The sequence below is a fragment of the Chenopodium quinoa genome, unplaced genomic scaffold, assembly GCF_001683475.1.
Source record: "Chenopodium quinoa cultivar QQ74 unplaced genomic scaffold, ASM168347v1, whole genome shotgun sequence".
Classification (NCBI taxonomy): domain Eukaryota; kingdom Viridiplantae; phylum Streptophyta; class Magnoliopsida; order Caryophyllales; family Amaranthaceae; genus Chenopodium; species Chenopodium quinoa.
The window spans coordinates 717,023-789,111 of record NW_018743204.1 but is presented as its reverse complement, the minus strand read 5'-3'; the positions used below and the strand labels follow the sequence as shown (position 1 = coordinate 789,111).

The following is a 72,089-nucleotide window of genomic DNA, read 5'->3' as shown; positions in this document are numbered from 1 at the left end:
ATTTTTCTAAAATAAATTAAGTTTAATATTTATGTTTTATTATTTTTTATATTTAATATTTATATTTATATATTTAGTTTATACTATTACTTTATAGTTTGATGTTTATAATTTATTATATTTATTTTTGTATTATTAATTATTATAATTTTTTTTTGTTATATTAATTTACAAATTATAACTTAACGGGAAAAAAGGCAAATTGGACTTTGGATGTAAATAATGCATACTTCATATTATTATTACTTGAAAATATTGTACAATGATAATAATGATAAAAATCGTACAAGGATATTAAACAAAAATTGGATAATGATAAAAATCGTAAAATGATAATATTGATAATGATAAAAATCGTACAATATACAAAAATTGTCTATTCTTCTTCTTCTTCTTGTGCGTCTTCATCTTCGTCTTCGGCTTCAAGGTCATCGGCTAGTTGCATAGATTGGGAACTAGTCGAACCCGAACGGTAAGAAGTGGAGGTTCCTTCATCGTTGTCGTTGTCATCCTAAGAACGGTCTTGTGAGCGATTTTCCGCATCCAACCAATCTTTGAAACACACGCACATTTCAAGTGTTTCGGGATTTAGACTTGTTCTTCTATCGTCTAAAACCCTCCCGGATGTGTTGAAAGCTCGTTCGAAGGCAACGGAGAAGACTTGGATACCAAGAATGTCTCGTGCCATTTTGCCGCCAAAGTTGGATGTTTCGTGCTTTGTTGATTCCACTATGCAAGGAGGTCAAGGCTGTTTATCTCATCGTCGTCCATGCCCTTGGTGAAGTCGTAACTCAGGTACATTTGCAACTCCGAGACATCGCTTTCCGTTCTCCTTATTGATGAATCACCTGAAAACCTTGAAATCAAGTTAGTAGCTTGTGAAAATAAATGTTTGGCCTTCTTACTTACGTTTTTTGGATGGTTGGGAAGGGCCTGAGCGAGGAACGGTGCCATATTTGGTTTCATAGACTCTATATAAAGCTAAAAATTGATCCTTCACATTAGTCTTATAGGTATCTACATCATCGTCAAGAAGCATGCATTGAAAGTAAATGTCAACTAACATAAATGTATTTTCATACTTTTGCCTAGGATCTAATATGGAAGCAAAAATATAAATCAAAGGAATTTCAGTATAATATTTACGTCACTTTGTTTCCATTGCTGGAAGATACTGATCATAATCACTTTGGTTGCGATGATCAGCGAAAAGTTAGGCGAGTAAACATGCATTTGAAATAAAGTTTTGAGCACAAGGATTATAAACAGAAGAAAAACAATACGTCATGTTATATAATAATTGTAAAAATTGCATATATCGTTTACATTTATCCCAATTATCCTCATATATAGCATTATTTGGAAATTTTTGGTTGTAAAAAATTGTCAACGGATTCTTGTACTCAATTGCCTTGGTTAACATGTCATGGGTGGAATTCCACCTAGTTGGGCAATCGGTTTTGATTTTTATTGCCCTTATCTTTTGTTGTCTTAGAAAACTCTTCCATTCTTGGTATCTCATGTTTGAGCTATTAATAGACATAATAGCATCTCTAATTTTGGTGTAGTATGGACCAATTGCTCTAATTCCATCCTGTACACAGAAGTTAAGAACATGGCAAGCACATCTAGTATGAAGTGCATCACCATCTAATATTACATCGGTCAAGTTTTGTTTGACATAATTAGCAGTATATGTCATTGCGGTTGCATTGTCAAATGTCATAGACATGATTATTTTTTCTCGAAGGTTGTATTCATTTATTGCTTCCATTAAATGGTGAGCAATGTTAATACCGGTGTGGGGGTATTTCAGCATTTTGAAATGGATTGTTCGTTTTTGTAACAACCATTAATCATCTACCCAATGGCAAATCACACATAAATAGTGATATTTATAACCACTATCCCAAGAATCGGCAGTCAAAGACACTCTACAGTTAAGTTTACTCAATTTGTCTTGTAATCGCATTTTGTACTCTAGGAAGTTTTTCATGGCGGCGGAACGAACGGTTTTCCTAGAGATTCTTTTATGTTGGGCTTGTAATGCTTTGTTAATGTAAGTGTTAAATGGGTCACTTTCGGAGAAAAGAAAAGGTTGTTCGGCGTGTACTATCATTTTCCCTAGTTCATCTCTATCCCTCTCATAGTTGTAGGTAAAGCCGTGTGGATGGAATAATTGGGAAATTTTTGGCTCGGTTGGATCACTAGCTGGTTTTGCACAAGTTCTCATGTATCTACTTAAGTGTCCTGTCCCAGATTTGGATTGTGCCGAGTATGTATGACCACATGTTTTACATTTTGATCTTGTGTGGTCTTTATTTAGGAGGAAATAACGCCATACATCACTTTTGCGGCTTTTGATATGTACCATCTACTTTCGGTTAACCATTCCTCATGTGTGTTTGGGAATTGGGTGTTTGTAAAATCGGGGATTTGTTGGTTAGTAGTAGAACCGGAGGAATTTAGGCTATCTTGTTGGCTACCTTGGCTAGAATAAAAATTTTGTGGGTCAAAGAAATTAGGTGGGAATTGACCGAATTGTGGAAATTGGTTTGGTGGTAGAAATCCGGACATATTATTCATGTTATAAGGTTGAAAATCGGAAGTACCATCGTGCCTAAATTGGTCAAAGCCTAGGGGGACGTTACTGGGGTCATTGGTTGGAATGGACGAACTCGGAATTTGGGGGCTCGTTGGATTAGGTGATTCCCTAGAACTACTACCATGGACAAGTCGGGCTTTCCCCTTCCCCTAGATGATGGGTTGTTCGATACCATAATTAACAATAATAATTTTAATAATAACTAATTAACAGTGATAATAATTAATAACAACAATTTTAACAATAATAATAACAATAATAATAATTAATAACAACAATAATAATTAATAACAATAATTGTAATAATAACAATAACAACAATAATAAATTAAAGATTAGTTTAGATCTCACAACCATGCTTCAACGCTTTCCACTAATTACGATTACGAACTTTTAATTTTTTTCGATATTAAGAAATAATATTTAGAGAATTTAAGAGAATTATTAGAGAATATAAGAGATTAAGGATTATTAGAAAATATAAGAGATTGTGAATTTGTGATTTGAGAAGTGAATGGAATTGGGTATTTATAGGGAATTTGGGAAAGAATGGTGGAAAATATGGCCGTTGGAAACGGCATTATAGCCGTTTATGACCGTTGGCACGCGAGTTGTGCCTGCGGGCCAAGAGGCGGGCTCGTGCCGGAAAAATTAACTCCTTATCCGTGGCACGGCCCACGACACACCTGGCGACCACCGTGCTAGGCCAGGCCAGCTGGTGGGCCGTGCCATGCCGTGTCAGAGATCGTGCCGAGCCGGGCCAACCCGGCCCGTACCCAGCTTTAGCGAATGGTGTACCACCGAGGTATGATCGATGACACTAGAAAATCAGATGACAGGTCCAATCGGATGAAATGTTTGTATGACGACCCCAGAAATGCAATAGCTAACTCTCTTACCGGTCTAGTGACGGTCTCATGCGAAGACTAAGGGAGAACCGTGGTACATGGATGATAAGCTCGACTTTGCAAACCAAGCCCGAAATGCATGACTGCACACTTTTAGATGTTTGCAACGACAAAGAGATCAAGTGGTGCGTCAAACTAATGATTTTAACCGCAAGGTCCTCCTCCCCACCGGATACGCCGTAGAGAACTATCCAAGTCTTGGCCGTACACATGACGATAAACATCTCAGTTTGAGGCAATTTCACTGTACATCAACTGACGCACTAAAGCGTAGTTGTCTTCCTTGATGACTGCATAACAAATTAGAAAGTTGTGGTTCGTTGGAGCCATCCCAATCATCTCAACCAGTGGGAACTTGTACTTGTTTGTCTTGTATGTTGAATCGATCAAAATCACAGATGGCCAAGACTTGATCATATCAGCACAATCAGGATGCATAAGGAATAAATGAGTCACCTTCGATGTCTTTTCATCATAATTAAACCAGAACAGGTAACCACGTGCTTGTGCCTGGTGTAGAAGCTGCTGAATAGGGTTCCTTCCTTCTGACCGTTCAAACCTCAGTTTTTGTCTAACGTTGTAGATGTGTCTTCGGTTTGGCTGGTCTTTAGGAAATTTCTCTAACACAGATGCTAATATTTTAGCAGGCTTCACTTGAGCATCACTCATTTCTTTGACAACTAGTTTTGCAGCAGGACTTAGGCTGCTTAACTGTCGATGACCCACTTCATATACTATCATCTCATGGTTGTGATACCCCCATTTAGAGTAACCCTTCACTTCCCAACCGTCACGACTTTGGTATTGCCGAACCTTTACTCTGAACTCACACCCACAACCTTTCCGCTTTGTATCAAACTGAATCACTGTACTGAAATTTTGTTCCTCCCTTTTGCGATAACGGTCGCATCTCAAAATGCGATCCATTCTACTATCTGCTGAGATTTATGAGATGCTATTACTAAACAAAAACCAGATGTAATTGCAACCTGTTTTGCCCGATCAATCGCTTGTTGAGCATCTTCGAAGGGACCATCATATACAAAAATCCCACTGTAATCAACACCGTCTCCACCAAAATCCTACAACAATTAAATAATTTTTAATACATAGAATTATATAATGATTAAATTAATACATTTAACACATAAGTAATTTCTAAATTTTTTATTTGTAAATTTCATTTCTATGTTTAACGCATAATACAAATAATTTCTAAATTTACACATAATTTACACAAAATTAACAAATAATTATGTATAAAAGTATTCATACACGTACAAAATTAACACATAATTATGTATAAATACAAAATTAAAATGTAATTTTATTTTTTCATTGAAATTATTAACACATATTTAATTTACACATACAAAATTAAAACATAATTTTATGGTTTTTTTTGAAATTATTAACACATATTTAATTTCAAATTTATCAAAGTTAAAAACCACCAAAAAAAAAACTTTAAATAAAACTTTTAAAAAAAAATACGAAATGTGGCGGTGCCGGCGTCCCAACCAGACGGAGTATTAATTACTTTATCAGTCAAAAATTAAAATTGGTTATTTTGACACGGAGTATTAATTACTACTCCTATTGATTCACAAAATTAATATAACTAAGCCTTCTAATTTATATAACACAATCATACAAACATGTTACCGCTTTTAATTTTTAACCTATTAAAATATATATATGGAGTATTTCTTTTATCAATTAAAGTAATCCTTTTAATTGGTTGAAAAAATGGAAAAATAAAAATCAAGATTAATTTCCGGTATGTGCAAATTAATTATTTGAAATAGGAAAGTATACATAACTAAGGGTGTAACAGTAGAGTATAGAACTGTTCTATAGTATTTACGCTGGCAATCATAAGTGCTTCCAATGCAAAGACGACAATCTGCACTAGCCTTGGTAGACAAATCCTAAAGGGAAAATGATCACAAGGGACTAGACTAGATCATCTATTTATAATATATGCAATTAAGATATTAAATTAACCAATGTTAGCAAAAAGTTGAGCTTAGCGAGATAACACAATAATGACAATAGTGAACAAAGTATATCATATATATGGTTTTACTTTCGATAAACTTAAGAATTTAAAATCATTTAAAATCATTTAAATCTTTATTGTTTAAAATTATCGAACTTTGAACTTTCTAATGTGTGGCCATGAATGACCACACATTAAGAAATCAGATTCCCTATAATTATATGATGTCGAGGAATATTTACCGGCTTAAAAATGGTAGTTATAAAAAAAATATTTGAAAAATAATACTTTAAAATAATAATCTTCATTATTTCTTCTATTATTTAAAGATTTACCACATTTTTTTCCAAATATTTTATACAATATATTTTAGTCATTATACCAAAAAAAAGAAAAAAGATTTCAAAGGATTTAATTGTTGGTCTCATACTGATATAATATATGTACTGCATACACTATACAATCATTTTTTCCCTATTTTTTTGGAAAATGCACGGGATATATGTTATATTAGAAGAATATTAAACATATAAATACATGAAAAAAAATATTGTATAGAGTGTAAAATATAATATGTCTTTTTGTTGTTAGATGTTGTTCAGTGTTTAATATTTTACAGAACACAAATTTTTAAAACCGGTGTTCATTAATTTAATGAATGGCGGAATTTTTGGACAAGCATTAACTGTCAATTTAGTGGGTTTGGCACATGCTTCCTAATGATTGCCAAAATAAAGAAAGAAATAGAACTTTTCTCTCTTCATTCATTCACTATAGCTTTCTCTCTCTTCGTTTTTCTCTCTCTAAAAAGCAAGTAACTGGCGATTTCGAGCGTTTTCTCTGTCCACCATTGTTGATTTTCGAGCTTTTTCTTTCTTCTTTTTCACTGGTGAAGTTGTTATTTTCTTAATTCAGGTTCGTTTACTTATTTTTTTTGAGATTTTTGTTAGTTTAAATTGTTTTGATTCTTCGATTTTTAGGTTTTTTGATTTTGATTTTGTTTTCGATTTTCGTAGTGTTGATTCTGCAATGGTGAAGAAGAAGATTACAAAGAAGGCTGTAGATGCTGAAGAAGGTGTGTTTACTTAAATTTTTCATCATTTTTTTCAAAATTTTCAATTGAAATTTCGCTTATATATGTCGAATTACTAGTGCATGTTATTTTTTTATAGTTTTCAGTTGATTTTTTATGCATATTATGATAATTGAATTTTAATTATGAAGTTATTATGTTTAATTTTGCTTTATTTTATTGTTCATTGTATATAATTGATTCAAAATTTTGCTTATTATTCTTCAAATTTTGTATGTTAGGTTTTAATCAGAGAATGCTAATTAAACTGATTATTTGTTTAGGTTTTATGTTTTAGTTAGATTATGTGTATAATAGGCATATTCGCATTGTGTTTGTGCATCTGTGTTTGATTAACATGCATATATGCATTGCTCATTGTGTTTGAGTAATAGACATGTGTGTCATTTATATGTTTTGACAATGTTCACTTTATGATGTTAAAAGGGTGACTTTATGCTGTTAAAAGAGTCACTATATGTTGTTAAATGATTAACTTTTTCAGTTAAAAGGGTCACTTTTTGCAAAAAAAGGGTCACTTTTTGCATATAAAAGGGTCACTTTTTGCATACAAAAGGGTCACTTTATGCATACAAAAGGGTCACTTTAAGCTGTTAAAAGGGTCACTTTATGCTGTTAAAAGGGTCACTTTATGCTATTAAAAGGGTCACTTTATACTGTTAAAAGGGTCACTTTGTGCTGTTAAAAGGGTTACTTTGTGCTGTTAAAAGGGTTACTTTGTGCTGTTAAAAGGGTCACTTTATGCATTTAAAAGTGTCATTTGTGCACATTATTCTATATTTTTCCATGAGTAATTTATGAATTTGTATTTATATTACTTTAATAATTAAATACAGGTGGTTCAATAGGTGGTTATCGTTATAAAAAGCCTACAAAAGGAAAAGGAAAGCCTAAAGAGCCTGCTAAGCCTAAACCAGTACCAAAAAAGACCTAGATAGCTCCTGAGAAGAGCAAAGCAGTATCTAAAAAGGCTGGGAAAATTCCTGAGAGTGACAAACCAGAGTCTGAGAAGGCCAAAATAGTTACTAAGAAGGCCAAAATTGTACCTAAGAAAGCTAATACAGTGGAAGATTCTGATTATGAAATGCTTTCTGAATCTGATTCTGAATCTGTTATGTAAGTATACATATTTTTTTATTACATTTTTAATTATATTTTGTTTTTATTTTATATTGTTTTAGTTACATTTTCTTTCTTTTTTTTTCTATTTAGGGAGAAAAGAAGAATCATTGCAAGATGTAGACCCTATTCATTGGAAATATTGCTGCAGAACTTTAGTCCTGAGCAAAAACAGGCTGTTGAAGAAATTGGTTTTGGAGGTTTATTACATCTTAAATTGAAAACTCTTAATCGTCAAATGCTACCTTGGCTTGTTGAAAACTTCAATGCTGGTAGCTGCATGTTTACCATCGCTACTGGTAAAGAATTTGTTGTTACTAGAAATGATATATACGATGTGTTTTGCTTGCCTTTGAGTGATATTTGTGTTCCTGAACTTAATAAAAATTCTGAAGATGAAAGTGTAGATAAACGTATCATTCAGGCATGGAGATCTGATTATGGTCTTTCTGGTAAGCAACCTCTTCATTTGTCAAAATTGGAGTCTAGGATGGTTGATTTGGTTGATGGAGGGGAAGAATTTAAGAGGTGTTTTGTTCTTCAAGCTATGTCTAGCTTTTTAGCTCCTACTACTAATAGGACTGTTTCATTGAAGTTGCTTAAAGCTGTTGAAAAAGTTGATGAAATTAAAACTTTTGATTGGTGTTCATATGTTTTAAAAAAGTTAAAGAAGGCTGTTCAGAAGTATAAGGATGATGAAAATGCTCAAAATGTTAGTGGTTGTTTGCTGGCTTTGCAAATTATGTATTTTCATCGTCTAAATTTTTAAGGTGAAAAGGAAAGTAGTACTCTTCCTTTAATTCAACATTGGACGGATGTAAAGATTAAGAAGCGAATTAAGTTAGAGATCAGAGCTGGTGGTTATGGGCAGGGACCATTGGATCCTATTACATATCCTGTGTCACAGCTTAATTTTAGGGGAACTGTTTTTAAGCCAGCTCCTACTTTGGGTTATGATAAGGGTCCTTCTACAAGTGGTACCACTGGTCGCATTGTTGCATTTGAGCTTCCAGAAGGTATTATGACCGATGAAGAAATTAAAAAAATTTCAACTGATGTAAGTGTTCTGTTTTCTTATATGTTTAGTTTAATGGAATTAGATTTCCTACTTATTTTATTATTTTTATTTGTAACATTTTTTTTTCATTGTTCATATGTTTGTAGGTTGTTCATGAAACGTTTCTTTTGTTTAAAAGAAATATGGATGTTTTATTATTTGTTCAGTCAACTGGTTTTCAAACCTTGAATGATCTGATTACTTCTCGCAGAAGTGTTTCATTATCTTCTGATGATTTTGTTTCAGTTTCTCAAACTGAACTGCTACTCTCTGATCCTCATTATTTGAAGATTTTAGATGGTTTAATTGATGAGTGTAATAAAATGAAGTCTGTACATGATATGTTTCGCGGTTTTTATGAACCTACAGAAGGTAACAAAGATTTTGTTCTTGAAAAAGAACCTGCACAAGATTTCAATGAAAATATTCCTAAGGATGATGACAATGGTCATGGAAAAATAGTTAATGAAGGCCTTAATGGTTCTGGACCTTCTGCTATCATTCCTGGTCCTACTCAAAATATTCCTGTCGGGCATATTGATCAAAATGAACCTCCTCGACTCAGAGCAAATAAATCTCTATGCTCTCTGGACTGTGGACATGTAGGTGTGTAGGTGCCTTTTGTAACTCTTTTTGTAAAGAGCAATGCTCGGATTTTCAAGAATTTGCATTAGTTACATTTGGAAATTCTCGATTATTATTTGCTGAAGGATGTTTCAATGGATAAGAAGTTAAGTGTCCTTTTTTATTATAATTATTTTTTTATCTGTTTTTTTTCTTATATTTTTTTTTTAATGTTGATCTTATTTTTTATTGTTTCAGTGAGAGCCTTGTTACTTTTGGAATGAACTTTTTAATTCCAAGAGAAGACATGGTGTCCCTTGTTGCTCCACTCAGGATTCAATGGTGCGTTATTGATTGCTTCTGTCTGTATTTGAATGAGAAAGCATGTTTTCAGGCTACTGGTCCTCGGAAATTCTTCTTCGGTGTTAGGCAGAGTGTAAGTTATTTCATTCCTTTTTTTATATCTTAACACATTTACTTTATATATATATTATTAAGATCTTATACTTTAATAGTTTTCATTCTTGCATGTTTGTGACAATATTGGCAAAGGTAACATATCTAGTGCTGTTAAGGATTTGCACGACATATGGGAAGGTTGGGTTAGCTATGAGAATCCAGAATGTAATATAATGGATGCTGATCTGGTATTTTTATTCTAAAATTAATGTAATAAATTTAAAAGAGTTCTCTTTATGATATGCTCTGTTTAAATCTCTTTAATTTTGTTGTTTCAGTTCTATTTTCCTGTTCTTATTGAGAATCACTACATTTTGTATGTTATTGATCATACAAAAGAGTTGGTATATTATCTTGACAACATTATCTGGACTGATTCTGCTCTTGTTTATACAAAAGAATTGTGTTCAAAGATGGTATGTTTATGTTTGTTTTTTTTTGTTATGTTACTGTTGATTCATTGTTTCCATTTTAACTTTTTTGATTTTAATGTATTCTAAACTTTTATATTTTATGTCAGTGTGTTCAAATGGGTGCTTTTCTTGGCAAAAGAAATCATCCAAAGAGTTCTCGGCTACCTTCTTATGGTTTTGAAGTTGTTGAGTTGGAATGGAGAAAAGAAAAAGTTGACAATTTGGACTGTGGGGTCTTTGTCATGTATCACATGCTCCATTTTGTTGGTGAATCGTTCAAATTCAATGATCTCAAAACAGTAATTATCTATATAGTTTTTGTAGTTTTTTCCTTTCTATTGCTTTTATTAATTACATATTGATAATTTTTATTTTTTTTTGCTGATTTGAGATTAATGGAAGGAAATTTTTACGAGGAGAGATATGTATCACACTGGTACTGTGTGATTTGAATGAATCTAGGAACGATGTGTTGTTAGAATTACACAAGTTCAATGAGAAGAAGAAAGATCCTGCTTATGTCAATGGAATTGAAGAAAGATTAAAGGTTGCAATTGCTGCAAAGAAGAAGAGAGAAACAGAAGAAAGAAAAATGGCAGCAGAAGCAAAGGCAGAGGGAGAAGAGGAAAAGAACAAAGGAAAAAGGGCAAAAAAGCAGGCAAAAAAGTTTACTCCTTCTAAATAGTGAAATAATTGATAGTTGTTAGCTGATTAGTTCAGGGGGTTTTTTTAACAATGAAAAAACTTAATGTATGTGCATACATTAAGTTTAATGATGTAATTAAACTTAGTTTAAAGTCTTTAGTTGTTTTTGGAATACTGATGTATGTGAATACATAAAGTAATTAAAAGGTTTATTTTTATGTTTTTTATGGGGTAACTTTTATGCAGAAAAGGGTAACTTTTATTTATAGAAAGGGTAACTTTTATTTATAGAAAGGGTAACTTTTAAGCAAGAAAAAGGTAGATTTTATTGTTAGAAATGGTAATTTTAGCAATGAAAAGGGTCACTTTTATGTAGAAAAAGGGTCACTTCTATTCATGAAAAGGGACACTTTTTTCTGTAAAATAAAAGGGTCAGGGGTTTTATGCATGAAAAAGATAGCTTTTAGTGATAAAAGGGTAACTTTTATTAACAGAAAGGGTAACTATTAGAAAAGAAAAGGTTGATTTAGTGGATAGAAAGGATAAAAAGGGTTACTTTTGTGGGTAGAAATAATAAGTTTATACATGATAAGGTATAATTTTGTGGGTAGATAGTGTAACTTTTATGCATGGAAAGGGTAACTTTTATTGATAAAAGGGTTAACTTTTATTAACAGAAAGGGTAACTATTGCCAAAGAAAAGGTTGATTTAGTCGATAGAAAGGATAACTTTTATGCATGAAAAGGGTCATTTTTATGCATGAAAAGGGTTACTTTTATGCATGAAAAGGGTTACTTTTATACGTTAAAAGGGTAACATAAGTTGATGTGTTCCAATAATTAAACATGTTCTAATAAAAGTGTCAATCAAATTTTCATTAAACTAGTCATAGAGTAAAAAAACAAAAGAAAAATAGTTTAACAATACAAGGTATATTAATTTCGAAAAAAAAATGTTCTAAAAAAGATCTTAAAAGAGTCGTAAGTTAGGTGTCTTTGATCCAAATTCTGAATTTGGAGGTGGCAGTGCTGGTTTTCTTTTTCTCTTGCTTTTTTCAAGTCCTCCTTTTGCTCTCTTTCTTCTTCCTTTTGCTACAGCCCTTTTAGGATCAAGAATTATTGGTACACATGTGCTTGTACTCGATGCTGAAGAAGCGTCAGTATTGCTTTGAGTGTTGTCTGCCACATCAAGAATGTTAGAAGCAGCTTCTGCACTTTCTTTCTGAGCAGCACTAGCAAGTAAGTCTTCCACCATTTTAAGACTGTTTCTGAAGCTTTCTTCCATAAATGCTCTTGTCTCTTCATTTTCTTGACTTTTTAAGATTAGATTGTAGTATTTCCTCATCATTGTTTGCCTCCATGGAATATATTGCTGTTTAGGATCCTGATTCTTCAACCTATCCCATGCCTCTGTTTTTGCAAACTTAGTCCATCTTTTTGAAACATACTTGTCTGGTATTCTTGTTACTGAATGCAAATGTAGAATTCTGATGCAATGATAACATAACCATCCAGATGCTTCAAAGTTTTTGCAAGTACACCATACAGTTTGGCTCTCTTGTATATAGTTTACTTGATGTGCAGACCATGGCTTGTCTTCTAGTGTTACTTGATAAAGTAGGCATTCTTCATTACTGCCTAAAATCTGAACAGTTGTTGCCATATAGTATCCAAACTCCTCTTCAAAATTTCTAAAGAGTGATAAAGTGAAAACCTATACATCAAAATCATGTAGTTTCATTTAAATTGCCATATATTAGGTGTAATTTATGTACTTGTCAGTTAACTTTTTACCTGTGCAGCATGCTTTAGCATTCCAAATAGAGGCAATGAAGTGAATGCTATTGACTTGCTACAGGTAAACTCATCATATTTCTCTGTGCTTCTCCAACGCTTAGTTGTCTTCTTAAATATGGTATAAAATTCTGTCAAAGTAGTTGCTTTACTTGCTCTGAATCCTATGGCATGATTAGTGCTTTCACTCCTTTGTGACGATAAGATCCCCGCTGAAAAGAAATCTCTACAAAGGGCAGGACACCATTTGTCTTTCAACTCATACACTCTTTTGTACCAAGAGTGTTCTGTCAACTCATATTTTTGCAACATTGCTTGCCACTTTGCTTCGAATTCTTGTTCTGTCACACACATCTTTAAGCACTGGTTGAATGCAAATTTGAATTCTTTGTCTTTTTTAAGAGCTCCAAATCTGGTTATGGCATTTTGCTCCAAATGCCATATACAAAGTCTATGTCTTGTATTAGGAATCACCTGCATTGAAAATAAAGGGGTCACTTTATGCTGTTAAAAGGGTTACTTTATGCACTAAAAAGGGTAACTTTATGCAGCTAAAATGGTACTTTATGTGAAAAAGGAAAACTTTATTGTCATAGCTCAAATCTGTAAGATGTCAATATAAATCTTTTACCTCCAGTATAGCATTTGCCATTGCTTGGTCCTGGTCAGTGAATATTGAAGTTGGTTTTCTATCCTCCATAGCTTTGAAGAAGGTTTGTAGTAACCACACAAATGAATTTGTCGTTTCATCCCCAATAAAAGCACAAGAAAACATACAATTATGCCAGTGGTTATTTATGCCAACAAATGGAGCACATATAAGATTATATCTGTTGGTTCTGTATGTTGTATCAAAGACAAGAACATCTCCATATATCCTATATTCTTCTAGCATCATTGAATCTCTCCAAAAGATATTGCAAATTCTTCCTTCTTTGTCAAACTTCACTCTAAAAAAGAAGTTTGGATCCTCTGATTGTTCCTGACTTAAAATGTTCACTAAAGTTTGAGCATCTTCAGCCTCAATTTGTTCCATTCTTAACCTTGAGCAGAAATTCAGGTGATCTACAACACTATGGCCTATATTCTGTTCTCCTCCAGCCTCTGTAGCCATGTAATTATAAGTGTCCATTGTAGTTAGACTTGAAGATTTCATTGTTTTGATTGTTACAACTTTTTCCTCTGTCATTTTTCTTTCAGAACGATGCAAATAATGCCACTGTGGCTTTGTTAGCTCGTGGTTATGCTGAATAACATGAGCCACCACCTCAAACTGTCCTTCTTTATTCACTTTTGCTCTTATGCATGCCTTGCAATTTGATCTTGTAATGGATACTTGTCTTGGCTTTCTTGTTTTTACATTTACATCCTCTTCATCAACCATTTCAACTAACTTTGTTTTCTTCTGACCTGAATGTCTCTTTCCCTCAGCAGAACACACATAGTTTTTCTCAGTTACTATTTTTGTGTGTTGTTTGAATCTAGTTGTATGTTTTCTTATTGAAAACCCCAGTATAGCAGCATGTTTTTCATACAATTCCAAAATTTCTTCAAAAGTTTCTTTTACCACACCAACAAATGATCCTGTAAGATCTAAACCATAAGCATCAATTGGATTTGTATCTGTTATTTAATACAAACAAATCAGATAATAACCACAGACAACATAAAAAAAAGGGTAACATTCGTTTGAAAATAGGGTAACTTTTATGCATGAAAAAGGTAACATTTAGGCATTGAAAGGGTTACTTTTTGCATACAATCTGAATTTTCAGCATACAATCTGAGTGTAACATTTGAGCATAAATAGGGTAACTTTTATGCATGAAAAAGGTAACATTTAGGCATTCAAAGGGTTACTTTTTGCATACAATATGAATTTTCAGCATACAATCTGAGTGTAACATTTGAGCATAAATAGGGTCACTTTTAAGCATGAAAAGGGTAACATTTAGGCATTCAAAGGGTTACTTTTTGCATGCAATCTAAAAAGTTCTGCATTCAATCTGAGGGTAACATTTAGGCATAAGTATGGTCACGTTTATGCATGAAAAGGGTAACAATTATGTATTCAAAGGGTTACTTTTTGCATACAATCTCAAAAATTCATAGAAATTACCTTCAGTTGCATCTGATTTGGTTGTTTGTTCTGAATTTGAATCAATTGATTTATCAGGAACCACTTGATTTTCTGCAATATGAATTGCGTCTTCTGCATTCTCAATTGCTTCATCTGCATTATCGATTGCTTCATCTGCATTGTCTGGATTGTTGAATATTGGTACGAATTCATCTCCAAAACAATTAGTTTCTTCTTCTTCTATAATCGATCGATTTAAATCGATTTCAAATTCAGTCTCAATTTGCCTCTGTTTTTATAGCAATTCGTGAATGAGATTGCTGCAATTTGTTGTATCGAAAGTCGAATTCTCCATTGATGATCGAATTCTGCAATTTGTAAGTTTTCTCACTTTCTTTGTCCTTAATTGATGATCGAATTCTTCTATTTGTGCGTTTTCTCACCTTTTTTCTCCTCGATTGATGATCGATTTCTGCAATTTTTGTGTTTTCTAACCTTTTTTCTCCTCGATTGATGTTCGTTTTCTGCAATTTTTGCGATTTCTCACTTTCTCTCTCCTCAATGGATGATTGATAGCTGCGTTTTCTCACTTTCTCTCTCCTCCATTGTTGTTCTGCGTTTTTTTTTTTATTTTTAGGTATTTGAAATTCTGCGATTTTTTTTTTAAAAAAAAAAGCACGTGCGAAAACCCGATGTACAGTAAAAATACTGTACACCGGGTACATGCAAATGGGTTTGTTTACAGAATAACAATGTATTTTAGATGTGTAAACAACAATTTATGTTTTGCACAACATATAGATGATCTTAAATTATAAGGTTAAGATAAAAACATATCTCGTGCATTGTACGAATACACAAATATGTTAAGTTGATACCCGTGCATATCCCGTAGATATTACAATATTTTTTTGTGTTAATGATTATTGATTTTGCATGGATACACTGTAAAATATAATATATTGCACAGGTACACTCTAGAAGAAAACAATATAATATGTTATATTGCATTTTGCATTTGTGTACATAGCAAAATGCAATATAATATATTATATTAATACCCGTGCATTTTTTTAATCATTAGAGTGTACCCGTGCATTGCACGGGATATTATATTTTACAGAATGATATTAAAAAAATAATTTTTTTTTGTGTTGATGATTATTAATTAATAATAAGGTAGTTATTAACCTTTTTTTTGAAATATCAGTCGATGTGCATGCCTGTGCTAATGCACGGATTATATTATACGCGAAGGAAAACAACACAAAGTGAAATGTTGGTAGTTATCGGAATTCCTTGAAAAAATTACAATTAAAAAAAAAAGAAATTATTGGGCTGGGTAGAAAACATGATATGTATATATTTTTGGTTTCACAAAGTTTCATATGTGACTGGTCACACCGTGTGGCCGGATTATTTGTTTAAGGGTTACTTAGTTGGTCAAGGATTACTCGGTTAGGAGTTACTCGATCAGGGGTTATTCAGTCAGTTAGGGGTTACTCGGTTAATTAGGGGTTAATCAGTCAAGGGATACTCAGTCAGTCATGGGTTACTCAGTGAAGAGTTACCTAGTCAAGGGTTACTCAGTCGGGCAGGGGTTACTCGGTCAAAGGTTACTCCAACAGGGGTTACCTGGTTAGTATTTTGTGTGTGTCAGTCGGCCAGATAGTGTGGCTAGCCAGACCAGAAAATGTACAATTTTGATTTTGATAATTATCGAATTAATAAAAAGGTGGTTATTGAGTGATTAAATATTTTTTTAAACAATTGAGTGATTAAATATAAAAGGAAAAAAAAAAGATATTTGACCGTCTCCCTATGGTGGAGTTGTTAGTTTTTGTTAGTTTAGTTGTTTGTTTATGTTTAGGGTTTATTTGTGTGTTAGAGTTTATCAAAAAGGTAATCATCTTTTCCCCTATTGTCAGTTGGTTGGTAAAGATTTGTTCTGGATTGCAACGGTTGTCAAGTTTTCGAATGCGTTCAAGCGAATCCGATAAAAATCATCCTTACGGCTACAACAAATCGTTAGATCGTCTCTCCGAAAAGGCTGTATATTCCAGCGATGTGTGCGAGAGATATACCATAGTGAAAAATCTTTTCAACGATTGTAGCTTTGATGAAGGAAACCCTAGTTTGATTCAATTTTATGTATTTGTTAATTTATATTTCATTTGTGGATGCCAGATGGCTTTTTATTAATGAATTGATTTGTTTCAAAAAAAAAAGCAAAAAATCGTTATTTTTTAAAGGAAAATAGTGGATCTTATGGTGAATGAAGTACACATAATTTAAAGATTGATTTTGATGTGTTATGTGGAAAAGTTAGGAAAAAAAATGTGGAATAATAATATAGATTCCTTATAATTTTGGGGTTTCTAAAAGAAAATTAAGAAAAAAAAAATAGTAGAAGTGGAAGTTATTTGGATATTTATTTTTATTTTTATTTTATTTTTAAAAAGGTTGAAGCTAAGTTATTTAAAGGATAAAATTAAAAAAAAAATAATTAAATAAAAAAGAGAGAAAAAGGGAGTGCATGAGAATTGAGGATTGAGGTCAATAATATTAAGTAAAAATAATTTTAGTTCAATAAAAATAAGTTCAATTCAGTAAAAATAATTTCAGTCCAGCAAAAATAAGTTTAGTTCAGTAAAATTCAGTAACTTTAAAGAAGAAATATAATAGAAAATCAGTAAAAATAATTTCAGTCCAGCAAAATTAATTTCAGTTCTGTAAAATTAATTTCACTTCAGTAAAAATAATTTAACTTTAGCAAAAATAATTTCAGTTCAGTAAAAATAATTTCAGTTCAACAAAAATAAGGTGAAGTAAACGGGGCCTAACTTACTCTTAAATTATATATAGATCTAGATCCATATAATATAATGTTCAATATATATATCTTTACATTTTATTCTAAAATATACCGTGCATTATATAAGATATTAAAGATATAATTGCGTATATCATATAGTATATGGTTTTACTTTCGATATTAAACATCATGTATAATTGTGTTCTTTAAAATAATTCACGGTCATGGGATGTTCAGTGTTTTGATCAGAAAAATCCTATATACTATATATTTCTAATGTAATATATATCATTATTTTACAATCTTTTTTTTTCCCTTGATGAAACTAACTACCAAACATTAGAAAAACATACTGCATTATTAGACAAATTATGTTAAGTTAATGTTTTGCCAGAAACTGCCTAACAAAATCAAAATTTTGTGAGAAACAATCTAATAATTTATTTATTTATTTTGGTAAAAACCCTTCAAAGAAAATTTTGTAAAAATTCCTAATAAAAGGTACAATGTTGTGAGATATATACTATCTTTGGAATTGTCACCATTGACCTAATTTTATGACATTGACCCACCTCAAACACCCGTTAAATCACTGCGGGGTTTGGTTTTCAATGTGGTAATAATAAGGTTATTTTGGGGATGGTTTAAGGATATTCCGAGTCGGTGATGGTAATTTCGTGCTTCGAGATGTTGGGATTTTGGGGTTAAAGGTTGTGGTTTTGGGGTTGGAAAATAGTTTATGTAATATCCTGTATTTTTATACGTATTATAATTTAAATTGGTATTTCATAAAGTATTTAAATATTTCGAAATGAATTATTTATGGTGTTTCATTAATTCAAAAAGGATTATTTTAATTTAAAGTTTATTTTAAATTATTTAACAATCTTGAAAATATTTTATTTCATGATTTGGAAACTTTGGGGCATATTAGTTTATAAAAGGAAATTTTAAAGTAAATAGTATTTAAGGAAAGTCAAGATACTAGTTTGAATAGGAGAAGGGATCATTAAGGGTAGAAAGGGGAATTTAAGTAAGAGGGTCTAGAGAGGGGGTATAAATACCCATCACAAAGGCAAATTGAACCTTGCCCAAGGTGGGGAATATCCAATGGTAACTCTCATTTTCTCTCTCTCTTATTTTCTCTCCTTTTCTTTTATTTTTCCCCTCCCCTTATTTTCTTCACACCACACGCCGGCCACCACCACACGCCGCCAGCAACCGCCGCAGCCACCAGCAAACACAAGTGACAGCAGCGGCACCACCAGTGGGCGCGAGGCAGCAGCCCTGCTGTGGTATCGTGGTTGTTGGTGTTCGAACAAAAAAAAAATTCTTTTGTTTTAAATCCTAAACTAGCCTTTAATTAATTTTTGATTTTGGGTTGTGTGATGATTTTTATGATGTTGGATAATAAGAATTTTGGATATAAATTTTCAGATTTGGTTTTGAATTAAAAAGCCCCAAATTGAAAACCCTAAGTTTCTAAATTGATGTATATGGATGGAGATTGTTTATAAGTGATTTAAGAATAGGTGTTTTAAAACATAATTACAGCAATTATAAATGATTTAATAAAGCTGGAAATTTTGTATATAAGCTACAATTAAGTTTCTGGAAAGGATTTTTAATTACCCATTAATTGGGAATAAAAGTAAGGGTTTTAAATTAAATTTTAGCTTATTTTAGAGGGTTTATGAGTGATTTAAAGAGTGTATACATTTCTAGAAATTTATATCGAATAGGTATTAATGACTTTTTGTAATTTTTGGATTGTAGGAGATTTCCAAGTGAGTGATTTTATTTAGTCGTAGCGATTTTGATATCATATTCAAGGTACGTTCCCGTACTTGGTAATTATTTGAATATGTAGAAGCATGCTAGGCTTTGATAAATTAATTCCAAGGTAGTAACATGATAGGTATTGATTGAAATTGTTGTGTGGATTCATGTTAATGAATGAGTTGTGAAGTATGAATTAGGAATTTTTAGAAAACACTAGGCGAAAAACCCTAATCCCCACCGGTTCAAACCACACATTTCCCACCGGTTTTGAACCGGTTTTGATTTGAGGGGTGCTAAATCCCCAAAGATTTCCCACCGGTTCAAAACCAGTGGCAAAAACAACTTTTCGCACCGGTTTTGGAGTGAACCGATGGCAAAAACATGTGATTTATCTTATAGCTGGAGGACTTTTCCCACCGGTTTTCAAGTGAACCGGTGGAAAAACTATAACATTTTCCACCGGTTTTCACATTGAACCGGTGCCAAAAGTCAGCGCGCTAGTTTTCAAAATTGTTTTGGGCACCGGTTCATTGAAAAAACCGGTGGGAAAAACCTTTTTTTTATTTTTTATTTTTTTTATAATTAAAAACAATTAAAAACCTGCACATCCTGTATTAATTCTGCCATTAATATATATTATAATAACAGTAATAATAATTATTATTATTACCCGTATTATTATTATTATTATTATTATTATAATAATATTATTAAAAATACTAATAATATAATAATTTTTACATTGGAATAATAACAACAATACATAAATATTAATTAATAACCGTAAATGCGATACAATGAAATGTCATATAGCTTTTACAACTCATTAATTAAAAGGTGTTATATTTACAAACTATACTAATAATTAATGTATAAGTTAACTAGTTCAAATTAAATTATATGTGATGAAAGACGCTAACATGTCTCGAACTATATTCAGCTTTTTGCTCGTCAATGGACCTCCTTTATGTACCTTGCAAAACTTGGTTAAACAAAAATGATGTTAGCTAGAATTAATTACTTAGGTTATTTATGCAAAAATACATTTACAATTTAAGTTAGGCAAAAATTTAATACATAGGCCTATATGACTACTACTTCACCTATTTTCTACATTTATTGCCAAATCAACTCATTCTTACTCGTAACATGTTAATATTACTTATTTATAGGCGGCTAAGGCTTGAAACCACATTAAAAGAACAATTCAATGGTTTTAAGACGCATTTCAACCAAAATGGCCCGAATAAGGCCTATATCAATACTTGTATCCCTATTTTCTACACTTCTTATCAAATCAACTCATTCTTTCTTTTAACATGTCATTAACACCACAAAATTTGATATAACACCACAAAATAAAAAAAAACTTTTATTGTAACACCACAAAAAACCCAAAAAATTGATTTCACCACCACTTAACGGATTCTTGGATGGAATCCGTTAGTGGGGCCCACAACAGACACGTGTCACTAAACTATTGATTTAAAAAATTAATAAAAAAATATATAGAAAAAAGAAAAAACCCTAAACAACCTAACCCAGCCCAACCCAGCCCAGCGGCACCACCGATCCCCCACCGCCGGCACTCAAGCCCCACCAAAACCGGCGAAACCCACCGTAATTCACCACCTACCCACTGCAAAATCACCACATCCTTTAGCAACAACAACTTCATTGTTGAAACCCCAACCAATTCAAATCCCCAATCGCCGAATTGAAACCCCAGTACCTTCGAACCACCACAAACACCAACCACAATCACAACCAATTCGAAACCCATCACCTTCGAACCACCGCAAATACAACCACAATCCAGCGGATCGGTGCGAATCAGTATTTGCAATGGTTCAAAGGGGTGGGAATGTGTGTTGTGCAGTGGCGGAGGTTGTTGCGGGGTTGCTCGGTGCGAATTTGGGGTTGGAGATGTGACGCTACGCGGAGCTGGGGTGGTTTTCGGGGAGGGGGAAAAGAGTAAGGGTTGGTTTCGACTGTTTTGGTGGGGGCTGGAGGTTCCGACAGCTTGGATTAGGCTGTCGACGCGGCTAGGGAAAGGTGGTGCCAGTGGTGGAGCTGGCTGGGTTTGGGTTTAGGGTTTTTTTTTTTAATTTTTCTTTTTATTTTTTTTAATAATTTTTTTTAAACCAATAGGCATATGACACATGTATGTTATGGCCCCACTAACGGATTCCATCCATATATCCGTTACGAGGCGGTGAAATCGAATTTTTGAGTGTTTTTTTTATGGTGTTATAATAAAAGTTTTTTTTTCTTTTTTTTGGTGTTATAATCAAAATTTAGGTTTTTTTGGTAGTGTTATTTTCTAAAATTTCCTATGAATTATTTGTGGTGAATCGACGGTTGGAATTAATTATGTTGGCATGTTGAATATGAACCACACTTTTAATATTGGCATGATTGAGAGTATGTTTAATTAAAAATTGTGTTTATTTTGGTTTAGAATATTAAAAAGGAATTTGATTATGGTTCATATAATTTTTATTGATGCTTTAAGCATGGGAATTGAGCTATCAAGTGTCTTAGTACATAGGAATAAATTATATTGCGGTGCCTATGTGCACTTAAGGTGTTTCTAACAGCCAGGGATAGGATTTGCGGTGCATTATGCGTTTAAGGTGTTTTTGACACCGAGGTAGATTAAAAAGGGTTCAACTATTAAAAGTTATGTGGTCACTAATTATTCAAGAATTTAAATTGGTATGTTTGGTTGCTTGAATGGTTATAATGTTGGATTGTGTTATGGTTGAGAGTCATCACCAAGTCTAATAATATGTAAATAACGTAAAGTGAAAGAGATTATGCACCAAAATTCTTAAAACGTATATACCTCGAGTATGAACATATGGGGGGAGTTATGCGACTTTATATTTGACCATAACTTCTACTGGGAGTACAGGACGCTGTATTTTCGTTTTTATTTATTTTATGCGCCGGACGTCCGGTCACTTCATGTGGCATTTACCTACCCGGTAAGCTCCGATCCTGGTGTAGTTTACCTTAATTTATTTAGGGCAGGGATTTGGTTGGAAACCTGTTCGATGCATAATCAAATTAAATGGACATTGGTATTTGTCTAGTTAAGTGTCTTGTATGCTTGTTTACAGGTGCGATAAGGTAAGTTGTGTGATGATAGGATGAAAGCATGCTAGTGTGTTTTATTATGCTTATGTACTCAGCATTGCTGATTGTGTGTTGTATGTTTCTTTGGCCTTGTCTTTACCTTGGCCCTACGACGACCCATTTCTAATGGCGAGCAGTGGGGACAAGTAGAGTGAAGTTTTTCAGGTGATGAAGCATTTTCATGGTGGGCATGAGTGAAGAGCGAGTCATGCTTACACTACTAGAAATAGGCTGATTTTCGACGGACACGTAGTTCCGTCAGAAAAATCAGAAATTCCGACGATTTTTTAATCCGTAGGAAAATTTAGGTTGTTCCGACGGAATATTCCGTAGGAATAGTAAATTATCAACGGAAATAAAATCCGTTGGAAATTTCCGACGGATTTTGCACCATTTCCGACGGAATTATGATAAAAAAAAACAAAAAAACAAAAAAAAAACCCAAAAAACCCTAATAACTTTCTCTCTCCTCTCCTCTTCTTCTGTCCGCCCCTATTCCCCTTTCTTTCCTCATTTCTCTTTCTCTCTCCTCTCCTCTTTCAATTCCTCTTCTCTTTCTCTGTCACGCTCCCCTCCTCTCCATTCCTTTTCTTGCCTTTCTCTTTCCTACACTTCTTTCTTCTCATTCCCCTTTCTCTTTCCCCTCTCAGCACAACCACATCCGCAACCACCTCAACCACACCTCACCTCAACAACCACAACCGCAACAACCACAAGAACCGCCACGCGTCAAGCATTGTCAACCACCGTATTTGTGGAAATATAGGTTAAATATTGGTTAGTTTATAGATCTAGGTTTATTTTTCACAAAATTTTTTATTATAATTATTTTTTTGATGGAATTGTAATGTAAGTTTAAAAATTTTGTAATGTAAGTTTGTAGATCTTGTTTTTCGGATTTTTGGACTATGTAATGTATAAATTATTTTTCCGATTTTTTGGTTTTTGTTTCTATTTTGGATTTTTGTTTCGGATGTTGATTTTTTTGGTGTTTATGAATTTTTTTGTTTCGATTTGGTTTTTTTTTTTTCGTTTTTCTGGGTGGTGTGGGCGGTGGTGTGGGGTGGGTGGTGGTCTGTGTTTGAGGTGGGGGGGTCTGTGTGTGGGGTGGGTAGTGTGGGTGCTTACGAATTTTGTTGTTACGATTAGGTGGGTTTGGGTTGGGTTTGGTTTGGTGGGTCTGGGTCTGGGTTAGGTGGAGGTGGTAGGGTGGTGTAGGGTGGTGTGGGTGGTGTGGGGTTAGGCGTGGTGTGGGTGTGGGTGCAGTGGGTTGGAGGTGGTTAGCCGTGGTGTGGGTGTGGGTGTGGGTGGGTTGGAGGTGGTTAGGCGTGGTGGTGGGTGTGGGTGGGTTAGGGGGTTGGTTAGGTGGGGAAGTGGTGGCTGGACAGGGCGGGCTAAGGTGGTGCTGTTTTTTTTTTTAATGCTGTTTCCGGCGGACTTTCCGGTGGCCGGAAACTCCTCTTCCGACGAGAATTTTCCGTCAGAAAACACTGTTCCGACGGAAAAGCCGTTTTTTCCTACAAGTTGGTTTACGACAACCAGTTCCGACGGAATTTCCGTCGAAAACGGGTTTTCCGACAGAATTCAGGGTGTTTCCGACGTAATCTTTCCGTCAGAAATGACCTGTTTTCTAGTAGTGTTAGTTTCCATAGGAATATGATGTGTTTTATTTGCTTTGAATATTATTTATTTTATTATGCTCATGAGACTAACGTAAAGGTTTTCATTGTTGTTTGGTATTAAGGGCCTACGATGGTTCCAAGTCGTAGGTTGACTTTGTTCGACTTTATTTAACTTTGGTTTGACTTTCCTTTCGTTTGGTTTGACTTTACTTTCATTTGGTTTGACTTTTGAGTTGACTTGTTTTGAATGGTTTTAAAGTTAGTCTTCCGCTGTGTGTCTTTGATAATTGCCTTAGCCGTTTTCATGGTGGTAGTAATGTCTTAGATTTTCCTATTCCGTATTTTAAAAAGGGGAAAACAGGTATTCTTAAGGAAAGGAATTTCTAGAGTGTTACAATTTCGGTGTGGCGGAGACAATTTCAAGCAGGTTGTGTTGGTTTTTTGGATGAAAACGGTAGTTTTGGTGGTGTTTTGAGGTGGGTTAATAGTAAAATTCAGTAAAGGTAGCATTTTACAACATCTTACCTTTTTATTAGGTAATAAAAAGGTAAGATATTGTAAAATGCTACCTCTACTGAATTTCACTGTTACAACATTTCTTTATAGCCCATCTTGTGTGTGACTAGCCACACTGTGTGACCACTTTAAAAGAACAAAGTAACCCTTATAACATTGACCTATTAACCCCTTAATACTGACTGAGTAACCCCTATAACACTGACCGAATAATCATATATATATCACTGATAAAGTAACCCCTTAAACAATGATCAAGTGATCCCTGTTATACTAACAAAGTAACTCATATGATGGTTGGTCATACGGTGTGGCAAGCCACATATAAGAATTTGTTTTTTATTATTAGATAATTTATTTTTCATAAAATTTGGGTTTTATTAGGTGGTTTCTAACACAATATACTGTGCATTTTATTATAAAAAAAATGAAGAATTTACTTTACAACTTAAAATAAAATATAGGATTTGAACACTCAATACCTTCAAGTCCTAGTGCACTTTTAAATTAGGGTTCTTCTCCGATCCATATTCTCCCTCTCGCACGTGACATTTTAAGTAGTATATCAATTAATAATAATATATACTAAAAGACACACCAGTATACAAAAATAATTTCCTAATCTTATATAATTATAATTACTTAAAATAAAGAAAAAAATTCACATATCTTTAAGACAAATATATATAGCTATAAAAAAACATTCATAACATAATGGCAATACATTCTACAAAAAGAATCCATAATTCTACTACATTTAATTTATATCATAACACATCGATCATTATATACATACATAGTTTTATATCTAACAAATCTTTCGCAATCCTTTATTTTGATCAAAATTTGTCGACAATATTTTTAGATTTTTATTTTGTTTATAAAAAACTAATTATAATGATAATTTACTAATGGTTATTAAAATTACCGTGCATGGCAAGGGAACTAACCTAGTATACTATATAGTTATGACCTCATTGTCTACATAACCTACACTTTTTTCATTGTTTGTCATTAGCCTGTATTTCCTTTCCCCTATTTTCACACTTTTGCATGCCGACAAAAATCCCCCGAAATTCAAAATTCTTACATAAATAGTTTGCCACTTGTCCATCTCAATGAAGAATTTGTTTTTGACGAGACTTACTATATCGATTATTGCACTATAAAATTACCAATACCAATAGACTGTGACATCAATATATACCAATAGACCTCGTCTCTCCCGCCCCTCCCCAAAAACCTCTCCCCTCCCCTGAAAAACCTCCCTCACCCTCGCCTAAAAATTCCTCCCCTTCCCCGTAAAACAGCCGACCGCCCCTCCCCTTACCCTCGAAACCTTTTGGGGGAGGGGAGGGGCGGCGAAGGACGGCGAGTGATGGGGAGGGGCGGCGAGTGGGGTGGTGGCTGAAGAAGGTAGGAAATAGGTATTGTGCGGTGGTGGTGTGGTGGTAGAAGTGGTGGCTAGCTTGTTTCCTTTTGTTATACAAAACAAACAACATAGTAAATTTGGGGGTTTTTCATTTTATTCTTTTTCTTTCCCTTTGTTCATTCCATTATGTTTACCATGTGCAAACCAAACGGCTCCAATGCTTTTAATTCATACCTTCCCATAGTTGTCATTCTAGCTAAAAAAATTTCCACTGAGGTATGTGGATATCCAAGATTGTCTCGTCTCATAAAGGCCACTAACATGATTATTTTGTTATATTCTCCGGCTACTTGCTGCCATTGATACTCAAATTGTTCTTGTATGTCAAGCCTAAAACCCTAAGCCTATAAAAGAGATCGACATCCTCCTTAGTTCTTACAAATAAACAACCAAACGAAATCCAACAACCAAAACTTTCTCTCTCGCCAAAAATTAACAAATACACAAATCCAAGATTCTACAAAATAGTTTGTTACACCAAAAATTAATCATGGAAAACCGAAAAAGAAAGGCGGTTGAAGATGATCATCATGATGTCGATGATCAAGAAGATATCAACAGAGAAAGAAACCTAATTGCTGCAATTGAAGAAGTTGATGATCATCATCATAATGTCGTTGCTGATCTTACTTTGTCTCTGGCAACTCGATTATTTTTTTGGAGCGTAACGCAATTCAGTCTGATACTTACAAAATTGCTAAAGTTGAAAAGGTGTATCAGAACATTCTCGATCAACTAAATCGCACTGAGAATAATGTGTGATATCTAGTCTATCATCTTCTTGCTATTGGATCGTCATCATTACATCAGTTTCATTAAAGGTGTGTTGTACGATCGATCTTTATTTTTTCATCGATCTTGATCTTCATTAATTAGTACATACGTACGTGTGTCGTAGTGCTTTATTAGTACGTATCACCTTGGATGGACCGTCATTCTTTATTTCAAGGTCGATCATCATATTAGATTCTTAGTTTATTTGGCTTAGTGATCTATATGATATTGATTGATGCTTTTATTTGATTCTCTTTCATTTTTTTTATTAGGGTATTGTTCATATAGTACGTTATGTACGTTTTATTAGTGCCTAGTATAGAACAATATACACTGTAAACGGCGCTATTGGACAGTTGGAGTAGGTTAAAGATATGGGCTCTTACAATTGATGTACTCATTTGTTTGTCTTTAGTAAAATTTCTTTTATGTTGATTTATTATGGCATATTTCTTTTCCTGTATATAAGTTTGATCTAATGATTAAATACTTTTATTACTATGTATATATTTCAATTCTCTACAACATTACAACAAATATAATGTCATTTTACTAATTAATTTTGCAGCAATTAATGCTATCAGTAACAATGAGAAACATTGTTTCACTAGTGCATGCCTTAAATGTATTAGCAAGTTAAGTAATTACAAGTAGATAATACTCCTAAATTACTTTTTTTTTTTTTTTTTTTTTTGTAATTAAAAAAAAACATAAATTGTTGATTTCTAACCGAATTTATTTGTTAAATAATAACTATAAAATTGAATAAACAAAATAACTTCAAGAAATTCCAAGATCCTTATCAATTAACTCATGCGTTAGCTATCAGCTAGTTACTCGGTAATTAGTTACTTAGTTAGTTAGTAATTGAGTTTTGTTTTTTTTTTTTTGTTTTTTTTAAGGGAAGTTATTTATCGTCACATTGATTTAACCACGTAGACTAGCGTATGAGTAACATTATTTTAATTTTATTCAAAAAAGAAAACAAAGTTTCTCAGACCTAGCTTATCACATTATTAACACTTCACTTTAAATTTACTCACGCATTACATGCCTTTAATTTAAAAAAATGAATTTAATAGTAATCTTATAATATAATCATTTGAAAATATTAATTTAATAATAAAATAGAAAAGGCAAAAGCATAGCCTTTAATAGCATCTCCAAGACTCCAATGCATGGTAAACTTGTTTTGTCACATCATAATTTCAAGTGATAACGATTAACAAATATAGGCGACAAGATGCGCCAATAGTAAGCCATATTGCCCCTTCAATTTTATTGATTAACGATATAGGCGACAAGATGCGCCAATAGTAAGCCATACTACCCCTTTAATTTTGTTTTCTAACATAATTCAATTTCTAATACGGAGTAGTACATAATAGAGTCATATAGCTCATATTTTCATCTCATCATACGACACATTAATACATTAGATGTTCAAGACATTTTTTGTACGGACTCCTAACCTAAGTATCGATGTATGGTTCAAATCGTTCTACTCACAGTATGTTATACAGAATTAATTTTTTTTTTTTTAATTTTTTTTAATAATATCCATTCTTGATTCTTTAGCTCTTCTTATGTTAATAACATTATTCAATTCTTTTGGAAAACCTATTTTTATATATTGTTGTAAATAAAATAAGTGTTTCAAAGGCTAAAAAATATAATGAATAATGGGTTTGTTTGATCAAAAGAAAGATTATGTGGCATGACATTTCGTCATTGAATTTAAAAACGAATTCCGGCGCAAGCGGGGTGCACATTGTATCGCTTGTATGTTTCCTAAGGTTACACACCACTCTCACTCAAAGGCACTTTTGGGTGAGAGGTGGAGCCATATATACTTATGCCCAAAAGAAGAAGACATGTGTTTAGCTCTTTTGATATGTATATTGTGAATGTTATCTTTGTGAAAGAGTTCCAAACAATATATAAACCATGAAAGGAAGATAAAAAGGCAAATGTAACCTCTACAACTAGTGAATTAATCAGAATGAAGATGAAAATTAATCATCATAAATAGCCACATATGAAGGGAGTTACAAAGAGTTTAAAAAGGATGTGGAAAAAGCTAATAGACATGTTGTGGCATGAATCTAAACATGAAAAAAGTTTACTCCATAACCCACTTATGGGCAAACATAATAGGCCACAATCTATTTGTGGAGTAAACTTATGATCAAGCTCTAAAAAGACTACAAATCAACCAAGAAACATGACTTTTATTCTCTTTACTCCAACATATATAGTGTCATTATTGTACGTATATAGGATGTTCTTAGGGTAATTGGTTGCATCAATAGTAATTTATATAAATGGGATCATGTGAGAACATATTCCTAATGTGAGAACCCCAACTTATGTGAGAATAAATCTAGACCTTTGAATTTTTTAAATCTAAGGGCTGTGATTATTCCCTAAAAAATCAAAATCGAAAGAGTATTTTAAACCAACCTCCTTATATCTCTCTTTTACCTCCACATTTCTTTCTCTCTCCTCACCTTCTCTTTCTCTAAATTATAACACTGTAAGTATTAAAAATACAGGAGGAGTCAAGTGTTCATCAACAAAATTAATCGAATCATTAATTATACGCCAATTTCACTAGACAACTTGAAACGTCACAGTGTCACATAGGCACGCCAACAAAAAGAGAAAAACCATAGAAATAATCACAGGTTGACAAGATGTTGATAACCAACTCATTGAACGACAACCATTGAATGGAAACATATGACGGGAGACGACGAGGGAGATGAGCAATTTTCTAAGATTCTAATATAAGATTGTTTATTTTCATTTATGCATTTTTATTGTACGTGTTTTTGCTTATTTTAATTTAGTTTGCTCATTTTAATTTCAGTTTGCTCATTTGTAAAGGATATGAGCAAAACAACATGTATTAAATTAACTTTGTAAATTATCTACTTCAAAAATAGGCAGAAAATGAAGTGCAAGTAGCTAGAGAATATAACAAAATAATCATGTTAGTGGCCTTTATAAGACGAGACAATCTTGGGTATCCGCATACCTCAGTGGAAATTTTTTTAGCTAGAATAACAACTATGGGAAGGTATGAACTGAAAGCATTGGAGCCGTTTGGTTTGCACATGGTAAACATAATGGAATGAACAAAGGGAAAGAAAAAGAATGAATTGAAAAACCCCCAAATTTACTATGTTATTTGTTTTGAATAACAAAAGGAAACAAGCTAGCCACCACTTCCACCACAACAACACCACCGCACAATACCTATTTCCTACCTTCTCCAGCCACCACCCCACTCGCCGCCCCTCCCCCATCACTCGCCGTCCTTCGCGGCCCTTCCTCTCCCCCGAAGGGTTTCGAGGGTAAGGGGAGGGGCGGTCGGCTGTTTACGGGGAAGGGGAGGAATTAGGCGAGGGAGAGGGAAGTTTTTCAGGGGAGAGGAGAGGTTTTTGGGGGGAGGGGCAGCGAGAGACGAGGTCTATTGGTATATATTGATGTCACAGTCTATTGGTATTGGTGATTTTATAGTGCAATAATCGATATAGTAAGTCTCGTCAAAAACAAATTCTTCATTGAGATGGACAAGTGGCAAACTATTCATGTAAGAATTTTGAATTTTGGGGGATTTTTGTTGGCATGCAAAAGTGTGAAAAGAGTGGAAAGGAAATACAGGCTAATGACAAACAATGAAAAAAGTGTAGGTTATGTAGACAATGTGGTCATAACTATATAGTATACTAGGTTAGTTTCCTTGCCATGCACGGTAATTTTAATAACCATAAGTAAATTATCATATAATTAGTTTTTTATAAACAAAATAAAAATCTAAAAATATTGTTGACAAATTTTGATCAAAATAAAGGATTGCGAAAGATTTGTCAGATATAAAACTATGTATGTATATACTGATCGATGTGCTATGATAAAAATTTAAATGTAGTAGAATTATGGATTCTTTTTGTAGAATATATTGCAATTATGTTAAGAATGTTTTTTTTATAGCTATAAATATTTGTCTTAAAGATATGTGAATTTTTTTATTTCTTTTTTATTTTAAGTAATTATAATTATAAACAATTAGGAAATTATTTTTGTATAAGGTTTGTTTCTGTAATAGAATTTTATGAAGACAAAAAAAAATCAAGGACACACCAGGAGATGACACGTGTCATTTTTGATGTGTCTTTTAATATATATTATATTATTATTATTATTATTATTATTATTATTATTATTATTATTATTATTATTATTATTATTATTATTATTATTATTATTATTATTATTATTATTATTATTATTATTATTATTATACTACTTAAACTGTCACGTGCGAGAGGGAGAATATGGATTGGAGAAGAACCCTAATTTAAAAGTGTAGTAGGACTTGAAGGTATTAAGTGTTCAAATCCTATATTTTATTTTAAGTTGTAAAGTAAATTCTTCATTTTTTTTATAATAAAATGCATAGTATATTGTGTCAGAAACCAACTAATAAAACCCAAATTTTATGAAAAATAAACTATCTAATAATGAAAAAAACAAATACTTATATGTGGCTTGCCACACCGTGTGACCAACCATCATATGAGTTACTTTGTTAGTATAATAGGGATAACTTGAACATTGTTTAAGGGGTTACTTTATCAGTGATAATATATATATGATTATTCACTCAGTGTTATAGGGGTTACTCAGTCAGTATTAAGGGGTTAGTAGGTCAATGTTATAAGGGTTACTTTGTTCTTTTAAAGTGGTCACTCAGTGTGGCTAGTCACACACAAGACGGGCTATAAATAAATGTTGTAACAGTGAAATTCAGTAGAGTTAGCATTTTACAACACCTTACCTTTTTATTAGGTAGTTTCTACCTAATTAAAAAGGTAAGATGTTGTAAAATGCTACCTCTATCGAATTTCACTGTTACCCACCTCAAAACACCACCGAAACTACAGTTTTCATCCATAAAACCAACACAACCTGCTTGAAATTGTCTCTACCCTACCACGCCGAAACTGTAACACCCTAGAAATTCCTTTCCTTTAAAATACCTGTTTTTCCTTTTTTAAAATACGAAATAGGATAATCTAAGACATTACCGCCACCGTGAAAACGGCTAAGAAAATTATAAAAGACACACAGCGGAAGACTAACATTAAAACCATTCAAAACAAGTCAACTAAACAGTCAAACCAAACAGAAGGAAAGTCAAACCAAAGTTAAATAAAGTCGAACAAAGTCAACCTACAACTTGGAACCATCGTAGGCCCTTAAAACCAAACAACAATGAAAACCTTTACGTTAGTCTCATGAGCATGATAAAATAAATATTATTCAAAGCAGATAAAACACATCATATTCCTATGGAAACTAAGCATGACTCGCTCTTCACCCATGCCCACCATGAAAATGCTTCATCACCTGAAAAACTTCTCCTTACTTGTCTCCACTACTCGCCATTAGAAATGGGTCGTCGTAGGGACAAGGTAAAGACAAGGCCAAAGAAACATACAACACACAATCAACAATGCTGAGTACATAAGCATAATAAAAAACACTATCATGCTTTCATCCTATCATCACACAACTTACCTTGTTGCACCTGTAAACAAGCATACAAGACATTCAACACTTAACTAGACAAATACCAATGTCCATTTAATTTGATTACGTATCGAACAGGTATCCAACCAAATCCCTGCCCCAAATAAATTGAGGTAAACTATACCGGGATCGGAGCTAACCGGGTAGGCAAATGCCACATGAAGTACTGGACGTCCGGCGCATAAAATAAATAAAAAGGAAAATACAGCGTCCGGTACTCCCAGTAGAAGTTATGGTCAAATATAAAGTCGCATAACTCCCCCCATATGTTCATACTCGAGGTATATATGTTCCAAGAGTTTTGGTGCATAATCTCTTTCACTTTACGATATTTACATATTATTAGACTTGGTGATGACTCCCTACCATAACACAATCCAACACTATAATCATTCAAGCAACCAAACATACCAATTTAATTTCTTGAATAATTAGTGACCACATAACTTTTAATAGTTGAACCCTTTTTAATCTACCTCGATGTCAAAGACACCTTAAACGCATAATGGGCCACAAATCCTATCCCTCGGTGTTAGAAACACCTTAAGTGCACATAGGCACCGTAATATAATTTATTCCTGTGTACTAAGACACTTGATTGCTCAATTCCCATGCTTAAAGCATCAATAAAAATTATATGAACCATAATAAAATTCCTTTTTAATATTCCAAACCAAAATAAACACTTAATTTAATTAAACATACTCTCAATCATGCCAACAATAAAGGTGTGGTTCATATTCAACATGCCAACATAATTAATTTCAACCATCGCTTCACCACAAATAATTCATACTTCATAATTCATTCACCAACATCAATCCACGCAACAATTCCAATCAATACCTATTATGTTATTACCTTGGAATTAATTTATCAAAGCCTAGCATGCTTCTACATATTCAAATAATTACCAAACTTACCTTGAATATGATCTCAAAATCGCCACGGCTAAATAAAATCACTCACTTGGAAATCTCCTACTATCCAAAATTACAAAGAGGCATTAATACCTATTCAATATTAATTTCAAGCAATATATACACTCTTTAAATCACTCATAAACCCTCTAAAATAAGCTGAAATATAATTTAAAACCCTTACTTTTATTCCCAATTAATGGGTAATTAAAAATCCTTTTAAGAAACTTAATTGTAGCTTATATACAAACATTCCAGCTTTATTAAATCATCTATAATTGTTGTAATTATGTTTTAAAACACCTAATTCAAAAATTTAAATCACCCATAAATAATTTCCATCCACATACATCAATTTAGAAACTTAGAGTTTTCAATTTAGGGCTTTTTAATTCAAAACCAAATCCGAAAATTTATATACAAAATACTTATCATCCAACATCATAAAAATCATCACACAACCCAAAGAACAGTTAATTAAAGGCTAGTTTAAGATTTAAAACAAAAGATTTTTTTTTTATTCGAACACTAACAGCCACGACACCACAGTAGGGTTGCTGCCGCGCGCCCGCTGGTGGTGCCGCTGCTATCGCCGGCGTTCGCTGGTGGTTGCGGCGGTGGCCGGCGGCGTGTGGTGGTGGCCGGCTTGTGGTGTGAAAAAAATAAGGGGAAGGGGAAAAATAAGAGAAAAAGAGAGAAAATAAGATGAGAGAGAGATAGAGTTACCTTTGGGTATTCCTTACCTTGGGCAAGGTTCAATTTGCCCATGTGATGGGTATTTATACCCCCTCTCTAGACCCTCCAACTTAAATTCCCCTTTCTACCTTTAATGATCCCTGTTTTTTTATTCAAACTAGTATCTTGAGTTTCCTGAAATACTATTGACTTTAAAATTTCCTTTTATAAAATAATATGCCTTAAAATTTCCAAATCATGAAATAAAATATTTTCAAGATTGTTAAATAATTAAAAAAAATTAACTTTAAATTAAAATAATTCTTTTAAAATTAATGAAACACCATAAATAACTCATTTCGAATTATTTAAATACTTTATGAAATACCAATTTAAATTATAATACGTATAAAAATACGGGGTATTACAGGAACTATTTTCCAACCCTAAAACCACAACCTCTAATCCCAAAACCCCAACATCTCGAAGCACAAAATTACCATCATCGACTCGAAATATCCTCAAATCATCCCCAAAACAACCTTATTACCACGTTGAAAACCAAACCCCGCAGTGATTTCACGGTTGTTTAAGGTGGGTCAATGTCATAAAATTAGGTCAATGGTGAAAATTCGGCCAAAGATAGTATATATCTCACAACATTGTACCTTTTATTAGGCACTTTTTACAACATTTTCTTTGAAGGGTTTTTTACCAAAAAAATAAATTATTAGGTTGTTTCTCACAAAATTTAGATTTGTTAGGTAGTTTCTGACAAAACATCCTATATTTTATTTCAACTTAACATATTTTGTCTAATAATGCAGTTTGTTTTTCCAATGTTTGGTAGTTAGTTTCATCAAGGAAAAAAAAAAAGATTGCAAAAGAATGATATATATTATATTAGAAATATATAGTATATATCATTTTTCTAATCAAAACATTAAACATCCCATGACTGTGAATTATTTTAAAGAACATAAATTAAACATGATGTTTAATATCGAAAGTAAAACCATATACTATATGATATACGCAATTATATCTTTAATATCTTATATAATGCACGGTATATTTTAGAATAAAATGTAAAGATATATATATTGAACATTATATGGATCTAGATCCATATATAATTTAAGAGTAAGTTAGACCTCGTTCACTTTACCTTATTTTTGCTGAACTGAAATTATTTTTACTGAACTGAAATTATTTTTGCTAAAGTTAAATTATTTTTACTCAAGCGAAATTAATTTTACTGAACTGAAATTAATTTTGTTGGACTGAAATTATTTTTACTGATTTTTTATTATAATTCTTCTTTAAAGTTACTGAATTTTACTGAATTGAACTTATTTTTACTGAACGGAACTTATTTTTGCTGAATAGAAATTATTTTTACTGAACTGAACTTATTTTAACTGAACTGAAATTATTTTAACTTAATATTATTTTTTTAAGGTTAAGTGAACATGGTCTTAATGAGGTTTCTCCAAAACCTAAATCCTCAACTGTGCACTCCCTTTTTCTCTCTTATTTATTTATTTATTCTTTTTATTTTTAACACTATCCTCCAAATAACTTAGCTTCAACCTTTTTTTAAAATAAAATAAAAAAATAAATAAATATCCAAATAACTTCCACTTCTGCTATTTTTATTTTTTTTTTCGTAATTTGCTTTTAGAAACCCCAAAATTATGCATAACACATCAAAATCAATCTTTAAATTATGTGTACTTCATTCACCATAAGATCCACTATTTTCCTTAAAAAAATAACAATTTTTTCCTTATATATATTTTTTTGAAACAAATCAATTCATTAATAAAAAGCCATCCACCATCTACAAATGAAATCTAAATTAACAAATACATAAAATTGAATCAAACTAGGGTTTCCTTCATCAAAGCTACGATCATTGAAAAAATTTTACACTATGGTACATCTCTCGCATACATCGCTGGAATATAGAGCCTTTTCGGATAGACGGTCTAACGATTTGTTGTAGCCGTAAGGATGATTTTCATCTTATTCGCTTAAACGCATTCGAAAACTTGACAACCGCTGCAATCCCGAACAAATCTTTACCAACGAACTGACAATAGGGCAAAAGATGATTACCTTTTTGATAAACCTTAACACACAAACAAACCCTAAACATAAACAAACAACTAAACTAACAAAAACTAACAACTCCACCATAGGGAGATGGTCGAATATCTTTTTTTTTTATATATATATATATATATTTAATCACTCAATTGTTTAAAAAAATATTTAATCACCCAATAACCACCTTTTTATTAATTCGATAATTATCAAAATCAAAATTGTACATTTTCTGTCTGCTGGCCACACTGTTTGACCGACTGACACACACAAAAATCTAATCAGGTAACCCTTGTCGGAGTAACCTTTGACCGAGTAACCCATGCCCGACTGAGTAACCCTTGACTAGGCAACTCTTGACTGAGTAACCCATGACTGACCGAATATCCCCTGACTGATTAACCCCTAATTCACTTAGTAACCCCTAACTGACTGAATAACCCCTGATCGAGTAACCCTTGACCAACTAAGTAACCCCTAAACAAATAACCCGGCTACACGGTGTGACCAGTCACATGAAACTTTGTGAAACAAAAAATATATACATATCATGTTTTCTACCCAGCCCAATAATTTCTTTTTTTTTTTTTTGTAATTTTTTCAAGGAATTCCGACATTTCACTTTGTGTTATTGTTTTCCTACGCGTATAATATAATCCGTGCATTAGCATAGGCATGCACATCGATTGATATTTCAAAAAAATGTTTAATAACTACCTTATTATTAATTTAATAATCATTCTGTAAAATATAATATCTCGTGCAATGCACGGGTACACTCTAATGATTAGAAAAATGCACGGGTATCAATATATATATTATATTGCATTTTGCATTTTGCTGTGTACACAAATGCAAAATGCAATATAACATATTATATTGTTTTCTTCTAGAGTGTACTTGTGCATTATATTTATAGTTTACCCGTGCAAAATCAATAATCATCAACACAAAAAAAATATTGTAATATCTACGGGATATGCACGGGTATCAACTGTGTTTCAACTTAACATATTTGTGTACCCGTACAATGCACGGGATATATTTTTATCTTAACCTTATAATTTAAGATCATCTATATGTTGTGCAACACATAAATTGTTGTTTACATATCTAAAATACATTGTTTACTCTGTAAAATATTAAACACTGAACAACATCTAACAACAAAAAGATATATTATATATTTTTTCTTATATTATTATATGTTTAATATTTTTCTAATATAATATATATCCCGTGCATTTTCTGAAAAAAATAGCGAAAAAATGATCGTATAGAGCATGCAGTACATATATTATATTAGTATGAGACCAGCAATTAAATTCTTTGTAATCTTTTTTTTTTTTTTTTTTTTTTGTTTTTTTTGATTTTTAGTATAATGACTAAAATATATTGTATAAAACATTTAGAAAAAAATGTGGTAAATCTTTTAATAATAGAGGATATAATGAAGATTAATATTTTACAAATGATTTTTTTTATAACTACCATTTTTAAGCCAGTAAATATTCCTCAACATCATATAATTATAGGGAATCTGATTTCTTAATGTGTGGTCATTCATTGGCACACATTAGAAAGTTCAAGAGAAAAAAACAATTCTCTCTAATGTCTACCTTCCTGCAACCCCCAAATCCCCCATAAACGACTGACCAACAAGCCAGATCAAACAAAAAGCCTAAACGGAAAATCACCCATCTGATTTTTGGGAAAGAATCTGGACCTGGGGAAAATCCCATGGAGATAGATAGGGCTGAACAGGGGGACTTGATACCCCCGATTAACGGTGAAGCCACTAAGGGCAATAACCCCCCCTACCTTGCTGAATGGAACTCAACACAAATCTTTTCGGGATTTAATAAGAGATACCCAATTAACAAATCAAGATGCTGCTGTGAATCACTTTGATCTGGAAGAAGACTTGGATGTCTCTGATGATGATGAAGCACCGTCTGATATGGTTGATAGTGAAAGGTGTCCGGTCATCTTGCTGACTAAGGAGGAAAAGAAGAAAGCCATGCGCAAACCATGGAGGCATACCTTAATCATTGGAATGCTTGATGGTAGCCTTGGTTATATGGGTCTAATTAAACGCCTAAAGAAAAAGTGGCAACATAAGGGGGAGATGAATCTTACTGATATTGAGGGTAAGTACTTTATAGCAAGATTTAATAATGTTGATGATTATAACTTTGTGCTCACTTAGGGTCCATGGCTAATTGATGATAAGTATCTCACAATTAGAAAATGGACACCGAATTTTATCCCAGAGGAGGCCGGAAGAAGTAGATGATTTCGGTTCTTAGATGCTTGTTAAAAAACTTGTTCGAAAGAAATACACCAAACCAGAAAGCTCGGCTCCGGTGAACGGAAAGATTGACGGTAGTAGTTTGAAAAAGGATACTCAAAATCAAGGCCAATGTCAATCCGAATCAGGAAGGAAATTCTGAGGCGATCAATCAGGAAAAGACCTCTTTGAGTCAATCACACCAAGGTGAAAAAGATATGGTATTCAACATCCTCTCTTTGCTACAATTAGTCTAGGAGATAATTCCCAAAATATTGCTAATCCTTTATCAAATAATATTCCTTTTTGCTATGGGAAAAGATAATCATGGAAAAAAGATTTGGACTCCTACTAAAAATAAGTCTAAAGTTGCTCAAGATAGACTTCACTCCTTGGCCAAGAGTTCGGTATTACCCCTAGCCCCTATCACAAACCTAGAAGCCACGAGGAAAATTATTAAAGAGAACCCAAATACTGGAAAAGAAAATAATTTAAGCAGCCAAAGTGAAGAATCGAATCAGGAAGTAACAGAAGCTAGTTAAAGAAGCCAAGAAATTGTGCCCTTAACTGAGAGTATTAATGAACAATTACATATTTCCCCCACCTTCGAATGTAATTCTCTTAGAGATCCCCCCCAATGAAGATACTATGTGTTGGACAACCAATGGAGTCCCCATACATGGGCATTGCGAACCCCCTGACTCACATAATGGAGGTCTACATGGACTCTTGGGTGGAACCGATTCCGGAACCCATGGAATTGGTGGTCACCCTACAAATTCGTAGTGAGATTAATCAGTTAATCCGTTTGTTATCTGATGCTTATTTAAGTTCCATTGCTTCTATTCCAGTTTCCATGGGAGATACAATTCCGAACTTAGCCCCCAATTCCACTCCGATTTCTTGCATGGTTTGGAAGGTGCAAGGAGCGGGGAATCGAGCGTTTGTTACAGCTTTAAAAGAAATCATTCGAGTAAATAAGCCTTGTGTACTTGCCTTAGTTGAAACTCATATGGGGGGTCAACAAGCTGAGAATATTGCTAAAGTTATCAAGTACCAAGGTCATACTAGGGTCGATGCCCAAGGTTTTAGTGGTGGTATTTGGATTTTTTGGAGAGCTGATCTTGTAACAGTTGAGCCAATTATCAAGCATGGCCAGCATATTTCCATTGAAATTAAAAGAGTTGGTGAAACTCCCTGGTATTTCTCAGCAGTCTATGCTAGCCCTGACTCGACAAAAAGATCAGATTTATGGCGTGAACTCAAGGAATTTGCCTCTTCGCATAACAAACCTTGGCTTCTTGTTGGTGATTTCAACGACACTGGGAAAGCAGCTCAAGTTGTGCTGAGACTTCGAGGAGGTCTGCGAGATTTAACGAATTGGTTGAGGATATGAGTCTCCTAGAAGTTGAATTTAGCGGCCCCTCGCATACTTGGGCTAGAGGTAACAGTACCTATACGAGAACTATTGCAAGACTTGATCGTGCATTATGTAATGGTGATTGGAGTCTTAGATTTGCAAATGCAGCTTCTAAAATCCTCCCAGTTGTTCAATCGGATCACTACCCAATTTTAATATCTCCTAATGGCTTTGCCCCGATCGTCTCTGTGAACAAACCTTTCAGATTCCAAGCAGCTTGGATGACCCATGAGAAGTTTTGATCTTATATTCAAGATAAGTGGGATAAACAAGCCCCTTTAATTCCTCACTTGGACAAAATTGCGAGTGATCTCCAGGAATGGAACAAATCTGTCTTCCATAATATTTAAAAAAAAAAAAAAGAAATCTTATGGCATGAATAGAAGGTGTTCAAAAGGCCCTATCCCAGCAAGAATCAAGAGAATTAATTAAGTTAGAAGCAAAACTACATCTTGAATTGGATGAAGTGCTTGAACAGGAAGAGCTCTTGTGGTACCAAAAAGCAAGAATTGAGTGGATAAGGGATGGAGACAGGAATACTACTTTCTTTCACCTAAGCACTATTGCGCGTAGATGGATCGGAGAAATAAAGTTACAGCAATTAGAGAAGGTGTTGATGGAGAATGGCTTCACGATAAAGAGGCAGTGCAAGAGCATTTTGTACGGTACTTCCAGCAGCTCTTCACGCAAGATGAAGAGGCTATTCAGGCTGACCTACCATCTGATTTTTTCCCTGAGTTCACTTCTAGAGACTGGGAGTTCCTATCTCGCCCTTTTCCTAAATGTGAAATCGATAAGGTAGTTCAAGATATGGGTGCTCTAAAAGCCCCTGGACCTGACGGTTTCCAGGCTCTTTTCTACCAAAAACACTGGGACCTAGTGGCTGAAAATGTCTATAAGGTGGCCTTGGACGTTCTAGAAGGGAAGGGGATGCCAGAAAAATTGAATGACACCTTTTTAGTGCTTATACCAAAGGTGGACTCTCCGAAATTGACCTCGCAATTTAGGCCGATCAGCCTCCGTAATGTAGCTTACAAGTTCATAACTAAGGCTATAGTCAACCATATAAAACCAATGATGCCCCATCTTACTTCCTATAACCAAACTAGCTTTGTTCCAGGAAGGCAGATAATTGGCAACATAGTAATTGTGCAAGAGGTCCTTCACACCATGAAAAACAAATCGGGATAGGTGGGCTTTATGGCTATCAAAATCAATTTTGAAAAAGCATATGACCGTCTTTGCTGGGATTTCATCCGTGACACTTTACTTGAAATCAGATTTCCCCCTGTTCTCATTGAAGTTATTATGGAATGTATTACTACATCCTCAATGCGAGTTTTATGGAATGGTGATCCAACAAGAGAGTTCAAACCGGAAAGAGGCATTCGTCAAGGTGACCCTTTATCACCCTATATTTTTGCTCTGTGTATGGAGCGTCTTAACCAAATAATAGAGGAGTCCATTATTAGAAATAAATGAAAACCGATTTATGCAAACCCAAATGGTCCAAAACTGTCCAACTTGTGTTTTGCTGATGATATTGTCCTTTTTGCGGAAGCCTCGGTTGAGCAAGCTAGCATTATACATGAGTGTTTGGCTCGATTTTGTGGTGCCTCTGGCCAGAGGATAAGCTACGGTAAATCACGTACATTCTTCTCAAATAACATGCTCCCTGAAGACAAAAACAGGGTGAGCACAGCCTTGGGAATTGTCGAAACTGAGGACTTTGGAACTTACCTTGGTATGCCAACGCTCACTAGTAGGGTAACGAGGAATACTTTTGCCTTTCTTTGTGAAAGGATTAATAGGAGACTATCAGACTGGAAATCAAAGTTCCTTTCTCTTGCGGGTCGAATCACACTAGCAAAATCAACCTTAAACACCATGAGCTCTTATGTAATGCAGACTGCAAAAATTCCTAGGGGTATTTGTGAAGATGTAGATAAAAGAACGAGACGATTTATTTGGGGTGGAAGTGAGGAAAATCGCAGGGTACATCTCTTATCTTGGGAGAAGCTACAATTACCCAAGGAGCAAGGAGGCCTAGGAATTCGATCATCGAGGAACATTAACTTTGCATTTTTAACTAAGTTGGGGTGGAGAGTCCTTACTGAGCCTCACTCTTTATGGTCCACAGTGTTGCGTGCTAAATATTGTAAGGGTAGGTGTGATCTAGATATGTTTGAAACAAAATAAAAAATGTCTAACGTTTGGAAAGGAATAACAGAAAATGATGTGCACATGCATGAAGGGGCGAGAATTTCTGTGAACAATGGAGTTAATATTCTTTTCTGGGATCACAAGTGGGTGGGTGACCATACCTTAAGAAGTCTTGTTATTGGAGAAATTCCTCCTGATATAGAGGGTGCTACGGTGAATGAGATGTGGGACAACGAGCTTGGCTGGAAGTGGGAAAACTTTGCGGATTTACTACCTGGTGATACACTTCAAAGGATTGAAGCTTACACTATTCAGCTGGATTCTAGTGTAGGTGACCTCTTTTACTGGGGTGGTTCAGCTAAGGGAAGATTTACCATCAAATCAGCCATGAGAATTATTAAGAAGGATGACGAAGTAATAGATGATGGAAGTTGGGAGCTTGCCTGGAAACTTAGGGTGGCCCAAAGAATAAGGGTCTTTATTTGGTTGGTGCTTCATGACTGTATCATGTCTAATGTTAACAGGTTCAAGAGGAACCTTACAGATGATCCTAGATGTACGATCTGCCATAGCCAGGATGATACTATTCTTCACCTCCTCCGTGATTGTACTATGGCTAGGGATATATGGAAACAAGTAGGGGGTCCTGCTAGTATTAGAAGCTTCCGTGAGGGAAACTTGCAACAATGGGTGGTTCGTAACATAAAAATTCAGGTTAGAAACGATTACTCTCCTGAGATTTGGCCTACCTATTTTGCTACTGGATGCTGGTGGATTTGGAGATGGCGAAACAACATTGTGTTTCTCAAAAGCAATGACAATCCTATAGATGTTAGTCAGTTTTTAATTGCTAGATTTGAAGAAGCATGGCGTGTGCTAGGGGATGGGGGAAACAATGATGGATCCTTACCAAGAAGAAGAAGTGAAAGGCTTATTAAGTGGCTTGGACCCCTTCAAGGATGGCTAGCTATAAATACAGATGGTGCTGCAAAGGGTTCCCCTGGACCAGCTAGTGGGGGTGGGGTGCTGTATAGGGAGGCTGCTTTATGCATTTTCCCTCAAGCTTGGGATGTGTAATGCTTTCATGGCAGAAGCTCGTGCAGTAGAGTATGGGCTGGAGTTGGCTGCTAGACTTAACCCCTTGAAGATTCAATTACAAATTGACAACCAGGCATTAGTTCACGCTCTAAATGGTGCAAGTAATTACATATCAGAGGTGATTGTGTGCATGTTCTAAATAGATGCAAAGTGTTGCTAGAGGATACGAAATGGGAAGTGGAAGTTCATCATATTTATCGAGAAGCAAACAGGGCTGCAGACTGACTAGCAAATCAAGGTGTTTTTCAGAACAACAAGATCAAGTTAATTCAAGTCCCCCCATTACCGTTGGGTCGAATTTTGTATGATGATATTGTGGGGGTGGCATTGCCACGTCTAGTTCCGCATTAGTTTTTTTCCTCGGGGCCTAGCCCCTCGTTTGCACCAAAAAAAAAAAAACATTAGAAAGTTCAAAGTTTGATAATTTTAAACAATAAAGATTTAAATGATTTTAAATGATTTTAAATTCTTAAGTTTATCGAAAGTAAAACCATATATATGATATACTTTGTTCACTATTGTCATTATTGTGTTATCACTTATCTCGCTAAGCTCAACTTTTTGCTAACATTGGTTAATTTAATATCTTAATTGCATATATTATATATAGATGATCTAGTCTAGTCCCTTGTGATCATTTTCCCTTTAGGATTTGTCTACCAAGGCTAGTGCAGATTGTCGTCTTTACATTTGAAGCACTTATGATTGCCGCATAAATACTATAGAAGAGTTCTATACTCTACGGTTGCACCCTTAGTTATGTATACTTTCCTATTTCAAATAATTAATTGGCACATACCAGAAATTAATCTTGATTTTTATTTTTCCTTTTTTACAACTAATTAAAAGGATTACTTTTGATAAAAGAAATACTTCGTATATATATATATATTAATAGGATAAAAATTAAAAGCGGTAACATGTTTGTATAACTGTGTTTTATTAATTAGGAGGCATAGTTATATTAATTTTGTGAATTAGTAGGAGTAGTAATTAATACTCCGTATCAAAATATCCAATTTTAATTTCTGACTAATAAAATATAATTTTTATTTACATTTTCCCCCAAACAAAAAATGGTTGTCACTTGTGTATCCATAGTAAACTTTTCCCATATTTTTGTTTTATAATATTTATTTTATTTTTTTTATTTATATATTTATTTATTTTTTTTTGGTTAAAAGGCTTCACAATAGGAATATAAGATAGGATTTTGTACTCCAAAAAACAAATCAATAGGATTATATTGTTTAACATGTCCATATATATATTTAAATAGGATATTTTTGACAACCAATTAAAAGGAGTATAAGATTGTTTTTTTTTTGATAAAAATTAATAAATATTTTATTGGAAGCTAAATTTTATTAAGTTAATCGAAAATTTAAAATTTATAATATTTTAACCCTTAAAAAAATCTATCGATTTTGTGATGTGAGTCGTATATATATTTGACTACTGGCGAGGCATTGACTACACGACTAAATTGAAACCCTAACTGACCACGATGCCCACGCGCAAAAATGGGAAGAAGCATGAATATAGCGGCTCCACAGACAAATTAAGCTCCCTTCCTGATACTCTTCTGATCAGCATACTATCTCTTCTGTCACTCGATTATTCCCTCAAGTTTGCGGCTGCCACCTTCGTGTTATCCCACCGTTGGTACTACCTTTGGACCCAAATCACCCACGCTTATATTCTACCATGGAACATCCGCCTCAATAATTTCCAGTATTTCAAGAACAACGTCAATCACATCCTCTTTAAGCTCGCCTCCTCAAAATCGATAACTTTATCCTTCATTTCCCTCACCCAAACTGTAAGTTACCCGATCAAGTATATCTCAACGAGGTAAATGATTTCCTTGCCTCTTTTGTCCCCTGGCTGTTAAGGATTGAAGCTTATCAATCTCCTTAATTGTAGGAACTCACGAAGCCAAGGTGTTGTTATTAGCCTAAGATAATTACTGATATTGTTGGCACAAGATAATTTTTGTAAATATCTTTATTTCTTGTACTTATCTTTTGCTCTTGTACTTCTATTTACACCATTGTACAATACTTTTGAAAATCATCAATGAAAATATTCAATTACCTTTCTCTACATGGTATCAGATTTCCCTTGATCCTTCCCTCGTCTCGACTTTTCCATGGCTACCACCCTTGAATCCTCTTACTCCTACCTATCCAACTTTCCTGTCTCCTCAAAACCTCTCGTTGTCATCAACATGCACAACGTCATCAAGCTTACTCCCCGAAACTACCTCTCCTAGAAGCTTCAAGTTGAAGCCCTACTTGTTGGTCATGACCTTTTTGTCTATGCTGATGGTAGCAACCCATGTCCCCCTCCTGTCATCACCATCGATGGCACTGAACTCCCAAACCCCGAGTACACGTTTTGGACTCGTCAAGACCGTCTCTTATTTGGTGCTCTCATTGGTGCCATCTCCCAAAACCTAGTCCCTCTAATATCCCAAGCCAAGACCTCCGCCCAATTATGGGAAAAATTTCACAGCACCTACGCCCTTCCATCTCGTGGCCACATAAAGCAACTTAAAGACAAGTTCAACCGAATTGTTAAGGGACCTTCTTCTATCACTGACTATATGAGACAGTTGAAGGAGTGCTCTGACCATCTTGTCGTACTTGGCAAACCTATTGACCATGAAGACCTCATAGACAAGGTGCTTGCTGGCTAGGATGACTCGTACAAGTCAGTCATAGACTATGTGAATGGAAGGGACACTCCCATCTCATTCAAAGAGTTGCATGAGAAACTAATCAATAAAGAACTTTCCCTACACCAAGCCCATTCAAGCAACGAACCTTCCCTCCCAGCCACGGCCTTCCCTGCTTTCACCAAGTCTACTCCTCGTGCTTCACCAAACCAGGTCACAAAAGGATTGCTTCCTACTCCCTCCTCTCGCCCTTCCAAACCCTCTAAACCTTTTCTTGGCAAGTGTCAATGGTGTCGTGAACAAGGCCACGTTGTTGCACACTGTCCTTTGTTCACCAAGCAATTCCCTACAGTCTCCCCTCCCCCTCCACGTTTTTCTTCCTCTTCCCAACCCAATCCCTCCTTTAAACCGCAAGCACACACCTCTACATTGTCTACTGCTCACCCTCCCTCCAACCAATGGTTACTAGACAGTGGGGCGTCGCATCACGTTACAAATGACTTGAACAACCTAGCTCTTCATGCCCCCTATGACGGGACTGAAGAGTTGATAGTGGGTGATGGTAAGGGTCTATCCATTACTCACATTGGTTCTTGCTATTTCTCCTCTGTCAAACTCACAAATGTCTTAGTAGTTCCTAACATCACTAAAAATATAATTTCTCTTTCACAACTTTGTCTTGACAATAATATCTCTATATCTTTCTCATCAAACTCATTTTTCTTGAAGGACCTTTCAACGGCGAAAGTGCTATTTCAAGGGAAACCTAATCGTGACATCTATGAGCTCTCCTCTCATTTCCCGTCAGTCTACACAAGCACAATTTCCTCCATAGCTTGGCATCATCGTTTAGGTCATCCGTCTAAGAAAATTTTTAATCTTCTTGTTTCAGAAAATAAATTAAATTTATCCAATTTTTCTACTCTAGATTGTAATTCATGTGCTTGTAATAAAAAGCAACAAACTTCCTTTCTCTATCTCCTCTATTACTTCTAATGCTCCACTAGAATTCGTCTACACGGATTTGTGGACTTCGCCTGTTTACTCTCATGATAATTTCAAGTACTATCTAATCTTTGTTGATCACTATTCCAAATATATTTGGCTTTATACTTTAAATCAAAAGTCCGATACAAAAAATGTGTTTCTTCGCTTTAAAGCACTAGTCGAAAAATATTTCCAACTCCCCCTCAAAACTCTCTACTTTGACAATGGTGGAGAGTACCTCACCCTCCGTGATCTTCTTACCATCGATGGTGTCTCACAACTCACTACACCGCCACATACACCCGAACACAACGGTCTCTCTTCTTAGATATTTAGAGTGTTGATGGTTTGCGCGATCGCAACCATGAAAGAGCGCCGCGCAAGTTAGGCGCGGCCGCGCAGAGAGCACGCCGAAACCGCGCACCTCTCTGGAAATTGGCAAATTGGAAGGGTGAGATGGCGCGCCCGCGCGGCAGTTGGCGTACCCGCGCGTCCTGGTTGGCGCGCCCGCGCTGCTAGTCGCGCCTAAACCGCGCCCCTCACTGTCTTCCTTCAGAAATTTCGCAGTTTTCGTGAGGAGCGCCCGCTCCTCCTTGGGGTGCGCCCGCGCCACCTGGCAGTTGCGATTTTGTTTATTCTTTTAATTGCGAAATTAAAAGAAGAACGTAAGTTCTGGTTTTTTGCTCTCTGATTTTCCTCTCCAAGTTTTACTTTTCTTCACACTTTTCTCTAAGAAACTTGCAATCTCTTATAGAAATCTCTATCACTTAAGTTATTCTTTGAGAATTTGATCATCTTACTACAAATCTAAGTGCAAAGATTGTAGTGTTGTCTATTGTATCTCAAAGTGATTTTCTGGTTTCAACCCAAGCACCGTGGTGGGGTAAATAATCACTTTAGGAAAGTGTTTACACGCCTTAGACAAGTATCTGGTATTGAAGACTCACGTTGTCCATTGTATTCTCATGTTCTTGGTGATTTCATTGGCTTGGAGTAGAGGCAAGTTTTAGTATCTTTTACATTAGAGTTTTTCCTTGTAATTTTCTGATTACTTTGATATTTTGGTGCTTGGATTGTAATACTTTAACTAGTATTGATTATTGTATAATTTTATTGAATTATACACTACATAGGTTTTGTTCCACCAATTTTAAGTAATTCCTATTGTGTAGAATTGCTGAAAAGCTAACAATCAAAGTGATTATTTAGAATCATGTCTAAGGTGAAAGAACTTACCACTAATTTTGTCAAACTCAAGAAGTTTGATGGTGTGGAATTTCGACGTTGGAAGAAGAAAATGTATTTTCTTCTTACTTCGTTGAAGGTTGCCTATGTCATTAGTACTCCTACGCCTGTAGAACATGAGAATGAAACAATGGAAGATGTTCGTGAGAAATCAAATTTGGATAATGATGACTTTATTTGTCGGGGTCATATTCTCAATGGGATGGAGGACGACTTGTTTGATGTGTATCAACATGTTGAGTCTGCTAAAGAATTATGGGAGTCTTTGGAGAGCAAATATATGGCGGAGGATGCTTCGAGCAAGAAGTTCCTTGTAAGTAATTTCAATAATTTTAAGTTTGTTGATAGTAGGTCCATCATGGATCAATTTCATGAGATACAACGTATTTATGGTAATTTGAAACAACATGGAATTAATGTTGATGAACTATTTGTTGTTTCAAGTATCATTGATAAGCTACCTACTAGTTTGAAAGATGTTAAACATGAACTAAAACATAAAAGGAAGACATATCTTTGTCTGATTTGGCTACCCATCTTCAAGTTGAAGAAGGGATTAGGGCCATGGAGAATGCTAAGGATGGGAATCCTAGAACTTCCACCATTAATGTGGTGGAAGAGGGTAAATCTAGTGCTTCAACTAGTGGAAAAAGGAAGAATGTGAATTCTTCCAAAGGAAAGTCCAAGAAAAAGAAGGACAACAACAAGTTTGCTTGTTGGGAATGCGGTAAAACTGGACACCGCAAGAAGGACTGCTACATTTTCAAGAAGAAAATGGAGAAATCCAAGGAGGGCCATGCTTCTAGTAGCAAGGACCCAACTCTCAAAGGTAATCCTTTACATGAGGTTGAGTTTAATTCCGGTATGGATTTAAATGCAACAGATCCTAACATTTTTATGGTACAGGATGATGACTCATGGTGGATGGATTCAGGGGCTTCAAGGCATGTATGCAAGGTGAATCATTGGTTCAAAACCTTTCACAAGGTTGTTGTTGAAGAGCTCTATATGGGGAACAACTCTTCCATCATGGTCCAAGGAAGAGGACAAGTTGAGCTAATGTTCAGTTCGGGCAATGGTATCATTCTTAGGGATGTACTATATGCTTCGGATATCTCTAGATATCTTGTATCAAGCCCTACCCTGAATCGACTTGGATATAAACTAGTATTTGAAGCAGATAGATGTATTATTACTAGAGGTAGCACTTTTGTTGGACGTTGTTATTTAACTCATGGATTGTTTAAACTCTCGTTAAGAGAGAAGTTTGTAATGATGGATGATGTTTGTTTTAATGTTGATAATGACAATGGTGTGAATTTGTTTTATTTATGGCATTCTAGATTAGGTCATGTTAATTTCAATAAGTTGAATTTCATGTCTAAACTAGAGTTAATTTCACCTTGTGATATTTCTTCTAATAAATGTTCTACTTGTATGTTGAACAAGATCTCTAGAACTCCTTTTAAGAGAGTTGAGAGAAGTTCTAATATTTTAGAACTGATCCATAGTGACTTGTGTGATTTTCATAGTACTCCTTCTTTGGGGAAAAAAAGATACATGATTACTTTTATAGATGATTTTTATAGGTTTTGTTATGTTTATCTTTTGCATTCCAAAGATGAAGCTTTGACAAAGTTTGATATTTATATAAAGGAGAAGTAGAACTACAAGTAGAATCATTTATTAAGAAGATTAGAACTGATAAGGGAGGGGAATATTATGATCCTGCTTATTTCCAATCATTGGGTATAATTCATGAGACTACAACTGGTTATGCACCACAATCAAATGGTGTAGTTGAAAGGAAAAACAGAATTCTTGAAGAAATGGTTAATTCCATGTTATCTTACTCTGGTTTGAGTGAGGGGTTCTGGGGTGAAGCAATGTTGACTGCTTGTCACATTCTTAACCGGGTTCCCACTAAGGGAAAAGAATCTACTCCTTATGAACTTTGGTACAAAATAAAGCCAAACTTGAAGCATCTCAAGGTTTGGGGTTGTAGGGCAATCGTAAGAATGTCTAGCAACAAGAAAAGAAAGCTCGGTGAAAGGGGATTGGATTGCATATTTATAGGTTATGCTGAGCATAACAAAACCTATAGGTTCTATGTAATAGAACAAAATGACTATATATCGATTCATTCGGTTATTGAGTCAAGAGATGCAATTTTTGATGAAAATCGTTTTTCATCAATGAGTAGACCTAAGGATCTACAAATTAGTGCCAAAGGAAAGGAGATTGTTGATTATGATGATCAACTTGAATCTCATGAACGTTCTCCTAATAATGAGGATGAGACTCCTCATGTTAGAAGAAGTAAGAGACAAAGGAAAATTAGGAATCCCCTAGATGACTTCATAATATATTTAGTTGAAGGGTCTAGGGATGTCCTTAGTTCCACTACTCCATATTGTTTCAATGTGGATAGTGACCCAAAGACTTATAGCGAGGCCATATCTTCCCAAGATAGTGCATTTTGGAAGGAAGCTATAAATGATGAGATGGATTCCATCATGGGAAATAATACTTGGGTCATAGAGGATTTACCTCCCGGTTGCAAACCTCTTAGTTGCAAGTGGATTTTCACTAGGAAAAGGAGACCAGATGGCTCCATAGTGAAATTTAAAGCCAGATTGGTTATCCAAGGCTTTAGGCAAAAGCATGGTGTTGATTATTTCGATACCTATGCACCGGTTGCAAGAATTACCTCCATAAGGTTATTGATTGCAATGGCTTCGGTATATAATCTAGTGATCCATCAAATGGATGTCAAGACGACATTCCTTTATGGAGATCTAGAGGAAGAAGTGTGTATGAAATAACCCGAAGGGTTTGTTTTGGAAGGACAAGAAAATAAGGTGTGTAAATTGGTTAAGTCCTTGTATGGACTTAAACAAGCACCAAAGCAGTGGCATCGGAAGTTTGATGACACAATTTTGTCTTTTAGATTCAAAGTGAATCAAGCTGATTCGAATTCGGCTAGAATACACTACATAGGTTTTGTTCCACCAATTTTAAGTAATTCATATTGTGTAGAATTGCTGAAAACCTAACATCTCTGAGCGCCGCCATCGTCACATAGTAGAAACCTTTCTCTCCCTCTTATCTCACGCTCACATGCCTCTTACATTCTGGTCAAACGCTGCCTCAACGGCAGCTTATGTTATCAACAGACTACCCACTCCGTCCCTCGGCAATGCTTCTCCATATCTCAAGCTCCTCGGCCATACACCAAATTACTCAAAACTACGGATCTTTGGTGCCTTTGCTACCCTTGGCTCAATCCTTATACCACCCACAAACTTCAACCTAAGTCAAAGCCATGTATCTTCATTAGCTACTCTCCCTCGCAAAGTGCTTATTACTGTCTCGAACCAACCACCATGCGTGTCTATGTCTCTCGCCATGTTCAATTCAATGAAACTATCTTCCCCTATACTTCTCTGGCTAAGTCTTCCTATGATCTACCATCTACTCTCGAACAATGGGCACCCTTCTCCATTCCTACTCTAATGCCGCAGCCATCCCTTTCTCCTACCTCGCAAAACTCCTCATCTACATAGCCACATCACGCATCCTCCACCTCTTCTTCTCCCTCGACACCTAGTCACTCTTCCCAATCATCTACACCTTCCTCTCCCACGCCTACACACCCTTCCCTGGCAGCACCAACTCCCTCCCCACCTCCCTAACCTTCGCCACACACCTCTAAAATGGTTACACGCCTTCAGCGTGGAATCACAAAGCCCATCCATAAACTCAATCTTAATGCCGAAGTACAAGAAACCTCTCTCCCTAAAAACATAACTCAAGCCCTAAAAAGCTCGGTGTGGAGAAAAGCTATGGAAACTGAAATCCACGCCTTATTGAAAAACAAAACGTGGTCTCTTGTCCCTTTCTCTCCTTCACAAAATGTAGTTGGATGTAAGTGGGTGTTTCGCATCAAACGTGACAAACATGGTGCAATAATCCAACACAAAGCACGCCTTGTAGCTCGTGGCTTTACGCAGCGTGTTGGCATAGATTATGGTGAGACCTTCAGCCTCGTAATCAAGCCCACCACCGTGCGCATAGTCTTGTCTCTTGCGGTTTCTAATGGTTGGCCTTTGCGTCAACTGGATATCAACAATGCCTTCCTCCAAGGCACACTTACTAATGACGTTTATACCATTCAACCTCCCGGCTTTGCTGATCCAAAATTTCCCACTTATGTTTGCAAGCTAAACAAAGCCCTATACTGTTTAAAACAAGCTCCTCGAGCTTGGTACACTGAACTTCGCCATTATCTCCTTCAAATAGGCTTCCGCATTGCTGTCTCTGACTCCTCCCTATTCACCCTCTTTGCCAACAATGCCGCAATATATCTCCTAGTATACGTGGATGATATAATACTCACAAGCAATGACCCTAAGTTTCTTGAAACCTTCATCACCACCCTATCTTCACGCTTCTCCTTAAAAGACCTTAGAGACTTGTCATACTTCCTAGGTGTCGAAGTCCTACCTCACACCCAAGGTCTCTTCTTAAGTCAAACCCGTTACATCAATGATATTCTATGCAAAGCAAACATGGAGCATTCCAAACCCACCTCCACCCCCTTAGCTGTTAACCCACCATTAACAGCCACTGGAAACCCACTGCCTGACCCATCCCAATTTCGTGCGTTAATTTGGGAGTCTACAATACCTTAGCTTGACTCGTCCAGAAATTGCCTTCTCAGTCAACAAGCTAGCCCAATATATGCATTCCCCTAGTGACCTCCATATGCAATCTCTTCATCGTCTTCTACGTTACCTAAATGGCACCTCTCACATGGGTCTCATCATTCACAAGAACTCTCCACAAACGTCCCATGCTTTCTCTGATGCTGACTGGGCCAGGGATACAGACGACTATATCTCTACAACGGCCTACATTGTCTACCTTGGTAAGAATCCCATCTCTTGGTCGTCAAGGAAACAGAAAACTCGTGCAAAATCATCTACGGAGGCTGAATACAGGGCAGTTGCTGCTGCCTCTACTGAAATCCTTTGGGTTCAAAACTTACTTAATGAACTACGGCATCCCCTACCATCCACCCCGGTTGTATATTGTGACAATGTCGGAGCTACATATGTTTGTGCTAATCCTGTCTTTCATTCACGCATGAAACACCTTACCTTAGACTATCACTTTGTCCGAGAAAATGTTCAAGCAGGGAAGTTACGAGTAGCTTATATATCTACAAATGATCAACTGGTAGATGTTCTAACCAAACCACTACCGAGGCTGCCATTCACAACCTTAATCAACAAAATCGGACTATCTTCTATGCAGCCCGTTTAGAGGGGCGTGTTAAGGATTGAAGCTTATCAATCTCCTTAATTGTAGGAACTCACGAAGCCAAGGTGTTGTTATTAGCCTAAGATAATTACTGATATTGTTGGCACAAGATAATTTTTGTAAATATCTTTATTTCTTGTACTTATCTTTTGCTCTTGTACTTCTACTTATACCATTGTACAATACTCCTGAAAATCATCAATGAAAATATTCAATTACCTTTCTCTACACTGGCTTCATCTTATTTCCCGACGTAACCCGAAAATAATCCATGTTCTTTTCAATGAAATATATCCTCCTCCATTACTTGATGTGCCACCCATACCCATGCCTGTTCCCGTACCCGTCGATTTTCTCCAAACTCAATCACTCGTTAAACTTTTTTTAAGTGCAAATGTCGATCTTAACTTCCGTAACAAAGATATTATTCTTGTTAATCTTCCTAATTTGAAGATTCTTCGCATGCATTTATGTGACTCACAACGTTATATTATGGATACTCTCTTTAGGTCTTGCCCACTACTGGAAAATTTATCCTTGACTTTTTATTTAAACCAACATGATCACTTTGTTCATATATCTGCCCTGAATTTGAAGGACTTGCATATAGATATGGATAATAATTCATTGTTGTTATCTTTTCACAGCAACTTTGTGGTTGATGCTCCTAAACTTGAACGATTCAAGGTTGACGGACTTCCAGCGGTTTATGACTTTGTTACAATTCCAACCAATTTACAAGAAGTTACAATTTCCTCGCGCAAAATAGATGAATTTACAATTGATCATGATTTTGTTAACGCGAGACTAGGCCTATTTCGAGGAATTTCTTTTGTTCGCGAAATTTTCTGTTTCGGTGAGTGGGGTATAGTTTGTCTATAAATATTCTTTCTAGTATTGAAGATCTTCCATTCTATCACAATCTGGTTTATCTTCAATTTGATAATTGGAGACCTCGACTACCTCGTTATTGGTGGGCTAATCTGAAAATAATAGAGGTCACAATTGAGATGAAGAAGAAGAATTATGTCGTCCATATGAGTTTTCTTAGCGACATTTTAAGTTCTGCAACTGCTTTGGAGCAGCTTCACGTACGCGTGCGTGTTTCTCGTCCCAACGGTAGATTTAGTCCAAGGCCAGATCAACTACGGAATGAATACCCCTTTTGTAGGGAGCTTTTTATGCATGGAAGGAGTTCGCTGACTTGCAAGATTCAGTTTTTTGGTAAAATGATCACTGCTTCGAGTGACGATTTTAATTATAATAAAGATGAGTTAACATGTAAAACACCCAAATAGTATATATTCTAGCTCTTTCGTAGTCATTTGTGCCTGGTTAACGTATTAAGTTTTGTTATTTTATTTTATTTTATTTTTTTCATTATTTTGAAGGGAAGTTAGTTATTGTGAGATTTAATTTAACCATGTAGACTAGCGTTTGAGTTACATTATTTTATTCGAAAAAGAAAACAAAGTTTCTCAAACCTTATCACATTATTAACTTCACATTATTTTAGTCATAATGTTATTTACACTATAAAAATACGCGCATTTATCGGTTTAGTCTTTTTTAAAAAAATATTATATCACTTAATTGAAAAAAAAAAAGTATTATGATCAGATGAATTCAATTACAATTGCCTTCCTTTTTCGGTTAACTACCTTACCAGAATACAATAACAATTTGCGGCATGGTTGTAAACTAATTAAAAATTAATGGGGTTCTGGCTCGATTCCCCTATTATAGGGTTTGTAAAATGTTAAATAGGAGTATTGGTTTGAAAAATGATTATGTCATCCGGAAACTGATTATATAAATATATCATTTAAAAAAAGTGAATTTATCATAAAAAAAAGTATTAAACAGTAATTATATCATTCGAAAGATAATTATATCTTTTGATTAAATCGTTTAAAATACGACCATATCATTCAAAATATGACTCACGAAAAGATAATTATATTATCTAAAAAAGTGATTATATCATCTAGAATATATTATTTGAGAGTGCCAAATATTGGGTCTACAATAATTTACTATAGACCGAGTCTATACAATACCTTACCAAAGCCAAACAATGCAATGAAACTTACTGCCACATGCAACTGTCACTTATTAGTATTGTTTGGCCACAACCGTCACTTAGTAATGTTTGGCCATACAAGCCAAATGACACAAAGCATTGTACAGTCAAACAATATGATTAAAATCGAAGACAACAGTCAATTATGGTTATTTGCTTTAATTACTTATTTAATTAATAATACAACACCTTAACCTAAGTAAATCAATTAAATAACATGAAATTAGTCTACAATTCTCTACAAAATATAACAATCCTCCCCCATTTAGAGAATTAATCTAGACTCATTGCAAAAACATCATCATCATAAATAGCAATCTTATGTATAAATGAAAGTGTACAAAGACTTGAACTCCACTTAGTGCAATATACATTCCAAGAATTCGTATCCAATCGGTATCGTAAAACGTTTGAACCAAAAGCAATACATATTGAATTCATGAAGATATTACACACACAAGATCAATTACTTGATTACATTAATACTTGACACATAAAGCCATGTGTCCCTATCTTTTCTTAAATACTTCAAAACTATGCCTAAATAATAGCTTCTTGAAGCGGCTAAACTTCGTACTTATATAGGTAGACTTCCAAACATGCTCCTGTGACTGAGCATTATATCAGGAATCTATTAAGTTAAAAACAACCTCTTTTCATCACAGTAAAACTGGAACATAACTTACTGCCACATGCAACTGTCACTTATTAGTATTGTTTGGCCACAACCGTCACTTAATATTGTTTGGCCTTACAAGCCAAATGACACAAAGCATTGTACAACCAAACCATACGATTAAAACCGAAGACAACAATCAATTATGGTTAATTGCTTTAATTACTTATTTAATTAATAATACAACACCTTAACCTAAGTAAATCAATTAAATAACATGAAATTAGTCTACAATTCTCTAAATAATTCAACAACTATAAAACAAGTGGATAGGTGTGATTATATTAAGTGGTAGGTGGGTTGACAGTCCACCTGAGTCAGAGTTAGCTTATGAGATGGTCATGATTTTAAAGAGAAATGTGGAGTTGGAAGGTCGAGGATATAATGAAGATGATGAAGAAAATAAACAATCAAAGTATTGTAATTCTATGCCTTATTTTTGTTCCAAAAAGAGGAAGGGACTCTAAAAAAAACATACTCTTTCTTTTTTTTTTTTTTTTTTGGTTGACCAAAGGGACTCAATTGTTTAACCAATGGTACTCAATTGTTTAATCAAGGGGACTTAATTCTTTTATTTATTTGATTAAAATCCACCGAAAACCCAAACCCATTCTAATTCAGTCCATTTTTCCTATGTAAAATAAATAGTCTCTTTCTCCATATTTTACAAAAATTAAGTCCCTTTTTTATATTTAACTCCAAATACACTAGTACATCTGTACATGTCTATAAATTCTAATCCATTTCCATAAATTGATAAATGAAAGTATATTCTCCACGTCACTTTACAGTCACCAGTCCCACCACCCAAATCAAATGAATAAAGAAACAATGAAAGCAATCTCTTAAAAATCTATTATTCTTTTTGTAAACACCCCATGAATTGTTGCTTTCTTAATTTTCATTCTACAATAAGTATTCGAATTATTTCCTTTTTTATGGATATTTAATTTAAACGTCTCTCTATAAAATCATTACAACTTTCGCACAAACTCTACTCCAATTCGATTAAAGCCAAAGCGTGATTCTCAAAACTGCCATCTTTCCATAGAAGATGGCTTTACAAAGAATTTTGAGGGAGAAATGCTTGCAAAATTGCAGAAATCAGTATTCTCTCTCCTCGGGATTCGCCACTCTTTCTTCTTTTTCATCATTGGAACCTCCAAAAATCCCTGAATTTGATTACCAACCTAAGCCTTATACAGGGCAATTAGCTGATGAAGTTTTTCAGAAGCGCAAAAAATATCTGGGCCCTTCTCTTTTTCACTTTTATCAAAAGCCAGTAAGAAATTAAATACCCTTTAATCTTTCCTTCATTTTTTTTTTTTTTGATTTTATGGGTTTTAAGTTTTGATTACATATTTTGAGTATTTTATTGATGTGGGTATGCAGTAGATTTTGGATTGAATTTGTTGTTGAAGAAGTGTTAATCAAATACTCCTATGTGTCGGGTTTAATAGTCTTGATAGTGTAATTTGAATTAGCCATATGATTATTGAATCCCAAATGAGGGAGTTTATTTAATGGAAGAACTTGTATATGTTTTTGCTTTCAGTTGGCTTCAATGTCGGCCGAGCTATGTTCAAAGCAATGACCCTACTTAACTCTGAAAAAAACTTCATATTAAATTTTAAACCTTTTAGTTTCATGTAAAATGCTGTTACATGTCATTGTTAGATTGTTCTGAACGGCTTAATATTAAACTACATAACATTGGTATATTAAAATTAAAAGTTAAAAATCGATGCCTTAATTTTGAATTACATTACTGTATATATTTAGCTTTGCCACTGATGTTTTATACCTCTATATTGGTACTTAACTCTATGCTCATGGTTGTTCAGCTGAATATTGTGGAGGGTAAGATGCAGTATCTGTTTGATGAGACGGGTAGACGCTATCTTGATGCATTTGCCGGGATTGTGACTGTGTCTTGTGGCCACTGCCACCCTGATATATTGAATGCTGTAATAGAGCAAAGTAAACTTCTTCAGCATGCGACAACTATATATTTGCACCATGCCATAGCTGACTTTGCAGAGGCTTTGGCATCGAAAATGCCTGGAAATCTAAAGGTTGCTTCTCTTAATCTATATTGCCCCACTTTAACCATTGCAAAGTTATGTTGCTTATTGTTTTAATTTGATATGTCTCACTAATCTGATCATCATCTCTCATTACTTGCACTCTAGGCAGTTTGTTGTCAGTTGTTAATTTTGTTATAGATATTATTTACAAGTACTATGTAGTCTGACTCATAATTTTACTAGTTGATTTCAAGGCTTTCCTCAAAATTGATGAACCGAATCCTATGTTTTAGTATATGACATGATTGTTAATTTACAATATGCTTTCAATTCTTACAAATTATGTTAACAATGCCTTCTGCATTCATTATTAACAAGAAAAAATCAGCTGAACAATTTGTTCATGGCTTAGAAAACCTTTTTATCAATAGAAAAAAAAGAAAAATTGTTCATGGCTCAGGAAACATATCCTAAATTTTATGAAACTGTTTCTCCATAGTTGTGCATGACTTTTCACAACATAGTCTTTAACATCCACTTGATTTGAGATTTCATATATCAGTTCGACAATTTTTTTATTTACTTTAATTTCTCATTTGGTTTAGAATATAAAGTTATGTTCTTCAATTCTTTGCTTCATTATTGCGTTGTAATGTTCCAAGATATATCATGATCCCCTACACAGGTCTACATACCATCTTCCCCTTTACTGTTTTCAGATATTAAACTCTCAAGTGAGCAAGAACTTGAAGTGAGGGTATGGCATTTCTGGCTCATCAATGTAAACTTTTTATGCAGGTTGTCTATTTCGTCAATTCTGGGACAGAAGCAAATGAATTGGCTACGCTGATGGCAAAGCTTTATACTGGTAATCATGGCATGATTTCATTGAGAAATGCCTACCATGGTGGAAGTAGTAATACCATTGGATTGACGGCTTTAAATACATGGAAATACTCAATACCACAGGTTCTTTTCCATGATAATCCTATAAGTACTCATTCTTATTATCGTAATATTATATCATGTGAGGTCTCATCAAGGTTGTTGGTTCATAGCTAATTGGTTTCATAGTTGGGTATGATCTTCTGTTTCCTGCTATAGAGTAACTTTAGATTGCATGTGATGCATTGACAAATCTACTTAGGATTTTAAAATCCTGCTTTAGTGATTGGTGTATATTTCAAAATTGTCTGCCCCTCCTTGCCTTCTTTGGCCATGTGTAGACTAAAGACAAAGTCCTTATTGCTTCATTTTCTGGTTTGCTTCCTGATTATCTTGGACCTAAATTTTATTTCTTCTAAGACTGAGATTTGACAAAATGTAGCTATAAAGGTTCTAACCCTATCATCTAGCTTCTAATCGTGTACACTAGTCTGATTTTTCTAATGACATAAAGGGCCAGGTTTCTTGTTATATTCATAAGCATATGGAATTATCTAGCTTAAAGTGACAAAGGTTTATTCTTTGGATTAAAAGTAGTGAGTTCACAGTGCAAGGAGATAGAAATCAGCAGGTGTCACGTATCATCATTGGCAAGAATAGACTGTAAGAGCCCATGATGACCCTTGGAGAACTCCTAAAGGAATATATATGAAAAGCTATTCACAGCAAAGGTCACTATTTATAGTGCATAGCCATACAAGAGACTTTACCTTTTTTTCTTAATGACTGAAATAAATTAAGAGAGAAGCTGAAAGAAAATCAAAATGTGAGTGTCAAGGTAGGCCTATCAGCAAAAAAACTAAGAAAAAAATTGCACCAACTAAAATTTATGCATCACTCCTTTGTCACTATATTTTCAACCATTAACATTCTGCCAACAACTAAGGACAGTTAAAGCATTGACTCGCCAAGTTCTACTTCAATTCCACAGTTTGCTGCTTTATGTTCTGTTTTCAAATGGTTTGAAATTAGTAGCAAGACATATCTGTCTTTCGTGAATTTTTGTTGCTTTTCTTTCCATCTCTTAATATTCTCTCACAATCAAGGTGTATGGTTTAACCGTGTAACCTTTCTTTTAGCCTATCTCTCCTCATGCTGTACAACTTTGTTCTTCCATCATTTTAATAGATTGTTACCCCTTGTAGCATGGTAGTAGGTATTGCTTTATTAGTAACTTTTATGCCTATGGACATCGTATGATAGTGTTTTGTTTTGTTTTGATTTTTTTTTTTTTTTTGAGTGGACATCAAATGATAGTTGATAAGGCTTGCTTGGTAAGATATGTTACAGTCTAGGATATTGAATCTATTGAATGTCTGTGCATATGCAGGGTGATATTCATCATGTGATCAATCCAGATCCCTACCGTGGTGTTTTTGGTTCAGATGCGAATGCTTATGCAAGGGATGTTCAAGATTACATTGATTATGGCACATCTGGGAAAATAGCAGGCTTCATTGCTGAAACAATTCAGGTTTACCTTTCTCTTTGTTTCATGCTTCAAAAGTTACTTGCTTTTAGTTACTGTAACTCAATGGTACATGTTATTTATGTTTAGGGTGTTGGAGGAGCAGTTGAATTAGCTCCTGGATATTTGAAGCTGGTGTATGATATGGTACGTAAGGCTGGAGGAGTCTGCATTGCTGATGAAGTTCAAACTGGATTTGGTAGAACAGGGAGCAAGTATTGGGGCTTTGAAACACAAGGCGTTATTCCTGATATAGTGACGATGGCAAAGGTCTTTTAGTATACTCTAGCTGTAGTACTTATTTTGATTTAACATAATGTCTTTTATCTGACCAGTACTTAACATAATGTTGCAGGGAATCGGCAATGGCCTACCCCTTGGAGCAGTGGTGACCACACCTGAGATTGCTAGCGTATTGGCTCAGAAAATTCAATTTAATACTTACGGAGGAAACCCGGTGTGCTCTGCAGGTGGTCTTGCAGTCCTGAGGGTAATTGACAAGGAAAAACGTCAGCAACACTGTGCTGATGTAGGGACCCACTTGATTGATCGATTGAAACTTCTGCAGCAGAAGCATGATAGTATGTGTTCCTATTATTAATTATATGAAGATATATGGTGAATTTTTGTTAATATGACTGGCTAGTTCTGTTTATTTATATTTTGAATGTGCTGAAGTTTGTGACAACATCATTAGTCTTTTAAACTTCTGCAGTAGTAGCATAACAGCCCGTAAACCCCTGGTAATCTTCAGAACAAAAATTCATTGTTAGTATTGAGTATTCTATTCAGCACCTCAAATCAAACAAGGGGATGTAGTAATATAGGTAATGGTTAAGTTAGAAGTTTACTTTTTGGTCCAGTAGTCTAGTGATACTTTATTTGTTTTACGAACCTAGTCAAACCTTAATCCCTATTGTGTTATTGTGTACAATGGCTCATATCATGTCATGCTACTCTTATAGACAATACTGGTGATAGACTAGTGTTTTTGTTTATTTTTATCTGACGGTAGGACTAATTATCTGTTTTTCAGTCTATGGTTCATATGGCTGTACATTTCCCTTCTATAGCAATACACAATATTTCATCTCTGTTTGCTTAATAAGCTGAATTGAACTTGTTGTACACCCAAACTTTACTAACGTGACACTAATTGTAATTCTGTTTTTCAGTCATTGGAGATGTGAGGGGAAGAGGTTTGATGGTGGGGGTCGAATTGGTCACTGACAGGAAAGTGAAAACTCCTGCCAAGGCAGAAACTGGAGTGCTGTTTGAGAAAATGAGAGGTAATTGGACTCCTTCCAGTAGCTAGCTTATTATTTATCAGCTCCCTGCGTGCATTTGTTTCTATACTGATGTTTGCCAATGTTTACCTTTTTCTGTGAAGAGCTCGGTGTTCTTGTCGGCAAAGGTGGTCTACATGGAAATGTTTTCCGAATAAAACCTCCAATGTGCTTCAGCAAAGACGATGCAGATTTTCTTGTTGATGCCTTGGACTATTCCATGTCGAAGCTGTAGAAGGCAGCTTATAAAGCCATGATCCAGGGGTGGTCAAATTTATGTTCGACTGATGATTTACATTTTTACTGGGGTTATGGATGGGAGTTTGCTTTAGCTTACAGGTTTTACCATAGTGACTGATGCATCACATGTAATGGCTCAAATTTGCCTTTCTGAATACAAGATATATGTGCCATGAAACTAACTAATTTGATGTGATTTTTCAGTCAAAATCAAAATCTTTCTCCTCTTCTTAATCTGAAAGTGGTTTACTTTCTGGATAGTAGTTAGCGCTATAATGACAGAATGGGCTTATTAATTATTATACTTTGTTACAAAATGGGCTTTATATTACTTTGTTACACGGTTCAAGATTAAATGTTACCAAGAATTTTATGTTATTTCCTCACAAAAAAAAAAAAAAAAAAAAAAAAAAAGGTGTTTTATGTTATTGTGAACTATTCGATATTGTTACTAACAGAATAACCGATTTTCTCAAACAAAAGTCGGCAAGGAATTTTATTTTTATTTTTTAAAGTAAAATAAATCAAGAAATGGCTTTATTTGTTTTTTTTTTAAGAAAAAAAAATCAAGAAATGCTATTTTCTGTTTCTTGATAACTAACTTATCCTAACTGCCGTACTATTTCCTCTATTTCCTATATATATAAGCGTTCTTATTCCTTCATTTTATAACTCACATCCTACAAAATTTTCATCAATATACATACTAGCGTACATTACTGAATCCAAAGCTCCATAAAAAATCATCAAAACACAGTTTGAATCATCCCTTTTCAAACCTAAATCATTTTTCTGATTCTGTATTGTTGTTAGTTATGGCTTCTTCAAGTAATGATGTAGTTGTTGAGACAGATCTGAGTGGGCGATACAAGAGGTACGATACGATCATAAGAAAAGATGATAAAAACAAAGTTTACAAGGGCTTAGATAGTGCTAATGATAAGGAAATTGCTTGGAGTAAGGTAGAAATAACAGAGGAAATGTCAAGTAAGAACTTGCTCCAGCGTTTGTGTGCAGAACCTCAACTGTTGAATTCATTGAGGCATGATCATATTGTGAGTTGCTTCAATGTTTGGATTGGTGATGACAAGCTTTATATTAACATGATTGCTGAGTCTTTTCCTTTGGGGAATATTGGAGATTATGTCAGGAAACATGATGTTACTGATATAAACGCGATCAAGAATTGGTGTACACAGATTCTTAAAGGGTTGGACCATCTTCACAGACATGATCCCAAGATCATTCATCGCGATCTTAACTGTGATAAAATATGTTTTGATGGAAGCTTTGACAGGGTGAAGATTGGAGAATTGGGTTTCGCGTGGATTTTTGAGCAGGGGGATAAAATGCCGACTTTTTTTAGCACACCTCAGTTCATGGCACCAGAAGTTCTTGAAGAAGATTATTATAATGAGCTGATTGACATTCACTCGTTTGGGATGTGCGTGCTTCAGATGGTTACTCGGGAAACACCATATAGAGAATGCGGAAACAAGTATCAGATTCTTGGAAGGGTTGGGAATCGTAAAATGCCTGACGCATTAAGCAAAGTGACAGACTCTGAGATTAAGAGATTCATTGAGAAGTGTCTGAATCCTGCATCTGACAGACCCACAGCACTTGAACTCTTGAATGACCCGTTTCTTCAACCGAGTGTTTCTAGCTCCGTAGAAGCAAGTAGTAGTCTGAGTATGAATGAACCTAGGCCTTTTAGAATCAAAGGGAAATCTTTGGAGATTGGTCCTTTTGAGATGACTTTGTTTATTGCTGGTGAAGAGCCGATTAAATTTGATTTCCCGGTCAATGATACAACTCAAGAAGTCATGGAGAAAGAAGGGTTGTCAGCAAGAATGTCTGATGCAGAATTTTCACTGGTTTCTGCACTTATGGAAAAAACTGAAAACAGAACTGAGTTCTTCAGATGGTTCCCAGATGAAATTACTTCAGATAACAAGTGAGAAGCGCGAGGTCAGCACAGTTTTTCATGTGACTGAGCAGCGGCATGAAGTTACGGATATGCAAATTGATTGAGTTGAGAGTAAATGTCTAGCATGTCTTTGAAGAGAAAATCAGTGTCGTAGTCGTAGATGGTAAAATTCTTTACACATACTTCTCTGTTAGATGTAGCCAGTAGTAAAGATATTTCTGGACATTTTTATAAGTCTAATTCTTTGCTTGTAAGTTGTTTTGAGAACATTTAATAAAAGAACTTTTAAGTGTGTTTGTTTAACATAGTGACTGATATATGTGCTTTGAAACTAGTTAATTTGATGTGATTTTTCAGTCAAATCTCTCCTCATATGACTCTGATTGTTGTTTATTTTTTGGATTAGCAGTTAGCACATCATGATGCTGTCAATGTGTTCTTTATATACTACTTCCTCCGTACAAAAAATAAAATTTTTGCAACATGTGAGATATACAAGAATTAAGAAAGTGGTAAAAAAAAAGGTGACAGAAGCTACAAAAATCATGGGAATCACAAACAGAACGCAAGTTAGCTAGAAAGGAACTTAATATTTCTTAAAAAAGGTATTTGGTATTTCCTGTTGACGTGAGGCAATTCGTGCTAGCAAGATTTGTAGAGAAGCATATATCAAATGGATTGCTCGCTCTCATGGCCGGTTTGCCCTTAACTCTGATTGAGCTAGCTGCTAAAGGGCTCTCCTGGACCAGCCGGAATTATACGAGATTGCACTGGAAGAATGTGTGCTATGGCTTCTCCCTTAAGGCAGGGTCTTGACCGTCTTGTTCTTTCAAAGAAAAAGTTAAAGCAGTAGAGTATGGCTTAGAGCTTGCACTAAGGATGGGTGAAAATTCTAACGTAGTCTTATGACTTTTGACTACCATAATTTTTTAAAATGATGGGGGTATCAGAATTATATGCTGAAATGGATAACACAGATTGTAGCACATTGTATAGGGACGCGATAGAGGATCCAATAAGTCAAATTGAAGTTCAACACATTATTAGAGAAACAAACCGTGCAATTGATTGGTTAGCCAACCAATGAGTTAGTCAAAACAACAAGATTTAGTTGATTTAAGTCCCCCATTACCCATTGGTCGTAAGTTGTTTTTTTATGCAAACATTAGGTCGTAAGTTGTAGGTGTGCCGTTTTATTATTCCTCCCTTTTCTTTATTTATTTATTCTTTATGGTTAGCTTGTTTATTTTTTCGGGGCATAGCCTCTCATATTATCATTTAGTATTTAATGCAAAAAATAGTTATAATTTTATTTTAGTAAATGATAACCTATGTTTTTATTTTTAAAGTTAGAAAACTTTTTTTTTTTTTTGAAAGAATAACTAACTAATATATGATCAATTATATTTTTTATTTTTACTTTTATAAACTGTACTCCTATTATTTATTACATACCATGAAACATGTTTTTTTTTTTTATATATATTTTTTTTAAAATGTGATTGGTGGAGTGTATTATATTACAGTTTTTTTTAAAGATATATATAATTATTTGTGAACAACAAATCAATAAGGACCACTAATTATTTGTGAACAAGAAATCAATAAGCACCACTAATTATTTGTGAATAATGTGATTGGTGGAGTGTATTATATTAATGTGAACAAGAAGTCTCACTTTACCATCGAGTTCAAACACAGTATATTTTATGATTTGTTTAAAGTGATAGCTAAAGAAATCAATAAGGACCACTAACTAAATCCAAAAATACCTTCACCCTTAAGAACAAATCGTCTCTTGGTGTGTTCTATACGACAGCTTGGACGTTCATCCTCTAGAAAATCAACACACAATCGAATTCAGGAAAATAGAGTAAATAAAAACCCAAAAACATATTTAAAAAATCTAAATTTAAACTCAAAACCTCTCAATCATCTTTCATCATTCATCACTCTCCCTTTCACCTGCACCTACGAAGTATCATTTTAACATAAATCATCAAATTAATAGTATAATGAGCATAGTACTTGTAGTCATTAGAACCACCACCAGACATTTTCCAAAGGAAGCACTCCCACCTTCCTTCTCTTCAAACCAATAAATCCTTATACCCCTAAATCTTAGTTTCATACCATACCACTGTACCTACAATTCTTTGCCACATATTAACAGTTCCTAACCTAGAAAAAAGCTCAAAACACCCACCTATTCAAACAATAATAAAAGCGAATATTCTATAGAAAATGTTAATTTCACATACCCACACAAAAATTGCCCTACCTGGAAAATGTTAATTTCACATACCCACACTGGCGCATAGAATAGCATGATCGCATTAAGCTAATAGTCCATGTATGTCCAATCATAGTGAAGTAACTCTATTGGAAATATTAGCCTCTATTTTCGTTGCTCTCTTGCAAACTCGAAGCTATTCCCTAATACACACTAGCGCGTAGAATAGCATGATCGCATTAAGTGGTAGTTTACTTGTGTGCACTCAAGCTACTATTGTATGTAAGCAATAGTGGAATAAGAATAATATTAGCATCATTGTTGTAAGTTTGGTAGGAAGCAAGAAGCATTTGGTAGTACGGTTTATAAGGTAAACTATAAATATCCTTTGCTCCATTGTGGATTCCATCATTTAACCAAGCTTAATCTATCTCACTCAAAATTTCGAGGTATGGTTCCCTTCGAAATCGACTATCTTCATTAATTGGGATCCCTTGATTTTTCTTTTAATCATCATCTCATGATGATGAATTTCAAAGTGATCTTTGAAAATCTTACTGTTTTAACATATATTCAACTTAAGGAAGTTAGGATCAACTCTGATATACCTCAATCATTAGGAAATAGATCTTCTATCTCATATCTATCATTTAGTACATGTGGATTATAAGGGAAAAATTCCTTCCAACATCTTTAGTCTTCCAAAATTGCAAGTTCTGGACCTAAGTGTTAATTTTGACCTACAAATTAATACACCAATAGGTAATTGGAGTAAGTCCTTAGAAGTTTTATCCCCTTTCATACATAAATATCTCTAGCCAATTTTTATCTACCTTTGGTACTCCATTACCTCATTTGAGATGATTAGAAATATCGCTATGCTATTTGTACGGGGCTATACTAGCATGGGTGTGGAATACCTCAGAAGTTATTAGTCTTTCATCGAATTATCTTACTACAAACTTTCCATCTAGTCTTTCCCGTTCATTAAGGTTTTGTATCTTGGGGATCCAATAAATATCAGTGGCAATGTTAAGCTTAATGAATTTTCAAAGTTCATAAACTTGAGTTATTTAGACATATCAGGTACATCAGTGACAATCCCTAGCGCTCAAGAAATCAATTCCACCTTAAATTTGCCTAAGCTTCAAACATTAAGTCTCAAATCTTGCAATATTAGTACATTCCCTTCTTTGAGTGTTGTTAAAATTTGAAGTGGTTGGATTTATCAGGTAATAACATCCACAGAGAGATTCCCAATTGGTTACAAGGTGTATATAAGAAATTTAATTTGATGTTAAATGACAATTCTTTAACAGGAAGTGTTGTGCACCTTCCTTGGAGTAAATTGGAAATTCTTGTAATCTCTAATAACTTTTTAAGAGGGTCCATTCCAATGTTCTTTAGTAACCTTTTTTTACTTGATGCCTCAAACAACACATTAGTTGGTGAGATTGACGAGTCAATTTGGAAATGCACACAACTTAAGATACTTGGATTAAGTCACAATAACATGAGTGGTCAAATGCCCAATTGCTTAGGAAACTTCAATGAAGTTGAGATTCTTCATTTAAATAACAATAACTTTAGTGGTCAAATTTCCCAATTCTTGGGAAACATGAGTACTGATCTTAAATCGTTGAGTATCAGTTCAAATAATTTTCAAGGAAAAATTCCTGCAATAACCTGTGATAAATTGATTGCTTTGGATCTAGGTTCAAATCTGTTGGAAGGTTTTGAGCCAAGATTTTTATCGAACTGTGTATCATTGGAGATTTTAAATCTTGAAAATAATTTGCTGAATGAAGCATTCCCTCACTGGTTGGATACACTTCCAAACTTAAAAGTCCTTGCCCTACGCTCCAATAACTTATATGGTTCAGTTAGAAGTTAGAACACAACGACGACTCCGTTTCTAGCTTTAAAAATCATTGATGTTTCCATAAACAATTTTTTTGGCATTTTATCTAAAAGGTTCTTTCAAAGCATGATAGGTATGAAAAATGTAGAGAAAGAAGATAAGACAAGACCAGAGTACATAGAAACTCTTGGAGGTTATTTCGTTTCAATTGAGGTCAAGGGTATTGCTATACAAATTACTAGAATCCCAGTAAGCTTGGTAAGCATTGACTTTTCAAGCAACAAATTTGAAGGTGATATTCCAAAATCATTAGGAGAATTGGGTATGGTGTGTTGGCTAAACTTTTCACAAAATAGCTTAACAAATCATATTCCATCATCTCTTGGGAGTCTAAAACTCTTAGAGTCCCTTGATCTTTCGAACAACAAGCTTACTAGAAATATTCCGCAAGAGCTAGCAAGCTTGACATTTTTAGAAGTCTTCTGTGTCTCACTTAATCAGCTTGAAGGGCCAATACCACAAAGCACTCAATTGACTTCAATGGGTGAAAACTCGTACGTTGGAAGTCGTGGATTATGTGGACTTCCATTACGTGTAAAGTGTGGAGCCCCACCAATGCCGATGATTGATTCCAAGGGTAAAGCTGATAGTCCATCATCTTGGTACGACAATCTTCATCCATGGGAATTCGCTCTTGTGGGATGCAAATACGGCTTGGGTTTGGGTTTCCTTGCCACTTACATCATGTGGATGATTGAAAAACCTTTCTGTTTTACGAGAGTAACATACCAACTGGAAGTTCAAATGATACATGCTATTCTCACTTAAATGTTTTCATCATCTACTGTTGCATATTAGCTCTTTGTTGATTTCATAAACGTAAACTAACTTAGTGATGGTTGATTTCTTGTTTGTTTTCCAGGTAAATAGGAGATGATTTTCAAACGGCCAAGGACGACATTAGTTTTATTTGATAATAACATAATGTATTTGCCTATGCTTTTATGCGACCCATAAGCATAGTATTGTTGGGTTTTGCGGTGATTCCGCGCGGAAACAAAACCCGATAAACGGATCGCATGCATAATAATTACAACATAAATAAAAGCATGCAAAATAAACATAAACATAAGAGAAGAGAGAGAGAAGAGAAAGAATACTCACCCTCGTAGCGTGCTTCGCTCAACCTCGAGCTCGGACTTGAAAGCTTCAAGTTCCGCAAGTGCGAGAACCTCCGAATGTTCACACCCCGAAGCTTAGTCGGGGATAGACCAAAAATAACTTAGAGCTATTAGAACAAAGATTTTATCTTCTTGAAGATCCCTTAAAGTTCACCAAATCAAGTGCCTTTCCCAAATGCCAAATGATTGGTATTTATAGAGAATAGTTCCCTTGAAATCCCATCATCTTTCAATGTTGGATAGTTGGTAAAAAGGCAAAATAGAATTTAATTTAATTCCAAATTAAATTAAATACCCATGAAACAATAATCAAATGACAAGTGTAATCACACAAAGAGGGAGTAGGTGGGAGGACCACCTTGGCCTTGGAGAGCAAAGCAAGGCTTGCCCTCCCCGCCTACTCAGTCAGCCCGGGCAGCTGCTCGACCTTGGACAACAAGGCCAGCCTTGCGCCACAAGTCTAGGCATGCTAGCCCATGCCCGTAAGCCTACGGATGCCACCGCAAGCCCCACGCACACATGCAGGCCAGCAGTAGCACCCGCAGGCGAGCAGCAGCAGCATAGCAGGCCCAACAGCGCCCCTCACAAGCATGGCTTGCTTGTTGGCCTCGTTGGGCAACCCGGCTTGGGGTGTTGTGGTGCGCATGCACACGAAGCAGCCCCAGCCAGCCCCGCAAGCCACGACCAGCCTAGCTCGCCTTGCGAGGGCTGCGGTGGCTCGGTGCCTCGATGCTTGCTGCCCCTAGCCACTCGCCATCGATCCGAGGCGTGGCTAGGGCTCGTGTTATCCTCGTAATTTTAGAACGATATATTATTTGATTATTTTTCTCGTCTTCGTCGATTCCTGAAATCGACTCGACGCACGACGCTCTAAGTTCGTAATCCGACGTCTTTGTTTGTAAAAATCTATTCACTCGTTTAATCCTTCGGATTAATTCGTCGCTTCGGTTCGATTACACGATTGGGTATGGCCCGAAGGGTTCAGTCAATATTAAGCTATAATATTAATTATTCATTAATATTACTGATCGGAAGCGGCCTCCAGCTAGGAATTCCGATCACTTGACCTCACTGAATAATTAGCTTTTTAATTAATTTCGAACCCTTTATCGGAATAATACACTTGTTCGAAGGGCACCATTCCTTTGAATCTCTTACTTGCCCTTCCGGACAAGTGTGCTAAATGTGTATAGCTTATTTCCTATGTTACTTAATGTCTCTTCATGAACTACAAGGTAAGATTCTTCGTCATCCTTATTACGTCCAGAAGTGCTTCTCGATTTCCGAGTTCGACTGTCAATAAGCAGATGATTTCTAAAATCGATCAGAGCACGACCATGTATTTTTCACATTCTCGCTCTTGGAGAGGCCTTGTTAACAACAAAGACATGTTTCCTACTCTTAATAGGGGGACATTCCCAGTCTTGCATTGTTACCTTCCCTTACTAAGAGGCCCTAGCCGCCCAACTGTTGCCTATATAATCCCCTTGTACGGCAGACGTTTGACAACATCAAAGCGGACTAGTACTCAACAAGAGAACTAACAATACTCATGGTCGAGGAAAGAGGTTCCGATAGCCATAATGAGTGATATACTTATGACGATTGCTAAATCTCTTAAACTATTCTCATAGGTCGATCCGGTATAGTTCCAAACAGATACCTGAGCAAATGATTTATGATAATTTTGTCCTTGTAGCACAAGAAACGGTGTTATAAATCATACTACACACTAATCTCACGCGGTCATTAGTCGTCCAACTTTCAAATGGCCTCGATTAGGGATGATTTCGATATGATATTCAACGTTCACTTAATAGGTGTTTCTTTATCCAAGACATGGTCTTGATACCCTATTTTGAATGTTTTAATCGAATGGACTCATCATTTAATTCTAAACCACAATTAAATAAAAATGGAATAATAATTTACAGAAAAATTAAATTACTCCATAAATGAAAGGTTTAACATGGTGTTTTACACTAAGATCTCCACAACTTAATTAAAACACACAAATAGGGAAATTAAAGCCAATCTCCAATGTGCCTGATTCCCATTTCCTTAACGTGCTTGTTGTGTTTCACTTGAGGCAAAGGTTTAGTGAGTGGATCGGCTACGTTATCGTCCGTTCCAATCTTGCAAATTCTGATTTCACCCTTGGACTTACATTCCGTTATCATGTGAAATCGCCTCATGACATATTTGACTTTCTGATGCTCCCTTGGCCCTCTGGCCTGAGCAGTAGCCCCATTATTATCATAATAGAGGTAAATTGGACCCTTTATTGAGGGGACAACACCAAGTTCACCAACGAACTTACGAATCCAAATTGCCTCCTTAGCTGCTTTTGAAGCTACCAAGTATTCGGCTTCAGTTGTAGAATCTGCAGTCGTGCTTTGCTTAGCACTCTTCCAACTGAAAGCTCCTCCATTAAGACAAAACACGTATCCTGTTTGTGACTTGCAGTCGTCTCTGTCAGTTTGGAAGCTTGTGTCGTTATAACCTTCAACAACCAAATCCTTACTCCCACCATAGACCAAATATCCTTATTCCTTTTCAGGAACTTTAGGATATTCTTGGCCGCAGTCCAATGCACCTCTCCTGGGTCTTTGGTATTGGCTCGTAAAACTTAAGGCATACGATACATCCGGCCTAGTACATATCATGGCATACATGATCGATCCAATAAGTGAAGCATATGGAATCTGACTCATCCTCTCTTGCTCATCAGGTGTCTTCGGACACTGTTTCTTGCTGAGAGTTATGCCATGTGACATGGGTAGGTGGCCTCTCTTGGCTTCCTCCATGTTGAATTGTGCTAGTAC

The 72,089-nt window shown here is 34.9% G+C and overlaps 6 protein-coding genes across 6 annotated transcripts; 5 read left to right on the top strand and 1 right to left on the bottom strand.

The window, feature by feature from the left end:
• Positions 1–11,835: 11,835 nt before the first annotated feature.
• Positions 11,836–21,119, bottom strand: LOC110733950 (protein FAR1-RELATED SEQUENCE 5-like). Its single transcript, XM_021914017.1, has 6 exons — positions 20,973–21,119; positions 14,840–15,028; positions 14,420–14,474; positions 13,291–14,282; positions 12,660–13,133; positions 11,836–12,579 (listed from the first exon to the last, which is right to left on the bottom strand). Exons 1-6 carry the CDS (start codon positions 21,117–21,119, stop codon positions 11,836–11,838), a joined length of 2,601 nt encoding a protein of 866 aa, XP_021769709.1.
• A 21,964-nt stretch (positions 21,120–43,083) lies between these two features.
• Positions 43,084–45,798, top strand: LOC110733949. Its single transcript, XM_021914016.1, has 2 exons — positions 43,084–43,215; positions 45,373–45,798. Exons 1-2 carry the CDS (start codon positions 43,084–43,086, stop codon positions 45,796–45,798), a joined length of 558 nt encoding a protein of 185 aa, XP_021769708.1.
• A 2,179-nt stretch (positions 45,799–47,977) lies between these two features.
• Positions 47,978–48,673, top strand: LOC110733948. Its single transcript, XM_021914015.1, has one exon. The coding sequence runs from the start codon at positions 47,978–47,980 to the stop codon at positions 48,671–48,673; it is 696 nt and encodes a 231-aa protein (XP_021769707.1).
• Positions 48,674–56,973: 8,300 nt separating this feature from the next.
• LOC110733828 (alanine--glyoxylate aminotransferase 2 homolog 1, mitochondrial-like) lies at positions 56,974–62,300 on the top strand. The gene is made up of 8 exons (XM_021913898.1): positions 56,974–57,375; positions 57,938–58,168; positions 58,919–59,089; positions 60,396–60,539; positions 60,624–60,803; positions 60,889–61,114; positions 61,709–61,822; positions 61,924–62,300. Exons 1-8 carry the CDS (start codon positions 57,148–57,150, stop codon positions 62,052–62,054), a joined length of 1,425 nt encoding a protein of 474 aa, XP_021769590.1. The 5' UTR covers positions 56,974–57,147; the 3' UTR covers positions 62,055–62,300.
• Positions 62,301–62,874: 574 nt separating this feature from the next.
• Positions 62,875–64,020, top strand: LOC110733947 (probable serine/threonine-protein kinase WNK11). Its single transcript, XM_021914014.1, has one exon. It carries the CDS (start codon positions 62,875–62,877, stop codon positions 64,018–64,020), a length of 1,146 nt encoding a protein of 381 aa, XP_021769706.1.
• A 3,715-nt stretch (positions 64,021–67,735) lies between these two features.
• On the top strand, positions 67,736–68,911 carry LOC110733946 (receptor-like protein 12). The gene is made up of 2 exons (XM_021914013.1): positions 67,736–68,111; positions 68,217–68,911. Exons 1-2 carry the CDS (start codon positions 67,736–67,738, stop codon positions 68,909–68,911), a joined length of 1,071 nt encoding a protein of 356 aa, XP_021769705.1.
• Positions 68,912–72,089: the final 3,178 nt, after the last annotated feature.

What these genes read in the sequence shown, in the direction of transcription:
- LOC110733950 (XM_021914017.1), bottom strand. Translation starts at nt 21,119, where the DNA reads ATGGGTTTCGAATTGGTTGTGATTGTGGTTGGTGTTTGTGGTGGTTCG. An exon ending in ATGTGGTGATTTTGCAGTGG is followed by an intron (nt 15,029 to 20,972) that starts GTAGGTGGTGAA and finishes CTATAAAAACAG; the next exon opens with AGGCAAATTGAGACTGAATT. An exon ending in GTATGCTGAAAATTCAGATT is followed by an intron (nt 14,283 to 14,419) that starts GTATGCAAAAAG and finishes ATTAAATAACAG; the next exon opens with ATACAAATCCAATTGATGCT.
- LOC110733949 (XM_021914016.1), top strand. Translation starts at nt 43,084, where the DNA reads ATGGCAGAAGCTCGTGCAGTAGAGTATGGGCTGGAGTTGGCTGCTAGA. An exon ending in CAAGTAATTACATATCAGAG is followed by an intron (nt 43,216 to 45,372) that starts GTGATTGTGTGC and finishes TACCTCTCCTAG; the next exon opens with AAGCTTCAAGTTGAAGCCCT.
- LOC110733828 (XM_021913898.1), top strand. Translation starts at nt 57,148, where the DNA reads ATGGCTTTACAAAGAATTTTGAGGGAGAAATGCTTGCAAAATTGCAGA. An exon ending in AAATGCCTGGAAATCTAAAG is followed by an intron (nt 58,169 to 58,918) that starts GTTGCTTCTCTT and finishes CTTTTTATGCAG; the next exon opens with GTTGTCTATTTCGTCAATTC. An exon ending in TCTGCAGCAGAAGCATGATA is followed by an intron (nt 61,115 to 61,708) that starts GTATGTGTTCCT and finishes TCTGTTTTTCAG; the next exon opens with TCATTGGAGATGTGAGGGGA.
- LOC110733948 (XM_021914015.1), top strand. Translation starts at nt 47,978, where the DNA reads ATGTCTAAGGTGAAAGAACTTACCACTAATTTTGTCAAACTCAAGAAG.
- LOC110733946 (XM_021914013.1), top strand. Translation starts at nt 67,736, where the DNA reads ATGAGTGGTCAAATGCCCAATTGCTTAGGAAACTTCAATGAAGTTGAG. An exon ending in CTTATATGGTTCAGTTAGAA is followed by an intron (nt 68,112 to 68,216) that starts GTTAGAACACAA and finishes AAAGCATGATAG; the next exon opens with GTATGAAAAATGTAGAGAAA.
- LOC110733947 (XM_021914014.1), top strand. Translation starts at nt 62,875, where the DNA reads ATGGCTTCTTCAAGTAATGATGTAGTTGTTGAGACAGATCTGAGTGGG.